The 72,089-nt window shown below is 34.3% G+C and overlaps 4 protein-coding genes across 7 annotated transcripts; 2 read left to right on the top strand and 2 right to left on the bottom strand.

Moving 5' to 3' along the window:
• The first annotated feature begins 27,515 nt into the window (after positions 1-27,515).
• On the top strand, positions 27,516-33,353 carry LOC112027375 (uncharacterized). 3 transcript variants are annotated; one of them, XM_024060061.2, is made up of 13 exons: positions 27,517-27,838; positions 28,888-29,050; positions 29,235-29,315; positions 29,474-29,556; positions 29,648-29,757; positions 29,871-29,981; positions 30,109-30,206; positions 30,302-30,560; positions 30,654-30,731; positions 30,816-30,866; positions 30,966-31,034; positions 32,129-32,206; positions 32,928-33,353. In XM_024060061.2, exons 1-13 carry the CDS (start codon positions 27,829-27,831, stop codon positions 32,970-32,972), a joined length of 1,236 nt encoding a protein of 411 aa, XP_023915829.1. In that variant the 5' UTR covers positions 27,517-27,828; the 3' UTR covers positions 32,973-33,353. The 3 variants fall into 3 exon arrangements, with proteins under 3 accessions (XP_065628977.1, XP_023915829.1, XP_023915822.1); XM_024060054.2 differs by having other exon boundaries at positions 27,518-27,838; positions 32,925-33,353; XM_065772905.1 differs by lacking the exon at positions 30,816-30,866 and having other exon boundaries at positions 27,516-27,838; positions 32,925-33,353.
• Positions 33,354-37,619: 4,266 nt separating this feature from the next.
• On the top strand, positions 37,620-43,337 carry LOC112027344 (BTB/POZ and TAZ domain-containing protein 4). 2 transcript variants are annotated; one of them, XM_024060028.2, is made up of 6 exons: positions 37,620-37,935; positions 40,197-40,484; positions 41,298-41,428; positions 41,845-42,151; positions 42,285-42,598; positions 42,871-43,337. In XM_024060028.2, exons 2-6 carry the CDS (start codon positions 40,230-40,232, stop codon positions 43,004-43,006), a joined length of 1,143 nt encoding a protein of 380 aa, XP_023915796.1. In that variant the 5' UTR covers positions 37,620-37,935; positions 40,197-40,229; the 3' UTR covers positions 43,007-43,337. The 2 variants fall into 2 exon arrangements, with proteins under 2 accessions (XP_023915796.1, XP_023915804.1); XM_024060036.2 differs by lacking the exon at positions 37,620-37,935 and adding an exon at positions 39,586-39,779.
• Positions 43,338-44,608: 1,271 nt separating this feature from the next.
• On the bottom strand, positions 44,609-48,756 carry LOC112027275 (zinc finger BED domain-containing protein RICESLEEPER 3). The gene is made up of 4 exons (XM_024059945.2): positions 48,064-48,756; positions 45,288-47,403; positions 45,089-45,185; positions 44,609-44,969 (listed from the first exon to the last, which is right to left on the bottom strand). The coding sequence occupies exons 2-3, from the start codon at positions 45,814-45,816 to the stop codon at positions 45,100-45,102; spliced, it is 615 nt and encodes a 204-aa protein (XP_023915713.2). The 5' UTR covers positions 45,817-47,403; positions 48,064-48,756; the 3' UTR covers positions 44,609-44,969; positions 45,089-45,099.
• Positions 48,757-57,768: 9,012 nt separating this feature from the next.
• On the bottom strand, positions 57,769-63,040 carry LOC112027015 (formin-like protein 6). The gene is made up of 4 exons (XM_024059682.2): positions 61,298-63,040; positions 60,994-61,193; positions 59,265-59,506; positions 57,769-59,150 (listed from the first exon to the last, which is right to left on the bottom strand). The coding sequence occupies exons 1-4, from the start codon at positions 62,845-62,847 to the stop codon at positions 58,359-58,361; spliced, it is 2,784 nt and encodes a 927-aa protein (XP_023915450.2). The 5' UTR covers positions 62,848-63,040; the 3' UTR covers positions 57,769-58,358.
• Positions 63,041-72,089: the final 9,049 nt, after the last annotated feature.

The following is a 72,089-nucleotide window of genomic DNA, read 5'->3' as shown; positions in this document are numbered from 1 at the left end:
TAGATTTGATATTCCTCCATAACTATTACAACAACTTAGGGATTATTAACATTTTTTTTTTTTTTTTGTGTGTGAATAAATTAGAAAGTGGTTAAAATATGAGACCTTCTAAGAACACAACAAAAATTCAGTAAAATTTTCGAATGTTGTGAAACTTTTGTTGTGTTCTTAAAAGGTCTCTTAAAATATAGCTTGCTATGTTTTTTGCCAACTCTATAAATTTAACAATTAAGCCAAGAGCCTTATAAATTAATTGGTAGTTCTTAGTATTTTCAATGGAAACAATCACAATTCGAACCCTTATCTTATTATAACTATTGAATTATAAAAAGGAAAAAAAAAAATTAAGGTAAGGATCCTCTACTTATTATCAAATCCATTGTAATGCAATTTTTTTTTTTTTTTAAGAATGCATTGTAATGCAATTTATAATAATTACAACCAAGACTACAATTTTTATATCTATAATACATACAATAACTAATTATTAGTTCAATTGACACTTCTTAATATTTTCAATGGAGACAATTAAGATTCAAATATCCCCAAATCACCTTTGAATACCAAATTGTCAAGAAAAAAATCATTAGGGTTATTGCAAGTTTTATTCCAAAGAAAAATTGAGTAATGTCATTAAATTATAAGCCTAATGCCTACTAAGAGCCTTATAATTCAACTGGTTTTTATCTACTAGTATTTAGATTGAGACATATAAGATTTAAATTTCATTTCTCCCCTGTAACTATCGAATCATCAAAAACAAAAGAGGAAAAAAAAAAAGCCTTTGTGTCTTTCGAAATACTCACAATATGTTTGTACAAAATTATATAAGTTGTAAATTTTTTTCATAATACATATAATAACTAAGTATTAGTTCAATTGACACTTCTTAATATTTTCAATGGAGACAATTAAGATTCAAATATCCCCAACTCACCTTTGAAAATCAAATTGTCAAGGAAAAAAAAAATCATTAGGGTTATTGCAAGTTTTATTCCAAAGAAAAATTGAGTAATGCCATTAAATTATAAGCCTAATGCCTACTAGGAGCCTTATAACTCAACTGGTTTTTATTTATTAGTATTTAGATTGAGACATATAAAATTTAAATCCCCTTTCTCCCTTGTCCCCAACTTTCGATGTATAAATTTTTTTTTGAATAAACTCTCTTGTAAAAAATTGTAATCTTTAGTTATTTTATAGACAAAATAGAAATCACAATATATATATGTGTTCACAAATTGAAAATTGCATGATATAGTGGTTAATATAGATAAACATGTGTAGGAGGCAAAATTTTAAGCTGATCATAAAATGCCATATCAAAATTTAGTGACAAATTCTAAATTAATATGTCATTAAATTAGATAAATCAAGTGTTGACATATGTCATTTAAGATGATATTTATCCTAATTATATAGAGATAAATATCTTGATGATAATTATTCTAATTAAATAGCCACGTTAGTATTTACTATAGACATAGTACATTCTGTCTGCCACCTCAGATTTTTTTTTGTTAACTGGGTTGACGGGAAAGACCAAAATAAAAACGATTTTTTAAAATCGGGGTAATGTACTAGTAGGAGTACATTATATTTACAATCTGAGCGTGTTTTCAAATCTATGCAATACTAGTAGGAGTACATTATATTTACAAACAATACTAGTTGAGTAATGTCATTAAATTATAAGCCTAATGCCTACTAAGAGCCTTATAATTCAACTGGTTTTTATCTACTAGTATTTAGATTGAGACATATAAGATTTAAATTTCATTTCTACCCTGTAACTATCGAATCATCAAAAACAAAAGAGAAAAAAAAAAAGCCTTTGTGTCTTTCGAAATACTCACAATATGTTTGTACAAAATTATATAAGTTGTAAATTTTTTTCATAATACATATAATAACTAAGTATTAGTTCAATTGACACTTCTTAATATTTTCAATGGAGACAATTAAGATTCAAATATCCCCAACTCACCTTTGAAAATCAAATTGTCAAGGAAAAAAAAAATCATTAGGGTTATTGCAAGTTTTATTCCAAAGAAAAATTGAGTAATGCCATTAAATTATAAGCCTAATGCCTACTAAGAGCCTTATAACTCAACTGGTTTTTATTTATTAGTATTTAGATTGAGACATATAAGATTTAAATCCCCTTTCTCCCTTGTAACTATCGAATTATCAAAAACAAAAGAGGAAAAAAAAAAGCCTCTGTGTCTTTCCGAAGTACTCAGGATACATTTGTACAAAATTATATAAGTAGTAAAATATTTTAATCCTTTCGAAGGATGGTCCAAACATACATACAATACTCTTAAACTACTTCTTACTTACTTTTTGTTCTTTTTGGTTAATTGTACTTATATAATCACTGCGTACCTGTGATGCTCTCTTGTGCTCTGGGCACCTTGAATTTTGAGAAATCTTTATTTACAATTGAGACTCCACTTTCTAATGTTTCTGACTAGTTAGACAGTTCGATTACTTATTAGTCTTATTTTATTAGTGAATTAATTACGCAGGAGCAATTAAGGATGAGCAAAAGAATAAAGCTTTTGGTTTTTTTTTTTTAAACAGCACGAGGTTCTGGCCCTTGCATACTTTTTTTTTTTGGGGGGGGGGTTTAAATGGCCCTTGCATACTTCTTTAAAGGGATAACAGGCTAAAAAAATATAAATTATTTACTGCAAAGGACGCAAGATCCAAAAAGATGGGCTGTGAATTTAATTGGAACTGCCAATTTATGTAACTAATAGTCAGACAAGAATATTACTCATCCAACCAAATTATATGGTGAACCATGATACTCTTGCAAATTAATAATGATAGATCGTTTTTCCACCTTAAGTTTTCCTTCATCTTTTTTTTTTTTTTTTTAATTTCTATTTGACAAATGCCAAGAGTTTTGTCATTGAATTATCTTGGGAGTCTAGGAAAGTAAAGAGTTCAAGTTATGAAATTAGCAACATATTATAATAATTCCCAAAAAAAAAAAAAAGAGTTGCCTTAGAAATAGATCAAATTGATTCCCTTTCAGTATGGGTAGGTACAAGCTAGGTAGCACAGCTCTAATTAATCGAAATAGATCTAGCAAGTTGAGGCCCCCAATTAAACCTATTCTTTTACAATTTGCTTGTTAGGGTGAGAATTTATTGACCCAAGCTCAAATTCATGTTTGAAAAATCTGCCCAATTCATTATTTAAATTCATCTCACCCGAGTTGTACCCTTGCTGTCATACAGTGACAATACAAGAGGGATATTTAGGCTAAGTAACAGGACTAGAATTCTAATAATCACAGAACTGTCAACTACTTAAGGTCATGAACCAACATACCGATACGAACTCTCAAAAATGGTTACCATAACTCTTAATTTATTCAAGAAATGCCAAATATAATTGACTTGGATTGTACTAGCTTTTTGGTACCCCAGAAACTAATTTATATTGTCTTTTAGGGAGACACAAAAAAACTGTACAATAGTCTAGCCAATAGAGTTTGTTCATTTCACAAAAGCCAATGGAAAACCCAAAATTATCTTAATTGGATAAGGACCCGCCATTCATACGTGATATTTGGCGGGGGTTTAAAGCCATGAAAAAGTATTGATGAAAGTGTGATAACACATGTGAATATAATAGCAGAGGAGGAGCGTCTTCACGTGCGAAAGGCTGGACCAGTCCAGTCGGTGGTAGCATGAATAAGAAGAACAAAGAAGACGCTCCTCATATAGTCATATCTATCCTAACTTGCCACCTGCCACCCACTCATATCATGATATACTGTGAAGTATCTACATTTTTATAATAATATTACGTTTTCTAAAGTGGCAAAGCTTGGGTCTTGGTGCTAGACTGCTTGCTAGGAGGACTAGAAGAACCTTTGACTCTGAAACATTTGCAAGTCCAAGATGGTCAGCACCTAGCTTTGACCGTGTGTAATATATGATGTTTCTCCTGCTTGCAGATGCAGACTAGGGTGGGAAAAATCATGGTTCTAAGACCATGGCTTTTCAATCCATGAAATTGCGAGATTTCATGTGTTGTTCATTTACTATGTTTTGCAAATGTTGTAAAGAGTAAAGGTAAAAGTTTCGCTGCAACTGAAATTGAAATTAAAAACTTTTTATTGAAAGTAAGGTAACAAAGTTTTGCAAATAGGGTGGAATTTGCTTATTTTATTAAAACTAAATTTTTTTTGCTGAAAGTATTATAAATAAATATAAAAGTTAGCTGAAATAGTACAGTGGGACCTATAAATAGTACCAATAAGTACGGTGGAACTCATGAATAGTAATAAAAATAAACTAAGTAGTAAAATAAGTTGGCAAAAATAATTCATGCCAAGTGGTAGTCCCCATTTAGGAGTTGGCTTGTCTTAGATAAGATATGTCAAATTGCACCATGTATATCATAAAAATGAGTTTTGGGGTCAAATTTTGGAATGGCAGATAAATTGTGTTACAAACTTATGGGTAAAACTCATCCTTGAAAACCAGCTTGTTAGGGGAATGTGCTTAAGAGCTTATAAATACATGGTTAAGCTTGCATTTAATTCACGTGGGACACTAAGATCATAACAATTTGGACCATTCAATCTAGAAATGAGAGGGAAACAAGCACACACAATTCACTCTAGTATTAAATGGGAGTTAATGGTGCATACTACATGGCAACGAAATATCCAACCGATGGCACTAGCTCAGTAAGGGAGAAAAAAAAAGCAAGAGTATTTTGAATCTTTATTTTAGTCATAATACAATAAGGTGAAGAAACATAGAATGATGAAAAGAAAAAAAGTAGAGAGAGAGAGAGAGAGAGAGAGAGAAAGCACCCTAGCTAGTGAGCTGCCACATACATAAGGGCCCTTTAAAGATATGTTGCTTCTTATAGTTCAAAAGCTTATGATTAAGTTGAATGAATAAGTACGGTTTGTGAGGTATGTGTGTAATGGCTTATTAATGCATATGGCTTGATAGCAACATTTTATAGCACGGCTAGAGTGTCTAAGAGCATCCGCATTTGAGCTTGTATATGCCAAATGTTAAGAACATTTGGCATTTAAGCCCCAAACCCATCAGCAATGGGAAGGCCATATCCCATATGCAAAAAAAAAAAAAAATTTGAGATTTAGCTACAGTACCATCTCAAATGTAAGATGGTACTGTAGCTAAATGTTATAAAAAAATAATATTTTAATGCTCTCATTTCTCTCTCCTCTCTCATTTTACCCGGGCAAATTCTCTCTCCTTTCTCATTTTTCTCTTTCTTTCTCTCTCTTCCTTCTCTCTCTTTCTTTCTGCTCTCTCTTCTTCTTGCTCTCTAAGTGTTCTCAATGTCTTCACTCTCTCCGGCAACTCTCTAGATCGACGTTGGATCGTCTACCATGTTTGGAGAGGATCGGCGTTGGATCGTCTACCATGATTGGAGAGGATCGGCGTTGTACCAAATCTAGATCAGTGGCAGGTCTCAAGATCAGCGGTGGGTTTCTAGATCGATGGTGGGTCTCCGTGTTCTTCCTTCTCCGACAACTCTCTAGATCGGTGGCGGGTCTCCACTTTTTTCCTTCTTCGGCAACTCTATCTCTCTTTCATTTTTCCTTCTCCGCGTGGGTCAACAAAATCAACTTCCTTCAAGCTTCCCATTAGCGAATCTGCTTTCTTCGAGCTTCGGCAGTGGTGGGTCTGGTTTTTTACTGTGGGTTGCTCTTTTTTTTTTTCTTTTTTTCTTTTTTTTGTGTGGTGTTGATGGGCGGAGAGGGTGGTGGTGGTGGTGTTGACTGTTTTTTGACCGTGGGTTGCAAGATTTTTTGTTTCTGTTTTGGCTTGAATCCGCTTTCTTCGAGCTTCGGTAGTGGTGGGTCTGGTTTTTGACCGTGGGTTGCTCTTTTTTTTTTTTTTTTTTTTTTTTTGTGGTGTTGATGGGCGGAGAGGGTGGTGGTGGTGGTGTTGACTGTTTTTTGACCGCAGGTGTTTCTGGGTTTTAATTTTATTGTGTGTGAATCATTTTATTGGAAATATTATTGGAAATATTGTGAATCATTTGTGAATCGTGTGTGAATCGTTTCTGGGTTTTAATTTTATTGGAAATATTGTGTGTGAATCGTTTGGATTTTAATTTTGTTAATCTATGGGTTTTAGGGTTTCAAAGGCCATGAGTTTTTGGTATGTTCTTCGTGGTAGTGGTAGCAGCAGGTAGTTGCAGAGGTTATTTGGGTAATGGGTTTTTGTTTTTATTTGGGTTTTAGGATATATTATTTTATTGTGTAAAAATATTATTTTAATAAGTAGAATAGGAAAATAGAAGTTGGGATGTTGCGTGTATTGAAAAATGGTATGGTATAAGTGGTAAAGTAGCTTTTTGGGATTGTAAAATAGGATGAGATATAAGATCCGGATGCGGATGCTATACCTGTTCTTGAATAAGGATTGAAGCTTTGGGCTTATGGGTTTCTAGAAAGATGCCACATTTAGCTTTGTTTGTATAGGGTGAGCTACTTTTATCATGAGTTTGGTAAATTGTTGACTAAGCTTGTTTAATGAAGCCAACATTCTTTTCGTGGCTAGTTAAAAAGGGTTAGATCGAGATTTCAAGCAAACAAAGCTGATTGAGAATATAAATTTCTCTATCTCACTTTTTGTGTTTTACTTTATATTTCATCAATCATAACTAGTCATGTATTTATTTGATTTTTCTTATAAAATAACTAAATTTTAAAGTTAGAAAAAAATTTAAACATATTACAAGTTGTGATTGGCGGAACATAAAGTAAAATAGAGGGTTTGTCTTCAGGAGATTGATTATGTGCCTTCTTGTGTGTTAGTGGCTTGCTCATAGGCTCCCTGCTTTTGCAAGTGTTCAGACACCCCCCCCCCTCTCCCTCCCTTTAGCAAATTCTATGTTTTAAGTCCATGATAAACCCAAAATATGCTAATGTAGATACCACATTTTGTACCCCTTACGACTCAGGCCCCTGTTTCCCAATGATACTCAAACTCTAAGGCCCAAGGCTAGTTTAGAGCCCAATAAGATATTAAAATGACTTGAGAAGTGTTAAAATAGAAAATATAACTTTTTAAATGAGCAAAAATTTATTTTTGAAAATAAAATTACCAAAGTGGCAATCGGCCTACGTATGTGAGTCGCGGCCTACGTACGCAAGCCAAAGCATGCGTACACAGGCACATTCTTATGTACGCAACTAAGGTTTCAGAAGCATAAGAAAGATAAGTTTTTTGCAATAATGGCTGAAGTTTGGAACAAATCCCACATTGTCTGGGAGATGTTCCAAACCCCATTTTTTCAACTATAAAAAGCCTTATATGATATATTTTTAAAACACACGAAAATCTCATGTGAAAAACCTAAGATTCACTAGAAAATAGTGAATCAAAAGGGAGTTTTTCATAAAACACCCTAAAGTCATTTTTATTTGATTGAGACCTTTTTTGACCCCAATCCTTTGAGTTTAAGATTACTAATTACTATTTTATTGAATTGAGATAGATTTGATTGAGGAGAACTATTAAAAATCAAGCCTAGGAGCTTTTGCTTTAAGGTATCTTTTTAAACTTTTCCTTTTCTTTTCTACCTTTAATCTTTATTTTAATCTGTGTTTTGTTTAGTTTATGTTTACATATGTTTGTTTAGGTTAGTTTTAGGTTTTCTTTATGTCTTTAAGCATGTTAGGTTGTTAGATTTTACGTTTTATGTTTTGTTTGGCTTCTACTCTATTTTTGTATAAATTAGGTTTTCTGGATAAGGATCTATGTACGCATGATCTAGCCTGCGCACGCAGGCTGAACTCATGCGTACGTAGACCTGTTCTAGCATGCATGATGCCATTACCTAGAAACCCTAATTTTTGTTTGTTTTGTTTCTGCACTCACATGTGTATTCTATGTAGTCTCATTTTCATATGTTTCAAGCCCCATAACTGTTTGTTTACCTTTTAACATGTTTATTTGTTATCATGTGTGTAGATTAGGATTTCTAAAAAGTTAATACCATTCATTCATATGTTCATGCATTGATGCTATAAGTGTTGTGCTGCTGAGAGGTAAGTAAAGGATAAACCATGCATTAGCAATGTTCATGTATTGTATTACGGTTTCACTTTGATAATATGATTAAACATGTAAGATTAGAGTTTTTATAATATGTTTGCTTGCTGCCTTGTTGTAGATGCATGATAGGTTTTCACATGTTAGATGAATGTTAGAGTTTTCTTTTGCGCCTTGGCTCCTTTTTGTTTTAGATTGATAAGTATGTTTTGTTTGGGATGAAAGATGTCATGTTGTATGCATAGATGTATGTTAGTGTGCATGTGATTATAAATGCAAGTGTTGAAAGTGCTTTTAATGAGGTTAAGGTATAAGACACAATGATGGAAGGCCAACCTTAGGGTTGGGCGATCTTGGGTGTCTAACACCTTCCCAAGAACATACCTAAACTCCGAACCCAAACTCTAGTAGTAAGATCAAAGGTCATTCCTTAAAAGGACACTATATTCATGGTTCCTAGACCATATAATTAGGTGGCGACTCCATTTTATTGTGCCCACAGCCAATTCTTTGCCCTTCATATTACACTTTAATTTTCCCCTAAAAAAATACATTGGCTTGGGCCATACATTAATAATAGCCTAAAAGACATTGGGCCTTACTTATAGGTCCTTTTAGCAAATATAGGAATCAATAATTAGTATACTCATATATGTTTGTGTGTTTGTTTGTTTGGTTTTTTTTTTTTTTTTTTTGGTTTCTAGGTTGAAAGAAGAAACTAACAACAAATTATAGAGGAATCAATCAAGCCCTTCTTTATCTTATAACCTACGGAAAATTTTTGTAAGGAAAAGTTAGGCATCAATCCCTTAAGACCAAACAAAAGAGTCAATTTGGCTACATTATGGGTAGTAAATTAGCCTCTTTAAAAGTATGATTAACAAACCACTAAAAGAAAGAGTTTAAACTTAATTTGATTTCATCAATAATATGTGAAAATCAACTAGTGATAAGATTATAAAAAGTTCTATAATGGCTGAATCATACTTAAAGTTGGCAAAAGTATACTTTTATTTAGGTTCTAAATATTTAGGATTAAATGTTTAGGAACTAAATTTGTTGTTTGTTGGCAAACCAAGTACAAAAACTAGTCTAGTATAAGATCTTAGTGCCTTTGAAGAGTTTTAGATTGCTCAAGTTGATGCAAGTCAAGATTCAAGAACATATAAGCTACAGAAAGAAGAATTCAAAAACTACTAAGCTCAACTGATCGAGTGTGTTCTTCGACCGATCGAGACACGATTTATGTATATTTTAAAGAAGACCCAAAAGCCCGCAAAACGTTTATGGTTTGAGTCCAACACTACTAGATATAAAAGCAAAACTGTAATACATGTTTTTCAAGTCTTGTGAGTTACTCTTATGAGATCTGTAAGGTTCTGTAACCTTCTAACTCAACAAACATCTACCAGAATTTAGATTGATATTGCATCTATCGATGGAATTAAGTTGCCGCAACAAGATCAACCATAGTTGATGACTTAAACCTTTGAGTGGAGATCTCAAAGTCACAAACAAGAGCGTTTGTGTGCAACAGATTCATAATAGAAGAGTCTGTGAATTCAGAGCTACATATGGTCACATGAGTAAGTACTACAAAAGGTAGCAATAGATTTAAGGTTAAGTCTATTGTAAAAACTTTCATTCTATTAGTGAATTGTTGCCTTATGGATTGTTTAGGTTAAATCCACCCTAGGTTTTTTACCTTGAAACTGGATTGTTTCATTGATTTTCCTGGAACATCATATCGTCATGTTCTTTACTATTTCCTGTTTATGATATGATTAGTGTGTGTTTAACCTAGATTTGATTTATAAATCTAAGTAACAACTTGGTTAATATATTAAGTTAAACAATCTGTGTTTTCTAGAGGTCTAAACATTAACACTCTCATTTAGTGCAAGCCATAAAAAACTTCTCATAAAGTTCTAAAGAGTTACAACTTCAATGTATTGTGCTCCTATATCTCAAAGTGTTGCCAAAAATTGTCTAGGAGGTCTTCATGAAAAAGGATCATCTTCATCTGAAATAAATCAATTTTATGTTTATTTATATATTACAAATTTAGACAGATATTTAGTACTATGAGGTGTCATGGTGTAATTGGTTATTATTAAATATATTAGATGGGTCATATATTCACATACCTCGTAAGAACCGATTACCCATTTGTTGCATATTTTCTTGTTTGCTTTACAAACCTTTACATGCGACCTTTACTATTATTAGAGTATCTCCTTGTCACTAGAAAGTCTACTAAAGTCTCTTATGAGATTTTCACACTCCAAATTCCATAGCATTCTTAATGGTGTCCATACAGAGAGATGGTTTGTTAGAGAAAGCTCTTATATATATATATATAGTTCTCACAATTTCTCTTTATCATTTTTGTTTTGTTTTTTTTAGGGGTATTTCAATATATGAGTAGTCTTATAAACACTCAATCACTCATAATAAATCACTCCATCACTTTATCTTGACAAACCCATATCAAGATTAGTTTAAATCCGAGCTCAAATTTAAATCCACTTATCAAACAATATGAACGATCCATGGGTCTTGAGTTATGAGTCGGGTCAAATCAACCCCAATCAAAATTATCGATCTAAAGGTCACAAATGCATGCAAGTAGTGACATCAAAATTTTCCCCTTTATTTTTTATTTTTTAAAATCATTGCCCTTTGGGAAGTTTGGGGGGGGGGGGGGTTTATAAACTATTTTAAGCAAGAGTTTGCATATTTATTTACGTATAACATTTTTAGATATGATATTACTTTTGACAATTTTAAGTAAATATGAGGGTTTGTTGAAATTATTTCATTGAGCTACTAGTCTCATAGCAATTAGCCTAACTAATATGTAAATGTCAAATGAATGAATGTACAAACATAAATTTATTCATATGTTAAAAACCCCAATATTAATCTTTTTTTTTTTTTGAAATGTTGGTGAAAGCCTATATTAGGGAGGACATAAAAGCATTTATTTTAATAATATATTCTTTGGTCTATCCTCCATATGCAACTAATTTCTTCATTTAGAAGATTTATAGCTTTCTTCAACAAGTGTGATTACCTTGTCATATTTTTCTCGATTGTTAGCATATGCTGGCAAGTGACTTTATCACTTCAATTATCAAATCATGTTATGCACTTTGTAACAACATTTATAAATCTATTTAGAAAGCTCTTAGACCAATACTTTGGTTGTTAGAGTTCACATCTCTTTCATTTTACGTCTGTTATTGAGTTGGCCTGTTAACTCACAATATTATGGTAAAGCGATAAACATTAACACATGTATTATCATTGCAATAGTATTAAGCAACTTCTTTAATGGGTTGTTAAATAAACATGGGTACTGTATGCTATACTTTTGACAATTATTCCATTGGATGATTTCATAAGACCATTTGAATGATTTTATCAACTGACTGTATGTTGGATAATAAACTAATTATATTGGAAATTGTACCTTAAAAGACTAAATTAGATTGGAAGAGCGGGTGCTTAACACATTTCCATTTGGTTATTTGGCCTCCAAACCTAGTTTTGAGATGTAGTTTATGTCTTTTAGTTGCCAGCCAATAAGAGCTTTGAAGCTAACCCATCAACTGGATTGCTTTGACTATTCCTTTCTATTGAAAAGGAGCCAGCTGTTTGCGCAAGTCACCTTCTTCTAGTCTCCGTTGGACGACACAACATTCTCATTCAAATATAGGCCGACTGTACTTGTGATGGTTCCCAAGGATCCAATAGGACCACTTAGGTCTACGTTGCCACGATATTGTTCTATGGAAGCGGGCGGGCTGTTAGAAGTTTAACCCAATTTTTTTGGTGTCTTAGGGGATGAATTGACCTTTTTAGGAAATAAAGTCTAATACCTTTTTTTTTTTTTTTTAAATGTAAAGTTTAAGATCAGAACCTTATAATTACTCCTCTATCTTCCATTCAAAAAAGCTTTATAATTATTTAAGCAATAAGCAATTTATGCCACTAGGCTCTTGGCCAATAACCCCAACTAATGCTTTAATGTAAGAGAAATAAATGTATAAACATATGTTTATTCACATGTTAAGAGGACTAATAAGGAAATTTCAAATAATTGCAATATTGAAAAATGAACAAAGATACCATTTATTCCAAGCATCCATCTCCATGAGCCTGAAGCCTATGAAATATTCCATAAAAAAATATTAATCTTGTCATGTTGTTTTATTAATGATATAAAAACATAATGATAATAATATAGAAATATAGTTTCTGACTCTCATTTGCTTATAAAGCCAATGAGAATACTCAAAATAATTGTAATAGGAACTACTAAACAAAGAAAGCATGCCACATATTCCAAGCATCAATATCCATGTGCCCGGAGCTTATAAAACATTTATATACATATACACACACACACACATATATATATATATATATGTGGGGGGGGGGGGGAGGGGGATAAGTGAGCCGAGCAGGATTGTTGGGCCGTGGGCCATGCTTGAGGACATATAGGAACCCAAGGATGGTCAAATGGTGAAATGAGTATGGGGTCAATGGGTCGAGGACAAGGACAATTAATAGTGAATAGATGGTGGCTCCCAAGGATTTGAACTTCCTCGAGAAAGCATTGTGGAAGGTTAGGACCTGGTCACCTAGAGAATATCGAGGAAGGGGTAACCATACTTTTGAGGATAAGTTTCAGGGAAATGAGCTAACAGTAACCTAAGAAATATCTAAGAAGAAAACTGCTACTACCCATTAAATACTCTGCACCTAATCAATTGGCTGCATTTATGTGGAAATGACTCCTGAGCAAAGATATTTCAATTCATAGCTACTCATAAAGCTTCCAGGAGGTTTCTAATGGGACAAACATCCAAGAGATTACCTACATGATCAATAAGTGGAAGGTTGGGATTGAAAAGAACAGGACTATATAAGGGGAAGGCCCACGTGAAAAGGGGGGGGGGGAGGCATGTAATTTGAGAGAAGAAAGAAAGAAGGGAAAGAACACTTTGTATTAGATAACTTTAGTAAATATAAAAACATTTCATCCTCGGATACAACTAAGGAGAGTTTTCCTTAACATTGTGCTTGTCTTCTAGATTGGATTGGAGGTCAAATCTAGTCCTTACAATATATATATATATATATATAAACATTATTTGATAACAAAATATGGGGTATTGTAGCTTCTACCACTTTGCTCATAATTTTTCAAAACACAAATTTGATGGTTAAGAAACTCAAAATCAAATTTATATATTAGTTATTTTGGAATCACACCTAAACTGGGGAAAAAAAATCTTATTACTCAATGTTTTAAAAATCAAAACATTAAAAAAAAAAAAAACTAAAAAAGGAAAAGAAAAAAAAAGAGCTTAAAACATTTTAAGGTTGGACAGGAGTTTGATTAGAAGATGAACTATGTTGATTCCATAATAAATTTAGTAATTAATTAAAGTACAAATAAATGTATAAAAATTAGCTAAGTTATAAAAATAACTAGCCTCAAGTAATTTTTAAACGCAAGAGAAACAAAGGTATACACATGTGTTTAATCATAGGCAAAAACCACATTTTCGTCCTTACATTTTCACGCGACTTTTACTTTGGTCCCTATCTTTTATTTTCACCGCTTTTACTCTCTATCCTAAAAAACGTGTCTTGTTTTTGTCACTGCCATTACATCAAAAACGAAAAATGCACATGTAAAAACGGAGTACATTATTGACACACTAAAAGCTGACGTGGGCATTAAAAAAATGTTATTTAAATACAAGAACAACATTTTCCTTTCAGTCTTTCATCCTCTCATTTTCATTAAAACCCACAATCCCATCCTCTTTGTCTCTCTTTTCCTTTCTCCCTTGTCCTCTCAAATCCACACCCCAGGCAAACATTAGAAAGAAGAAAGCAGCGAATCTGAGGTTGATTCCGTTTTGGCTGGTCTGAGGTTGATTCCGTTTGGATTTGATAGCTTTGAATCTAAGGTTGCAAGTGGTTTGGTTTTGGCTCTAAGGTTTGGATTTGAGGTTTCTGTTTGGTTTCTCTGAAAATAAGAAAATTTGGGTTTTAAGTTTTGTGTTTGGGGATCAAAAATCTGGGTTTGGCTAGAGCCATGTTTGAGTGCTTCACAGAAAAAGCGATTAAAGTAATTATGCTTGCACAAGAGGAAGCTAGACGGCTTGGTCATAATTTTGTTGGCACAAAATAGATCATGTTGGGTCTTATTGGTGAAGGCATTGGCATTGCTGGTAAAGTTCTTAAATCTATTGGAATCAATCTTAAAGATGCACATGTAGAAGTGGAAAAAATTATTGGAAGGGGTAGTGGATTTGTTGCTGTTGAGATTCCATTCACTCCTCGTGCAAAGCGTGTTTTGGAACTCTCGCTAGAGTAAGCCCGCCAACTTGGTAGCATTTTTTTTTTTATTCCTTCAGTTCTTTTATAGCACCTTTGAATCTTGTGACAAATAAATTTCATGGAAATCTGGGTTTTGAGTTTTGTGTTTGGGGGCTGAAAATATGGATTTGATTTTTGTGTTTAATGCTTTGGTGGAGTGGGGGTTTGAAATATGGTTTTGAGTTTTGTGTTTCGGCCAATCTATGTTTGAATTCAAATTTTCTGAGTTTTAAATTTTATGTTCATCTTCTCTAAAATTTCTTATTTTCTGGGCAACCATGTTCTTGGGAGAAGAACATGAAGAACAATTATTGTTTAAATAATTAAATGATAATTAAAATTTTATTTTATTTAAAATAAAATAAAATATTTTTAATATTTTTTAATTCTGCTGTTTGCCATGTGTGCATTTTTTGTCTCTGATGTAATGGTTGGGACAAAAACGAAACACATTTTTCAAGATAGAGAGTAAAAGCGGTGAAAATAAAAGATAGAGACCAAAGTGGAAATTGCGTGAAAATGTGGTTTTTGCCTTAATCATATGTAAAGATGAACAAAATTAATCTTGTCATTTTGTGATTAGGGTTTCTCTGTAGCAACTGAAGTTGGCTTTTGACTTCTCTTGCTTAGTAGAATTTTTGTCCCTTCTCTAAGAAGGTGTTGTTAGTCTCCTTGGAGTAACTAGGTTATTCCTCAGCCAGTGGGGTTTTTTTTTTTTTTTTTTTTTTCAATGGTTTTGGGAAACAATAGAGTGTGTAGTGATAGATATCTATTCGTCCATGGAAGACCTTACTTAGAACTAAAGCCGGCTTACTCTGTCTAAAAGGGAGGGGCCTAGATGTGGTCTCACCAAGGATGATAGTGCAAATGAGTTTTCCATAGAAGCAAAGTTCCTAAGAGAGCGCTAAACATTGATGTAATTGCAAGAACTTTTAATCCATTGTGGAGGGCTTGTAATGGTTTCAAGATTAAGAATCTTAGCGACCACACAATTCTTTTTTCCTTCAACAACAAGGATGATGTTGACAGAATTCTTTTGAGTGAACCATGGAGTTTCGATAAGCACCTTATGGTAATGCAGCGATATGAAAAAAGCAACTTTGTAGGTGACCTCAATTTTGATAGAGCAAGCTTTTGGGTCCAACTCCATGGCATACCTCTACGGTATATGACACTGGATGTGGCACTAAAAATAGGTGAGGTGATTGGAGATGTGTCTCGACCAAACGATTTCAAGGATACAGATGGTGGGAATTTTCGACGTCTCAAGGTTACCATTGACCTATCTCTTCCTCTATTCTAGGGACGCCTTATTTCCTTAGAGAATGGTAAACAAATATGGGTTAGTTTCAAATACAAAATACTTATGAATCTTTGCTACTAGTGTAGTCACCTCACCCACGATGACAAGGATTGTGAGATTTGGATTGAAAGTGAAGGGACTTTACAATCTGAGGAAAGACAATTCAGACCAACACTACGTGCTCCTACTTTTTTTCCGTCGAGGTAGAATGGATTGGTAGAACCAGGTTTCTACTCGGCAAGGAAAAAATCCGATAACAAAACCACCCAACCGTCCATGGAACACAACATCCCAAACTCTTCCTCGATGAATCACGATGAAGCAAAATCTTCAAGTGATCGGAAAATTAATGAGGGAAATGCGACAATAAATTTTGGGAGTAATAGCACGGGGCATAACGGAATGATTGCAGATAATCATCATAAAGATCTGGCCCCTGATGATACGCAAGGAAGTAACATGTGACAAATCTAGACTTTACTCAAAAAGCTGTTTCAGAACAAAAACAGAAAGATATTGATATACAATTACAAGAGATCGATGTTGAGCTGTCCAAGTTTGAAAATCCAGGATCAATGACTATCATTCCATCCATTCCTGAGTCACGTGCCTCATTAATGTTTCCAAACCCATCTCAACCTTCTGAATCACGTGACAATTAAGCCACAGCTAGGTTTCCTCCTCAACCTTCTCTTCTCCACGTACTCCTAACTTGGACTCTCAAAGCTAGGCTTGTCAGTTTCATTGAAAGTCCTTGCCTTGAACAGATCACAGGGAAGAAAATGTCACAAGGAAGAAAAGGGAGGCTGCAACTAGGGGTGTGCATGGTTCAGTTGGTGCGGTTTTTTCCCAAATTTATCACCGAACCGATAAGGATTGGTTACCCATAATCATAACCATTGCACACTACCAAGGGTAGGTTTTCCGACCTATAGTGGTTCAGTTTTTTATGGTCAGTTTCATCGGTTTAATCAATTTAAATATTAAAAATATTAAAAAAAAATTCTACTTAGACATTACTCAATTAGACAATCAACAATAACATAATAATAGTTTGACCAAATAAATGCTTTACAATGAATTTATACTACCTCAAAGACTAACTTGGTTTATTTAAAATTTTAAACTTCTCAACATATTATAATTCATAGTCAAACGCAAAACCCACTGGGCTACTATTAAAGCGAAATAGACAAAAAGCCAAATATCCAATAATCACTTAGGTAGTTAGGCAATAGCTCATCTCAGTAGCTTAAAATCCTTAAAAATAAAAATACAGTGGTCATTGGTGAATAGTATGATTACCACTTTTCTACAGATTAAAGAGTGAAGACTAAGAAATTGAGAATAGTCTCCCTCAAAATCGATATTCTGTGAAAGAAAAAAAAAACTGTCAATACTCAATGCGACTTAGAGAGAGACAAAGTGGTGTTGAGAAAATAAAATTTGGCTTATAAGTTATCGACAGTCCAACGCTGTTGTAGTAAGCAGCTTTAGTGCTACACTGCTACTGTGCTAAGAGTGAGACTTGAGAGGCGAGAAAGGCTTTCTTTGGAGACTAAGATAAAATAGAGTATTTATATGTCTAAAGTGAAAACCTAGCATAAAACGTAGTCGTTTTATGCTTCTTCTTTAACAACCCAATGAAACGGCATCGTTTCACTATCTTCTTTTGTTTTTTAACAACCCAGTGAAACCAAGAGGTCTAGGACTCTATTCGTATATATAAGAATCGGTCAGTATCAGTTTATGGGTCGGTTTTGAAAATCATCTTCGATTGTGTCACCACATTGGCGTCGGAAGGGTCACTAGGTTCCACTCGTTGGCATCTGCTCCTTCGATTGGTCCAAATTTCAGTGCGATTTGGTTGATGAGGCTCGGTTTCGTTAGTGAGGTTCGGTCACTACTCACCCCTAGCTGCAATAGTTGTAATCATGCAGTCGTACCATCCAAGAGGGCACAGGTTATGTGAGATGATAATGGTGAATTTTTTGAAGTGGTGGAGGCTGGTAGCTAGCCCGCTAAGCCCTATGAATTGCCTTAATTGGAATTGTTGTGGATTGGGACAATCATGGGCAATTCTGTAACTCACCGAGTTGGTGAAAAAATACTCCCCTTCAATTATATTCCTCATGGAAACCAGATCAAAGGATTGTTACTTGAAAAAACTCTATTCAAAGTTCAAACTTGAAAATATTTTTATTGTGCCATGGGTCAACATTGAAGGAGGTTTGGCGCTTTACTAGAAGAATGATATTGATCTTGATGTTATGACTTCCTTACCAACTCACATTGATGTTATAGTTAACCCAGGAATGGATAACGCCTGGCAGTTAATGGGTTTCTATGGAAATCTAGTAACGGCTAACTGAGAACATTCTTGGGCACTACTAAAACATTTATGTCTTTAAATGGATATCCCTTAGTTATGTGTGGGGGATTTTAATGAAATTGTCAAGGCTGAAGAAAAGATGGGAGGTACAATCAGACATGAAAGGCAGATGATGGATTTTAGGGAAGCTTTGGATTTTGTGGATTCAGAGACTTAGGGTATGTGGGATCACCCTTTACCTAGTGTAACAATCAATTCGAAGGGGATGTGACTTGGATCTAGCTGGATAGAGGGGCTGTTACTCCCTCATAGACATAAATGTTTCCTACGGTTCATGTGCACCATGTGACAAGAACGTTATCAGATCACTGCCCACTATGGTATTGCTCAAACAATGAAAATGTTAGATTTTATTAGTATAAAAAAAAAAAAAAGAAAAAAAAAGGCCTTTTTGTATTAAAGCTGTTTGGTTGAAAGATGACCAATGTGAAGGGGTTATCAAAAATGCATAGGAAGGGTACAATCATGGTGATCCTGTGAACAAGGTGATTTCTAAAGTCAAAGCATGTTGCACAAAGTTACAGAGTTGGAGCAAATTATCTTTCGATAACATCCACCACTTGTTAATTCAAAAAAAGAAATAGCTAGCTCAAGCCGAAGCCTTGTCCATGGCTAAGGTGAATCATGAGCACGTCCGAGTTCTCAAAGGTGAAGTTTATGAGCTAATGGTCAAAGAGTATTGCTTGTGGCAATAGAGAGCTTGAGTTGAGTGGTTAAAAAGTGGGGATCTTAATATTAGCTATTTTCCATAGTCGTGCAACCCAAAGAAACAAAAGAAATTTTATTTCAAAGCTGATTTTGGAGGATGGTTCGATGGTGGAAGAAGAAAATTTGATTGGTGAGGCTATTATTGATTATTTCAAGCAGATTTTCACTTCACCATCTCCTTCAAGTTTTGAGCAGATTCAACAAGGGATTGAGCCGAATATTACTCCACTTATGAATGCTAATCTAACCTGTGACTTCACTGCCATGGAGGTAGAGCAAGCTTTGAAACAGATGAAGCCTTTAACAACTCCAGGGCCAGACAGTATGTCACCAATATTTTGTAAATCTTGCTAGAATTTTATTGGTCAAGTTGTGATTGCTACCTCTCTCTCTATACTCAATTCAGGTTCTATGCCTGAATCTCTCAACCACACTTTCATCTCACTCATTCCAAAGATAAAATCCCTAGAAAAAGCCAAAGATTTTAGACCCATAAGCCTTTGCAACGTCCTATATAAAATAATCTCCAAAACTATTGTAAACCCCCTAAAAAAATTCTTACCCAAACTAGTTTCAGAATCACAAAGTGCCTTCATGTTTGATAGGTTGATCTCAGATAATATACTCGTAGCCTTTGAAATGCTTCATCATCTCAAAAATAAGAGAAAAGGAAAATCGGGATTGATGGCCCTTAAACTTGACATGACCAAAGCATATAACTGAAAGGAATAGGCTTTTTTGGAAAAATTAATGGAGAAATTAGGTTTCCATAGCAAATGGATTTCTCTTATTAGCTCATGCATCCGCATTGTCTCTTTTTCTGTATTGGTAAATAGTGAACCCTATGGAAAATATTCCCCTAATAGAGGCCTTCGTCAAGGGCCCTCTATCACCTTATTTATTTCTCTTATGTGCAGAATGTCTACATTCTCTTATTCAGCAAGCCGAGGACCATGGTTCATTCCAAGGTGTCTCTATTTGTAGTGTTGGTCCAAAGGTTTCACACTTGTTTTTTGCAGATGATAGTTTGCTTTTTTGTCGAGCCAATCAACAAGACTGCAATACTATTATGGAGATCCTACAAAAATATGAATTAGCTTCGGGTCAGCAAATCGATCAAGATAAAACTCAATTGTTTTTCAGCTCAAACACTAATCCAATCATGCAAGAGAACATTTTGGTGGGCCTTTTTGTAATATTGGGCTGGATTGCCTCCTGCTGTACTGGGCCCAAGTGTTCTGGATTAAGGAGTTGGGACCGGTCTAATTGTAACCCACCTTGGTCCGGCTTGTGCACAAACTATGCCCAATTTGCCAAAACTTTGATCATATGCCCATGATAGGCGAAGTTGCTATGGAAAAGTTATGGCAGGCAAATGTAATAAAGATAACAAGAGAAATGCGTTCGCTATTTAGAAAAAATAAATAAAGGGGAGTAACAAAAGACCCCCTACACATAAAACAATAGAAATAAGTTGGGAAGAAAATGTAATGAATTTATTGAATCAAAGAGGGAGATTTCAGTCTGCCATGCCAAATTATATTACAAGGCCGAAACCAAGAAGGGAAGAATTTCCTCAATGCAAATAATCTCGCTTGAAAGAAATTAATTGCTTTGAGGAAACAGAGTTAAATGGCCTGTGCCCAGAAGAATTTTTTGCCTTTAGCAAGAGCAGGGCTTTAAAGGGAGAGAGGGGATCAACCTATTGGTGCATGCTTGCCACTATATGCTCTCTGTTTTTTTCATTCTTTCTAATTCTTCCTTTCTTTTCTTCTCGTTTTCTTTCTCAGTGCTTGCTTCTTTGTTGTGGTTCTTTCTTAGGGGTTACTATTACCATGTTCCCTCCCTTACTGTGCATGGCAAGGGTCCTTTATATAATGCTTGCTGTGGCTGGCTTTCACTATTTTAGCTTTTAACTACTTTTGTCTGGTCTAGGTGTCCTTGTCGACCACCACTGGTTTGTCAGTCGCCTAGCCAGCACCACTTACTTATGTTGGCTGTGCCACTCCTCATCACTAGAGAAAGAAGACTAATTTGTTTGTTTGCTTGCCATGGCATTCTTAGCTGCTACAGTGTGGGTGCTTTCTCTCTCCTTATCCCTAATGGTATGCACCTAGTGGTTCCAACTCATCTTTACTTCTTTTTGGTGGTATGTCATCCCAACAGGACATTTTTTCCAAAAGAGCTTGAGCAGAAACCCCAAAATAGATTTTCCCCTCTCCTCACCACTAGACCATGCCCTCTTACCTTTAACCCATAACCTACCACCTCCTGTATTGACTGGGTACAGGCTGGTGATGCCTAGGCCTTGCACATGCTCCACTTCTACATATGTCCAAAACTGTCTGTTGCTCATGCGTTTGCCATGATCTGAAGGCCCGTCTGCATATTCTGCTGCTTATTCTTCACTTAATGACTCAGTATGGTCATTGGGTTTTTTATTACATTACTTGCGGGCTCCTATATCTCATTTATTTCCTCTTGGGCATCCTTGGCCCATTTACTTTCTTTAGGCATCCTCAGCCCTTTTTAATTCTGTGTTCCCATGGACTTTTACTAACTCCTTTGGGCTTCCCTAACCCAATTACTTTATCCTTCATCCTTGGGGCTCATTGACTTTCCATCAACCTCTTACTTTCTTTACTTGCATTACTTTGGGTTTGCTGTGGCCCATTCTCACTTTTCTACATCACACACTGCCAATGAGTTTGCTACTTCTCTTTTTCCGGGCTCCTTTAGGCCCGTTTGCTTCCTCAAGGCCCATTTGTTTATATTATGGGCTTATGATCCATTATTTTTGCCGCTTGGGCTTAATGGTTTTTTTATCCAATTACTAACTCCTTTTTGCCCATGTTGTTAGGCTTCTTCCTTCTACTGGGCTTCCCAAAATGAGCATCAACAAACATCATGAATCCTCTAGGGGTTTTAGCTGCTTTACACTATGAAAAATACCTTGGTCTCCCTTCCTTTGTTGGCAAAGGAAAAAAAAAAACAAAGTTTCAACTATATCCAAGAACGTATTTGGCATAAAATTCAAGGTTGGAAAGAAAAATTGTTATCACAAAGGGGTAAAGAAGTGTTGATAAAAGCTGTCCTTCAAGCTATGCCCACTTATGCCATGGATTGTTTCAAACTCCCAAAGAGTTTGTGCAAGGATATTAAATCTTTAATCCGAAAATTCTGGTGGGGATATAAAGGTGAGACCAAGCAAATCCATTGGGTTGGATGGAAAAAACTCTGCTTACCTAAGTGTCAAGGGGGTTTGGGGTTCAAAGACATTGAAAACTTCAACTTAGCATTGCTGGGAAAACAAGTTTGGTGACTTATCCACAACAAGAATTCTCTATTTTATAAAGTCTTTAAAGCCAAATACTTTCCAAATTGCTTTGTTCTAGATGAGGATGTGAACTTGAAAGGATTGTTTGTGTGGCAAAGCATAATGAAAGTACGACGGGTTGTTAGGCTTTAGATGGAGGATTGGTGATGGCAAATCTGTTCTGATTCGTGGTGACAAGTGGTTACCAGATGTGCATTCTAGCTGAGTCATTTCCCTTCTCAAAAATTTCCCAAGCAAAACCCATGTCTGTGCTCTTATAGATGAAGACAAATCCTGCTTGATTAAAGACCGAATACACGCAGAATTTCTTCCCCATAAAGCTAAGTCCATTCTCAGTTTACCCCTGAGCTCTAATGGTCTAAAGGTTGACACCATAATTTGGACAGGAACGAAAACTAGCCATTACTTAACTAAGTCTGCTTATCGTCTTCTCTCTAATGAGGAGTCAGTTGTTGCACTTGGTCCCTTGGATCCAATGGAACACAAGCAATTCTGGCAAGAACTATGATCTCTCAATGTCCTAAACAAGATACACCACTTCATTTGGAGGGTGTGCAATGAATCACTTCCAATGAAACAGAATTTATATAAACCAAAGGTTGCCCTCAATGGTTTGTGTGAATGTTGCTATTGCGAAAATGAGGACATTCTTCATGCACTTTGGGGATGCCACGAGGTAAAAGAAATATGGTGGGAAGTGGAGCAATGCAAAACATTCTTATCTGATCAGTTTGCAAGTTGTTGAGGGTAAATTTTTTACACCATGCGGCTTCATTTTATTGGCGACCCGCACCTCGTCAATACTATCTATCATGGATTTTGGAAAAATCTCTTCTAAAGCCCAAAAGAGCCCATACTTACACAAAAAAGGCTTCAAAGCCTATGTTTCAAGTTCATAGCACATCATCTCATTTTTGGCTCATGATCCAAGCTCATGAGCCTCATCGGGGGAATTTTGGGAGTCGTGGTTTGGAAGGCCAAGAAGTATGTTCAGTAAAGCTCCAGTGGTTCAAAGTTGATAAGGGAAAGCATGTTGCCTGGCATGTCTTCCCTAATTCCCTGAACTCTGACGGGTCAATGTGCAATAGGTAATATTTGATAAGTCTCTTATATCATTACACTTAAAATGATAAAACTCCCTATGCTCTTTACATAAAAATTAATGTCCATCATATAATATAAGTTTTAAAATATAATTATATCATTCCATATTAATTATATTATAATTTTCATATAAATCAAATTTAAGCACATGGCTAAATATATTAGTAGCTCATATCTAGCATTAAATGCTCTCTTTACCCTCTAAGATTTGGTTAAATACAAAAAGACCATAATTACATCTCTAAAACTTCATCAAAAATCAAATAACTGGTCTATTACTTATCAAAATTATATATGGCCTAAGCATATAATTTTCCAAAAGAAGAAACTTAACCAAACAAAAGCTGCAAACAGCTCTTGTGGAAGCTGCAGACAGTTCCAATAGAAGCAAAAATAGCTTCTACAGAAGCTGTAACAGCTCTAGCACTTTCTGCAGTGGCACTAGCTGTGGTACCAGAAATAAAATAAAGTTTATCTTAACTTTTTTGGCCAAACCATGAATTTAATACCAAATATTTTCCTTCAAACAAAAGATATCATTCAGATGACATTTTTTGATAGCTATAGTAGCAGCTCCAAAAGCATTAAATTCTCAAACTTTCTTCTTTTGGCTAAAAAACAAAAGACCACTTACTTTGTCAAGGACTTTTCCTTATTTGCTTTTTTTCCCTTCAACTAAGTTCTGATCTAGTTACATACTTGGCTCTATATAAAAAGGACCAAGCTACACATTAAAGGGATCCATACCTCTCTCACCCCCTAATTCTGAAACCTCACTCATCTTGCTGCCACATACACATTTTCATACTCCCCCATCTCTCTTACAAAATCCCTCTTCATAGATAACAACACAACATACATATTACAACACACTATTATCCATTACCCATCTTTTCCACACTCCATTATTCTGAAACTTCATCATTTTTGCTGCCTAGAAATACATCTCCATCTCATTCTTTATTTCTCATACAAAATCTCCCTTCTTAGAAAACAACATAACCCATAACACAAATAATCTCATGTATTTACTATATTCAACCTTCATATTATTTATCTCACACTCATATATTTTACAAACACATTCCTCACAAAATACCCATACATACTTCTCATATATCTTTAAACTCCATATCTCACAAAGTATACATACACAAGATCCATGTTTAACAAAGTATCTACATATAATTTCTATACATATTACAAACACCATATCTCACAATATATATATATATATATATTTCTCACCATCTCTACACATCTCAAAACATGTCAAAATACTCTTCCAATAACATATTACAAAAGCCCTTTCTCATGGAAGGCATATGGACATCAATACTAAGGCCTTTCTCTTAAAAGGCACAAAGACTTCATATTAAAATCATTCTCATTGAAGACATACATTGCTAATACTTAAAGCTATTCTTATAAAAGGTACAAACTCACTCATGTTTGACTAAAAACTAAAAAGACATTACATGGGGAAAATCATTTAAGTGCATGATTAAGGGGACAAACTTAACCAACCGATGCACATGGCTGGGCATGCTCTCTCTCCCTCCAGTTGCACCAATTTTTCCCTTTTAAACATGAAGTCACCATGAAAGAATTCACTTCACCATGCTGCTGAAATGTTAAGCCCACTAATGCTACGGTTGGAGCTGCAAATTGGAAGGTTGCTGAAATACTAAGTCCACTGATACTATGGTTGGAGTTGCAAAATGTGAAGATAAGTCATTATATTTTATCTTCAAATTTATATTATCAAATATATTTTATTCATTGTCATTTTACTGCTAAATGAAAGCTATTTTAATATCATCTCACTATTTAATGAACATGATCTCACTAATACTTCATTAATGAACATACATATTAATAAATCGATCTACCACCGTTGCACATATATTATTTGGACATGAACCACCCTTGGACACATATTTTTTGGAAATGAACTACCATTGGACATATATTATTTGGACACGGACCATTGCTAGACATACCTTATTATGTTAAACATGAACCACAAATCGTAGTTGGATATGGACTATTGGACTCATCCCATTATTGGACATTTGATACCCAATTAATTATTTTCTAATATTGGACATCACTTAATATACATAATAATAACGTATCAACTCACTATTTAATCAAAGTTATCATGCTAAGCATATTATTTATTTATTTCAACCATTATCATGATTTTAAGACTTTGGGTTTCATCTATTTTGTAGGCTTAAAAATACACCGAAAGCCATTGGTGTATGCGGCCCAATGTCGAGTTTTGGGTTGAACTCCCTAAAACAAATCCAGGCTTAGCAAAGCCACACTTCCAGCAGGAGACACGTGGCTACGCACAAAAAACTGCCCTCGACACAAGTTTCCGTGATTTGTTTTAAGGTATTAGACTGCACAAGTCTCCAAAATTTGTTGAATTGTTTGCTTTTATAGCATGGAGCATATGGTTTAATCGCAATGCTTAGAGAGTGGGAAGCCCAACAATATCGATAACCAAGATTCATCGAGATGCTGTGGAACACCTTCAAGAATTTCAAATGGCTGAAGACACCCCTCTACCATCACCTTCGGTTGTTCATCCTACTCATTGGCTCCCTCCTTCGCTTCACCAATACAAAGCTAATTGTGATGGAGCAATATTTCATGACATTAATTCTGTAGGATTGGGAGTTGTGATCCGAGACTTCGCTAGTCTGGTAATTGCAACACTCTTAGAAAGAATTTGCTTACCTTCAATAGTGGATGAATTGGAGGCCTTGGCCTACAGAAGAGCTATTGTCTTTGCTCTAGAAATTGGACTCCATGAGGTAGCTTTTGAGGGAGATTCTGAGGTTGTTTTTAAACAACTCAATGCTAAGCCACCTTGCTTGGCTTCTTATGGTCACATTATTGAGGAGTCGTAGATTCTAGCATCAAACTTAAGTTTTGCTTCTTTTTCACATGTCAAATGAAGTGGAAATGTAGTAGCAGATAAATTGGCCAAGTTGGCGAAATATGTGATTGAACCACAAATTTGGTTAGAAGACATCCATAGTGATGCAACCAACCTTGTAACTCTTGACAGAAATTTTTTGTCTAGCTAATATAAAGTACTTACTGTTTTCTCCACACAAAAAAAAAAAAATTGTGATTAGTATTTTTGAATTTAGACTTTTTTTTTATTAGTTTGGAGGCATAATGCAACACTTTATGAAAAGATTATTCATTAAAAAAAAAAAGTCTACAAAGATTAACTAATCATAAAATATAAAACTTCTAGAGTTAGAAATTTGATGCTCACTAATAATCTTTATGTACTTTCAAAGATTAACACTTACCATAAATTTCAATAGGTAAAGCTTAACATACCCTTAATATCTTTCTTTCTCATGGCATTGTACTTAAAGTAGTCGGTAAAACTTAAAATAATTTTTTTAAAATACTTAATGTCTTATTTTCCCACAATACTAAACTCCTAATGCCTCAAGTTGAAATTCTAACTCTTTCCCTTCAATATTTTGACTCTTTCTCAGTTTCAAATTATGGGTTTTTGCTATAAACTCAAAATTTAAATAATTAAAATAATATAGAAAAAAAAAGTTGAATTATACATTTAAAAAAAAAAAAAAAGCAATTAAAGAAGTAAGGTAATATGTAATATTCCAAGTATATTGCTATACCTTCAACACTTTAAAATTAATTTATTTTATTGCTTTATTTAAGTAATCAAATCACATGTTTATAATTTTTTTATGTTGAATTGGGATATTTACTTCACATCTCACAACTTTAAAGGTTTACTGGGCCAAATTATGAGCTGAAAATTTCGCACCCGTGTCTGTCTCCTTGATGGGTTTTAAGCTCCAATCTGGCTCCAGGGTCCAGTTGTAAAATCTCCTTTAACTTGTGCATAATAAGCACTTGAGCTTACACCTTTAACTTCTATTATTTACTTTTTTTATGGTCGGCTATTCCAAGACGCCTCTGACATGGGCCTATGTTTGAGTGTCGGTCAGTATAACCACACTGGGCCATAAATAAAGGGCCCATTGTAGCATGCTTCAAATTCAACCCACAAGATATTCTTCAATTCAAGTCCCACAGAAGCATATTCTCATAACAGTATAACACTAATAATGCATCACTCCCGCGCGCTAAGGGTATAATACTAAAAACGTAACCTACTATTTATTTATTTTTTTATATTTGTTCTCAGCTATCGATTGCCGCCTCAGACTACCTTCCAGTTCCCAAACTAACACTAAAACACTTCACTTTTCTCTCCTATTCCTAGTCTAAAACGGACAAAGGTCTCTCTCTCTCTCTCTCTCTCTCTCTCCACATAATATTTAATGGAAATCACGCCCACAAAATTCTCACAATCGGTTCTGATCTCGCTCCCGTTCACCATAACACAATCGAATTTGCGTTCGCTTTTCTCACTCCGCTATATTTTTCGCCGAGCTTGTTACTTCTTTTGGTAGACGCCGACGCAAGCAAATTCGGTATAATGGGGAAGCGTAAGTTCTCTCTCTCTCTCTCTTTTGTTTTGTTTTGTTTTGTTTTGTGTGTTGTTTCTACAATTTCGCTCAATTTCTTCTCGTACGGTCTTGTTTCGGCTGTTGTTTTCGTGTGGTTGTTAGTAGTTTTTTTTTTTTGTTTTTAAAATTTTAAACTATTTGATTTATTTAAAAAAAAAACCTAGGGGTTTTTTGAATTACCTGAGTTTCTTTGTGTTTAAATTGTTGTGAAAAGCCACTGGATTACGCGGTAACTGGTTTTGGCGGGTTTCCCGGGTGAGGTTAGTTACCATAGGTGTCTGATTGAACTTGTGTGAGTTTAGTTACCATAGGTGTCTGATTGAACTTGTGTGAGTGAAGTTCTCCTACGTCATTAAAAAAAAAAAGGGAAAAGAAAAAGAAAAAGAAAAGAGCTCTAGCTCAATTGGCACTCCTACCCTTGCAAGTGTTGGATAGAGAGTGAGATTGAGAGAGTGGGTTCAAGTCTTCAAGACCCACGCGGTACGTGTGTGATTTTACCAATCAAAATTTTAACTTCAATTATTAATGCACCAAAAATCGGAAACAAAATTCTTTGAAAAGGGAAGTCTGAATTTTTTTTTTTTTTTAAAATTTTTAAAAACAAATATTTGTAATGTTTGCTTTATAAAAGAAAATTGCTGAGTTTTATATTGGTTTAAGCTACTTGGGCTTGTCTTTAATGCTGCTATCGTGGGAACTATGTGTTATGCGAATTTAATTGGAGACTTAGCTAAATTGTATTTAATCTGAATGGTTTTAAATGAGCTATTAATTATGTTGCTGTAATAATCACAATTAAGTAATGATAGTGATGGTAATGGATGATTGGTGTGACGAGTTTCTTTGTCATTGTTTCTTCAAGCGCATATATCATACTTGTTGGATGGCAGGTTCCCTTGCCTTTTAATGTTGTTTGTAGCACATAAACATTGTCACATTAATGTTTGATTGGTTATTGAATTGCGAATTTAGTTGAGTATAGGTGATTTTATATGTATATTCGATGTTAATTTTTAATGAATATGCAGGTGGTAGTCGGCGAAAGAGTGCCGAATCTTTGGGCACCAATGATGATGATAGTGTGAGTTCTTCATCTGCTGACATGTCAAAGCTGACACTGGTATCAAGGACAGAAGTTGTGCAGCGGGACAGCTCTCTTGATTCTTGGCTAGAAGCATTATATGAGAAAAGGTACCTGTCTGTTACTCATTGATCAATTGTACAATCTTATGTTACATGCAACGATATAATCTTATAGCTCAGCTCCTTCTTGTTGTTGCCTTATATTCTTTTACAAGTATTGAGGTCCATCAGTTTTTGCTGATGTAGTTTATGACCCGAAACTAAATGTAACTTTTATTTGGGTGGTATGAAGGGGATCCACAAGGGAGAAAGCATTGTCATTAATCATTGAAGCTTTTACCAAAAACTTGCAGCATCAGTTTGTGGAAAAGAAGTAAGCCCATTTGTATTTTTTCATTTATGAACTAGTGAATTTTTATTGATGTTTTTAGGCACACACGTTTGTGGTAAAGAAGTAAGCACATCACTCTGAACAATTGTAGGATATTTTGAACTTTCTTTTTGAATGGGTTGGTTTGCCTTCTCTTGTAGCTTTGTTACATTGCTTGATCGATATCTGCATTCCATCAAGCGAGGATCTGCCAAAGAAATATGTTTAGCATCCCGTGCTCTAGGTAAATCTTGAATCTCTTAATGCAGTCATTGTTTTTTTTTTTTTTTGGTGCTCACTATTCGAAATAAGTTTAATTCTTGTGCTGGATCTAGGGTTGCTGGCTATGATCACTGAGGATAAAGCACATGAACTGTTAGAAGCGTCACTTCACCCTCTTTCGGAAGCTCTTAAATCTGGGTCTGAGATATCAAAGATTTCACATGTATGATTGAATTGAGAAATACTGTTAGTCTTCATTTACATAGTTCTTTTATATGCCAAAACTAAATTTGGATTTTTTTCCTTTTACTTGGACCTTGGAATCTATCTTAATAGATAATTGAGTGCTTGGCTGTCATAACCTTTATTGGTGATAATGATGGAGAGGAATCAGAAGGTGTGATGCAAATTATTTGGGAGTTTATTTGTCAAAAAACAGGTTCTAAGGTATGTAGTACCCTTGATCTTCAGGATGTGAACACACATCGCATACACTGTCCTTGTAATTTGAACCTAGTGTTTATGCTGGTGGTGCTATATGTGAAATTTAATTCGTCATTGTTTTGATTTGTAGAGTAAACTATCACCAGCTGTGATAACTGCCATATCTTCCTGGTCATTTATTCTCTCAAATGCTAATGGCTGCTGCCTTAATTCCAAAAACTGGCAAGAGTGAGTGACATTTTCTTCCTTCATGGCTCATAGATTTCATGTGTTTAGTGTTTTCATGATAAAAGAAATAAATCTCTCCATAATCATTGTTACAGGGCAGTTTCTCACTTTTCAACATTACTAGAGAAGGATGATCGATCTGTTTGCATTGCTGCTGGTGAAGCATTAGCTATACTGTTTGAGATTGGATGCCCCAAAATTAAGAAGGATTCTGCTGATGCTATTCAACAATTGAAGGGAAAAATTCTGTATCAAGTTGAAGACCTTTCCAGAGAAGCTGGTGGCAGAGGTTCCAATAAGGAAGATCTTGGCAGCCAGCGGAATTTGTTTCGGGATCTTCTGAAATTTCTAAGAGTATTTTTTCATTTGCAAACGTTTTCTTTTTTAATTATTTTGCTAATTTATAACCTTGAACTATTATGACACTTTAAGTTTTGTGATTACCAGGATGGTTCTTGTCCTGAAACATCAATGAAGATAGGTGGAGATTTGCTTAACACAGATACGTGGTCTGAGTTGATACAGGTACTTTCTCCTTAAGTTATCCAGTTTTATTATTCTGTGTCCAAAATATACAATTTTAAATGTTTTTCCAAATTTATTCAACAGTTGAACCTTTTGAAGCATTTTCTGGGTGAGAGATTTTCCAAGCACATGCAGGTTGGTTCTTTTGTTTCAGATCCTTATTATTTACAAATGCCTCTCAGATCTCCTTTTGATGAGTTATAGTCAGCAACTAACTTACCCCTGCCAAATCAGGAAAATGAATTGCTTCGCTCTCGATATAAGTTCACATTAATGAAAAAGCATATATCCAGCGGTGAAAAGGTTGGTTTCTCTCTTTATGATATTGTATTGTTGGTCTTTGTCCTTTCCTACTTTCTCACCCTTGGGAGTAGATGTAGTTGTTTCTGTGCATTCTGCAAAAACTAGGTGAATCTTGGGGATTCATAGCAGTGCTTTGAGATGTGGAAATAAATCCCTTCAGAGTTCAGACACAGAAAGCCCTTCTCACAACCGATTTAACAATGATGATTTACTAATGCAACCCCAAGCCCCATCATGTCAACAATATTGAGTTGATACAATTGAATACAATTTAGGCTTGTAATTGTACTGAGGGAAATAATTGACCTGAGAATTTCAACTCGGGGTTTGGCTTAAGTTTTCTGGCCTGACTGGCTCCCACATGTTCAAATTTAAACTATGCTTTATTTGATATAAAGCATGAAAGGAGTCTATTGGCTCTCTTCACTAAATTTGAAATTATGTATGAAAAGGGTCTTTGGCTCTCTCTCTCTTATTTACTATTCAATTTATATTATGGGCTACTTATATAAAAAGCAGTGGATTATGGTGCAAGTAGGTCTGCAAATGAGCTGGCTGTGCTCTGATCAGCTTGATCTTTCAGAAAACAAGATGAAAATTAAACATATAGGAGGCCTCGTTTTATAAATTAGCCCAGCCTGAACTCCATAACATTAGCTTGTGGGTTGGCAAGCCCAGTTATACAAATCAACTGTCAGTTGTTGGCTGCTAGTCTAGCACCCTTGCCAATTTGTTGACGCTTGTACTTGATGAGCTGAGCTTAAACATGATATTATTCAGCTTGACTAATTTACCGCCCTAGGTGAGATCAATGACCATGGAGCTTTCCTTAGCCAAAAGAAGGGCATATCAGTCAATGTAACCATATTATTTTAACATAAGAGCTGTTTTTATATAGGTTTCTGGGTCTGTATTGGGGTTTGGAAATCCATGATTTTTTTTTGTCAATCCTTTTGCTGTAATCAATCCCTGCTGAAAAAAAAAAAAAAAAAAAAAAAAGCCAATGAAGGTGTTTTTGTTTTGCCGTTCCAGCCTTGTGAACTCCACAAGGAACTTCTTATAAGTACCTCATTTTTCCTCTTTGACTCTTGCAGAAATTGCAGAAATCTCAATTTGCTAGTTCGCACAAGGAAATGACTCGAGCACTAAACAAGGAACGCAACTCGTCACAGGTATAACATCCAATCTGTGTAAAGCCTCTTCTATTGTGCATAAATATTATTTTAGTCGATGGTACTTGGATGATGCTTATCTTGTCTCTAACAGACAGAACTGAATTAAAGAGATGGGACTTTTGGGCTTACGTCTCATGTCATCTCTTAGATGTCACTGTTACACCAATCGAGTTTCACATGATGGGCCTTGTCTAGGTTGCCGAGGCCACAAACCTATAGCTTTAAATCATAGTTTAACATGGGGTTATGAAATACATTTTTACCATTTGATAATGAGTAGTGTAGACAAAAGGACCAAAGAAGGTCGGGATTGCTTGGTTAGAGTAGAACTGTAAGTTTAATTAAGGATTACCCAAAAATGCTAACATATGTGTCTAAGACTCTAAATCCACAGTAAATGCCGAATAGTACCAAGTTGGATTCTCAGAATTTCTCATGACATTTGCAGTTCCCTTTCCCTGGATAGGCTCTCAGCTCAACCTTTTTGAGGGTGGGTTGTGGTTATAAATATAGATTATAGAATATGATTTTCAGTAATTACAGTGGGGGAACAGTAAAGTAGTAGAATTGTTGAAATACCAATTCAAGCCCCCTGCCCCCTCCCTTAATTCCCTATTTTGCCCCCTTTAATGGTTGTTTAATGTATTGCTGCATTTTCACCACCTCATTTTATAAAACTTGGTTACCTTTTTTTTTTTTTTTTTTCCTGCTGCAGCAGGCAAAATCTGGACATTTTGCTGCTTGTGATGATAGCGAATGGTAGTAGACAAATGGAGAGGTGTTGCAACCTCAGCAACTGATCAAGAATGCTGTCATGACATCTGCCACGTTTTTCCCGAATTTTTATTTTTCTTTAATTATTTTTATAGGGTTCACCGTTCAGGTGCTTTTGACTGAAACCAGTCTTTATATATTCAGATTGGTAGTAACTTACTACAATATGTTTGGATAAAACAGTTGATTCTTTTTTTCCATTTTTATTGGAAGATTCATCAATAACATTTTATTAATTACAGAAAATTTGTTAAGCTGAATACCCAATTGTAATTTCAGTAACTATGAGTCACCCTTTATGTTAGTTCTTTACATAACTTTTGCACAGTTGACCTTTTTACACTTTTTTTTTTATAGAGACCTTTTTACACTTATGTGTGCTATGCTTCTTTTTTTTTTTTAAAGGACTGTTTTTTTAGGCGTTTTGGCAGCTTAAAAGAGCATTTTTAAAACTCATAACTCTGTTTTGCAACTATAACTCCTCGTAGATTTTTCAACAAACGCTCATTTTAAACTCAAAACACCATTTTTCAACTATCCATACAAACACTGCTTTTGTTTTTTTGTTTCAATACGTACTGTGCTAGCTGTTATTATGTGATGATTGATGGCAGATGTAAAATATTCCATTCAACCTACGTTCCACTCTTCATCCCTACTTCAATATATGAAATATTCAACGAAGCATTCATCCACTGGCCACCAATTTGTGCACGTTCTCAACGAACATTCCTGATATTTTAAAATGAACCTACCTCATGAATTTGATACTGTAAAAGCATAAAGAATATGGCAATGATTCCTTTTCTAAATTCTAAATGCTTTAGTTGTACGAATGGGCGGGCCATTGGTAAATCGGTACTGTGATCCTGTCGTGGCTTAAGAGTTGGTTTTGTATACTAAATACGACTGCAAGTGGCTACTGAAGCAGTCCAAAACCATTGCCAGCCAAAAACAGCTGTCTCTTGGTCTACAAATAATATTAAAGAACAACATAGAATCATCCATCAAAAAAAAAAAAAAAAGAACATAGAATCCAAATGAAACCATGCCTTTCGAATTAAAATTTTTCAAAAAACACAAGCACGCGCTGATATAACAAAACTTGTGAAATCCATGCATCTCATTAGTAGACCCCAAAAATAAAAAAATAAAAACTTTCATTCACTTTAAAATAGAGAGTTTATGATAATAAAAAAATTGGTAGTGAACAAATTTAAATGAAAGGTGAATATAGTGACATGTAGTGGAGACAAAAATTTCTTTGGGAGATGTTGTGTATATGTGTGCACGTGTGTGTAACCATTCTGATTTGAATCAAATTGTTCTAAATTAAAAAAAAAAAAAAGTAAATATCATAAGTTTCAAAATTAAATTTATTTTAAAACTAATCATAGTACACTATGATATATTGCTTTACTAAAAATTTCACAATATATATTCTTATTCTTAGAAATTATCTTTTGGATAATTATCTTTTATTTTTTAAAGAGTAAAATGTATGTATATCCCTTAAAAGTTAATTATTTTCTAAGCACACGCCACGAATTTTAGACTTTTAGTAATTGTTAACGTGACTTGGGATGGTTTTGATCACACCACTTTTGTCCATTGCTCTTAGAATATTATCATTGGAGTTCACTTAACTTATAAACCAAATAAATATGTGATGTAAGCTTAAAAAAATTTACATAATTATTTTTTATATTTAGAATAATTTAAAGAATTTTTTATTTTTTATTTTTTTTTATATAAGTATATATTTCTTCCCAAATCACATGTTATGTGCTTAATTATTTTGAACCCATATGTAATAGCATATGGGTTCAACAATTTGCTAATAGTATATTGGACCCAAATTGTTATTGAATTAATCCTAAACCGTACTGGCTGGCTTTATCAAAATAATTAATAATTAAATGACATATTAAGAAAAGAACTAAAATTCAAGAGAAATTATTACATTTTTTTTTTTGGTTAAAAGGAATATTAACATTATCAAGCCAAAATTACAGGAGTATTGGCAGTACGCCTTAACATGTACAGATCCTGTGCATCAGCATTCAAAATAGTTACATTTTACACACACAAACACTTATAATAAATTTATAATATATTATCTCTTTCTTTATATATATATATATATAGAGAGAGAGAGAGAGAGAGAGAGAGAGAGAGAGTATCTCTTTCTTTATATATATATATATATAGAGAGAGAGAGAGAGAGAGAGAGAGAGAGAGAGAGAGAGAGAGAGAATATTTGTTGCAAATATTGTGTGCATTTACACACTACCCAAAACAACTAAAATTGTAATTTTAAATCACTTTTTCCACTTTAAAGTGTGATTTATATATTAATTAATTTAAGTATTATTGATATATGTGCTTATATGCACAAAAATATAAATATAAAATAAAATTTGAGGGAATCAAGTGTTATTTTTCTTTACATTGACTTATATATTTGGTTGCGATGTGGTTACACATCATTTAAACTCAGTTGCGGTGTGGTTACACATCATTTAAGCTCAGTTTATCATTATCTAAATTTTGAAATAAGATTTTCAAGTGACTACATATGACTAAATCTAAAGGATCAAGACGGAGAGGCTTCCAACTTTCCAACGTGGACATGCACCAGCAATGAGTCATATGCCTAACATACTTTTTCTTAATAATTATTGGTGTATCTCAAAGAGTATATCTCAGCAAATGGTAATGTTTCTAATTTCTTATAATTAAAAATAAAAAAAAGCAAGCAATGGGTTCCAGTAAGCTCAACTAGTAAACTCTCTAATGGATGAAGCCATAAGTTGTGAAACCCTCCCCCTCCAAAAAAAAAAAAAAAGCGAATGATAAATGAGTTCAAATCTTCTGTCCCATTTTTCCTGCTCGACTCTATACTCCACCAATAAATGATTGCCACGTGTTCACCTAATTAATTAAATACTACTATTAATTTATAACTGTAGTATTAATAAGTTAATAATGATAGTATTTAATTAATTAGATGAACACGTGGTAAATGTTTATTGGTGGAATATAGAGTGGAGCAGGAAAAGTGGGACAGTAGATTTGGACTCTAAATAATGTAATTATGAAAATAAATTTTTCACAACTACAAATTTGTATCCGAATTCACCACAACAACTAGAGATTCTTATCCGATTACATAACTTTCCACATTCCATAAATAACTACTAACTTTTATTGATTCTTATCCTAATTTACCGGTGACATTACCATTTCACCTCTCATATAACAACATTATCTTAACAGTTATAAACCTTTTATGAAATTTTGTGTTTGACATAATTAAAAAGAAAATTTTGTGTGTTTGACATAATAAAAAAGAACCAAAATTCGAGAGAAATGATTACATTTTACCCACACAAAACACTTGTAGGAAATTTATAATATATTATCTTTTTATAAATATATATATATATTTTAACGTGATTTTAAGTCACATTTTCAAGTCTAAAAATGTGACTTGGGCTGTGTGTCAATGCATACAATGTGTGTAACAAAATTTTTCATATATATATATATATATATGTGTGTGTGTGCGCACACGCGTCTCTCATAAATTTATGTTTTGAGACAATTGTAACTTAATTTATTTGAGTATTATTAATATATATGCTTCTACCCACAAAAATATAAACATCAATAAAAATTTGAGGAAGTCAAGTGTTATTTTTCTTAACAATGAGTCAGTGACTTATACATTTGGTTACAATGGGGTGACACATCATTTAAAACTCAGTTTTATCATTATCTAAAAATTTTGAATTAACTTTTTTAAGTAACGCGTTACATATAACTAATTCTAGAGGATCTTCTTCTCAAAAAAAAAAAAAAAATCTACAGGATCAAGACGGAGAGGCTTCCAGTTTCCAACATGGACATGCACCAGCAATGAGTCATATGCCTAAAGTTGCCTTTTTCTTTTTCAAATATTCTTATATTTTCTCTATTATTAACAAAAAAAAAAACAATTTATTAGTAGTATATATCTCAAAAAATGGTAATGTCTCTAATCTCTTAGTAAAAAAATTGTAATGTAATTATTATGACAATACTTTTTTTCACAACAACTACAAATTTTTATTTGAATTCACTAATCAGGCAATAACATTACTTTTCCTCTTTCTATTCACAACTGCTAAATTTTATAGATTTTTATCCGAATTCATCAGTAATATCACTTTTTTCACTTTCATATAACAACATTATCTTAATAGTTGTTGAAATATATATTTGTTTTTATAGATCGTTATTGGACAAAATCGTATATTAGATGCATGAAAAAAATACCTTGAAAATAAAAATTAAAAAATTAAAAAGTAAAGCGCGTGAGTCATAAAGGATGAGGACCAATCAGATTCCAACGTGGACACGAATCAGCAATAATTAGCAAAAACAAAAGGCACGTTTGTTATGTTCATACATTTCTTTTTCTTTTCTTTTTTATTTATTTAACCTTTGGCTTTTAGTGTTAAAAATAATAGTAAAAATAAGGCACGTTCTTCTGACTCTCCCTTCCGATCTTTTGGCGCAAAAAAAAAGAAAAAAAGAAAAAAAGAAAAGAAGATGACTGACAGATAGACAATGAGATAATTTTTTTTATATAGTTATTTTGATTTGCTGAATTGTCGTGGGAAGGTTCGGTCCAGAAGAGAGACAGAGATTTCTGAAACCAAACCTTCTTCACCGACTGTCTTTAAAAAACAGTTGCTCATCCTTCGGAGATTTCTCTGTTTCTCTTTGTCGACCAAAACATTTTATCTATATTTGGTGTCATCATCCTCTTATGCTGTATTAGATAAGGCGGTGTTGTTGATTCTGGTCCAAATTGGGAAAGTATAAAGCTTGCATGCAAGCTGTTTTCTCACGCTGCTTTCAATTTTCACCATTTTTTATAAGCAGACTAATACATACAAATTAAGGTGATCTCTCTTTCTTCAATGAATCTTTTGTTTTTACTGTATGACTCATCTTTTTTTTCTTTTCTTTTTTTTTTGTTGGGGTTTGATCTTTTTAAGAGTTGATTGAGATGAATGAAATGATTCAATTTTTTTATATAGATATGATTTTGATTTCTGAGTTGGAATGAATTGGGTGTTGCATGTTGCCAAATAGTTTTTGAAGACAAATGAGAAAAAAAACTTTATAAAAAGTTGAAAAGGGTGAAAAAGTTTTAATTTTTAATGTTCCAACTTGGTTTTATTGTCGAATTTTATATTGCAAATGGATCACCAACTTGCTTTATGACGATGGTAAAAAGACTAAAAAAGTGTTAAATATGAAAATATCTATTATAGGATCATTACCTCGGTAGTCGGAACCCACTTTTAATCATGTGAGCCTGCGTCATTAGTTGGAACCCACTTTGACAAATTGGCAAATTTCACTTTCTGAGCGTACCGTCAAATTGGCAAGAAATTTCACTTTCTGAGAGTATCGTTTTCTGAGGGAATCGTCAAGGCCGTCACCAAATTGAGTGCTGTCCTGTTACTATTAGATTTAGAGCTGTATATATATTTCTGGGATCTATGTAAAGTCTATATACTAGGAACATGACCTGCATTACATTTAGCCGAGATCTAATTATATGACAGTACAAATCTAGTTCAAGTTATTGCAAGGCCTAGTTTCTTGGTCTTCAAACTTCTGGCGAATAATTTTGATCTATAGGTAGTATTCCTTTAGTGCCTTTGGCCCTTTAAATATGACAATTCTACTCCACATCTTTATATTTATCTGCCCTCTTTAATTATGTTCTAGTTTCTAAAAGGTAAATTACAAATTTGGAGTTTGGCGGGTTTTGCCAAACCGGATCTTTCGGTTCTTATGGACCCTCACCCTCTTGAAATATCGCCTTTGATTGTGAATCTTAAGTAGAAACTTTTGGACAAAATCTAAATAATCCAAATTTTGCTCTTTGGTTTGCAATTGAATGCATATATTTGATGTGTACCCGGCAAATTCTAACCCAGCCTAGATACAATTTAGTTTTATTTTCTTAGATTAATATCTGCCAGAGTATAAATATTATCAGTGCTTAAAGCATTTCAAATCAAACTGATTTTGATCATTGAGTTACATCTGCAGAACCAGAGCACTGATAACATCATTGAGGGAACGATGGACAATATGAAATGATTCAATTTTTTTATATAGATATGATTTTGATTTCTGAGTTGGAATGAATTGGGTGTTGCATGTTGCCAAATAGTTTTTGAAGACAAATGAGAAAAAAAACTTTATAAAAAGTTGAAAAGGGTGAAAAAGTTTTAATTTTTAATGTTCCAACTTGGTTTTATTGTCGAATTTTATATTGCAAATGGATCACCAACTTGCTTTATGACGATGGTAAAAAGACTAAAAAAGTGTTAAATATGAAAATATCTATTATAGGATCATTACCTCGGTAGTCGGAACCCACTTTTAATCATGTGAGCCTGCGTCATTAGTTGGAACCCACTTTGACAAATTGGCAAATTTCACTTTCTGAGCGTACCGTCAAATTGGCAAGAAATTTCACTTTCTGAGAGTATCGTTTTCTGAGGGTATCGTCAAGGCCGTCACCAAATTGAGTGCTGTCCTGTTACTATTAGATTTAGAGCTGTATATATATTTCTGGGATCTATGTAAAGTCTATATACTAGGAACATGACCTGCATTACATTTAGCCGAGATCTAATTATATGACAGTACAAATCTAGTTCAAGTTATTGCAAGGCCTAGTTTCTTGGTCTTCAAACTTCTGGCGAATAATTTTGATCTATAGGTAGTATTCCTTTAGTGCCTTTGGCCCTTTAAATATGACAATTCTACTCCACATCTTTATATTTATCTGCCCTCTTTAATTATGTTCTAGTTTCTAAAAGGTAAATTACAAATTTGGAGTTTGGCGGGTTTTGCCAAACCGGATCTTTCGGTTCTTATGGACCCTCACCCTCTTGAAATATCGCCTTTGATTGTGAATCTTAAGTAGAAACTTTTGGACAAAATCTAAATAATCCAAATTTTGCTCTTTGGTTTGCAATTGAATGCATATATTTGATGTGTACCCGGCAAATTCTAACCCAGCCTAGATACAATTTAGTTTTATTTTCTTAGATTAATATCTGCCAGAGTATAAATATTATCAGTGCTTAAAGCATTTCAAATCAAACTGATTTTGATCATTGAGTTACATCTGCAGAACCAGAGCACTGATAACATCATTGAGGGAACGATGGACAACATCATTGAGGTTTCTCCTCTAGCTGATGAGAGAGTTGCTCCAATGGCACCTCCATTGCCTGGTACAGCAACAAGTAGTTATAATCAGAAGGGGTACCTGATGAATGGATCACAGCAAAGAGGATACTGCTGTGTCTCTACATCTACAAAAGAGTTGTGGGATCGCCTCTTTGATGAAGGTTATAGAGCTGATGTTTCTATTAATACCGACAATGGTGGCACCATCTATGCGCATGCTAATATTCTTGTAAGTAAATATATGCCATATCAATTAACTTTCGACTCTTTGTTGGTAATCAATTAAGTCTTTACTCTAAAAGTCTGTTCTGTATGATCAACGTTGATTCTGCTTGAGAAATAATAAGATAACAAATTGATTTCTGATTATATATGCCAAGATCAATAGAGAAAACATATTTTGTAGTATCAAACTACTATGTTATGTGTGGCACCTCACAAATGGACAAAATCACAGCATAAAAGAGAAACAATTGGTTTTCCTTAAGGGAAACCAACCTTTAAAGTGAAATTTCACTGAATATATGGTTTTACAGGATAAACAGAACATTCAAATTCAAATAGTAACACATCCAAAGTCCAAACCTAATAATTTATCCAACCTATATCTATTTAACCAACTCCTAATGTTAAAAGCACAACCTTGAAATGAATACTTATTACTCATTAAATTTACAACTGACAGATTTCAAAACATAATATTTAATTGTTCCCTAGCCTTTAAGAAAAATAGATAAAGCTAGCTAGTTATTTGCACATTGATGCTATATATTAGAAAGTCATTTGTATATGAAGGCTGACTAATGGTTACTTGTATTGTAATTATTTTCAATTTTACCAATGTCAAAGCCATAGAGAAGCTTATGAATATAGGCAGGAATGTGTACTCTGCTGTGGGAAGCATGGGTTGCTTTTTGTATATTTTTTTTACAACGATTTGTTTAATATCAAGATACAAAGTAAATTTGATTGTTTCTGCATGTTGGCATGGTATCATTGATAAATAAACATAATAGTCCATTAACTGGATGTTTATTAACAGGGCATGGCTTCTCCTGTAATAAAAAGCATGTTAAAGAAATCAAAAAGGCGTGGTCGGCAGAGATCAATTTCAATCCCTGGTGTTCCACATGATGCAGTTAGAGCTTTTATTCGATTTTTGTACTCTTCCTGGTAAGTATTTATCACTAATTAGTATTCAGTTCTTAGTATTTGTTGGGTTTGTTGGAAGAATAATATTGGCACTCTGGTCAAGACTTCAGAATTGGACCATGGAACGTTTATAGGTAGATGTCATAGAGAATGGCCAAGATTAATATAGTTTCTATGGATTACATCTCTGCACACCATAATCTAAGATTGAAGACCAGTTCTGAAATTTCTTTACTGAATTTTTAATCAATTGGTAAAAATGGTCAGAGAAATTTTATTGGAAATTACATCTTTTGATCAATTCCTTTTCACCTATTCCTGGTGTATGGTAAAACCTTTAAGAAGAGGATCATTTTAACGCAGCTTCAATTTTGTTGTTACATTATGTTAACGCAAGTACTACATTGTGCTGATAGTTGATGGTCTTTCATATGTAGTTATGAGAAAGAAGATATGGAGGAATTTGTCTTGCCTTTGTTGGTGCTGTCACATGCATATGTGGTTCCTGAGTTGAAGCAAGTATGTGTGCAACAACTAGAGCAGGGTTTGCTTACCATAGAGAATGTAATTGACATCTTTCAACTTGCATTATTGTGTGATGCCCCTAGGCTTAGCTTCATTTGTCACCGTATGATTCTGAGGAACATTAAAGCTGTCTCTGCTACTGAGGGATGGCAAGCAATGAAGCAATCCCACCCAATATTAGAGAGGGTACTTCTGCAGTCAAAAATTGATGAAGATAATGTAAGTGCTCTAATTTTATTTTCTTTTTTTCTTTTCTTCTATCCCTTTCCCTGATATTTCATTGCGGCAACCCACGGAAACTCCCTCTTTATTTGAATTTTAATTTGAAGTCGTGTTTTAAACTCATTTTCAGAGGCAAAAGGATCGGATCAGAAAGATAAACGAGGGAAAGATTTATTTGCAATTATATGAGGCAATGGAGGCTCTTGTCCACATATGCAGAGATGGTTGTCGGACAATTGGGCCACATGATAAGGACTTCAAAGCAAACCAGTCACCCTGTGATTATGCAGCCTGTAAGGGACTGGAATTGCTTGTACGTCATTTTGCTGCTTGCAAATTGAGAGTTCCTGGCGGTTGCATTCATTGCAAGAGAATGTGGCAGCTATTGGAGTTACACTCCCGGCTTTGTGACAATTCTGATATCTGTAGGGTTCCTTTGTGCAGGTACACCTACAATGCTTTCTGCTCTTCTTTATATTTTTAATTTGGAGTGTCATTTCATCCATTCATGATCTAGGGGTTTTGAGTGTCTTGCCCCAACGCAGGCTTAGACATCATTATTAGATTCATCAAATGTAGGAAATTAATGAGGCCAACTATATACAGGGCCTTGTTTTCATCATGATTTATAATTCCTATTTTGTTCAAGGATTGCATAAGCTTATATCATATGCAGCCTAAACTTTCAACTCACTCAGCAAATTACATTTTTTCAGGACCTTTAGGCAGAAAATTACGAGACAGAGCAAGAAGGATGAGATTAAGTGGAGAATACTTGTGAAAAAAATATTGAGAACAAAGACCATCGCTGGAGCACCTTTTTTTTCGTCGGTCATTGCTAGCTCTACATGACATCTTTTCGTCAGCCATTGCTAGCTAGCTCTACATGGCATCAAACTTTGCTTCTCCTAGAGCTAGTTTCAATTGTAAATTAGTTGTAATTGCCTATTTGTAGAGAAAATATTGCTTCTAGGTGTTCTTTTATATCTCAGTGTGGAATTAAAAATAAGAGAATCACTTCCTTCCAGACATTTGTCACTCCCTGGAATGGACCAAAAAGTTGTGTATTGCTAACGAAATGGACAATTCGACTAGCTCAACGTTTAAGTAATAGTTAGTTGGGTTTAAAATTCACCTTATAGAAGTGCATTTGTAATCAACATTAAAATATCCATTTTCTCTAGCTGTCTGGTATGATCTCTAATAGCCGTGGAACTGATCGGATTCTAATAAGTCTCAAATCAAACAAAAGAGGGCACAGTTGCTAAATTTAGTGTTAAAAGTTCAAACACTTTCATTATCTGCAGCATTAAAAACCATAAGAGAGAACTTAGTGTAAAACCAAAACTTTAAGTGGGTGTATTTGGATACAGTTTATTTTGCTGAAATTGAAAAATCATTGCTAAAAGTACTATAAATAAATGTAAAATTAGTTAAAATAATACAGTATGCTCATGAATAGTACTAAAAAGTATAGTAAGGCCCATAAATAGTAGCAAAAATAAACTAAATAGTAAAATAATTTTAATTTTTAAACTTAACCAAAACACACTTAGTGCCGGTTTGGATAACACTTCATTTCACTTAATGTGGCGTTGCATTTTGTTCCTGCATTTTCAGTTTTTTTTTTTCTTTTTTTTTTTTTTATAGCCGGAGTTAGAGCTGTCCACGGGTTGAGTCGGCCCGAGTTTGGGCCCAACCCGCACTCGACCCGATTAGGTTGGGTCACTGAAAAACTGACCCGCAACCAACCGAAATATGGGTTAGACCCACCAGGTCGGATCATCGGTTTGAATGGGTCGGATCATCGGTTTGGCGGGTTGGACCTCTTATTGGGCATTTCCATAAATTTTATTGAATTTAATTTTTTTGGGCCTTTTTGGCCGAAATTATTGGGCTTTTCAAGGAATTTAATTTTTTTGGGCCGAAATTATTGGGATTTTCAAGGAATTAATAGTTGTTAAATGAGATTGGGCCTGTTTTTTACTAAATTTCTTTCAAAATGGACCATCATCTCTACTTGAATTTGTCCAAAACTCCAAATTCATACTTCCCAGATATTGGGTATGAATTCAAAGTAAAACCAGAGAACCTGTTTAATCAAACAAATAAAAACACAATACCATTTTGTCCCCTGTCAATTATCCACACATTATAACAGATATTTTCCAAATTGCCTGTGCCTTAAGGCCTGGGTAGTACCATTTTGTTTCCACATTCATCAATCTGTCAAGGTGAACACATACCTACCAACCATTCCACACATCAAATAAATTTCCAGAACCACACAGCAGCAAGCACTACTAAAAATACTACATCTTCATAATTCGATATATAAAGCCATAGAGGCAGCAAAGAAAGCAGTTACTGCACAAGAATCTGTCAAGGTGAACACATACCTACTAACCATTCCACACATCAAATAAATTTCCAGAACCACACAGCAGCAAGCACTACTAAAAATACTACATCTTCATAATTTGATATATAAAGCCATAAAGGCAGCAAAGAAGGCAGTAAACTACCAAAGCAGTAGGCAATATTCCCAGCAGTATATATATAATTAGTTACAATTATGAAATACTATAAGTATTTCCAAAAAATAGCTTTCCTAATGCAGTAAAGAACTACTCTATTATCTCTAGTTAACAAGTCCATAACTTATAGAAAGGAAAGCCTACACAGATGCTAAGTTTTCCTTCCTCTAAGCAAGACAAGAGTTCATATATAATTAGAAAAGCTACACATCTGTCCAAAAAGCTTCAAAATATAACCAAAAAAATGCCTCCTATACAAAAGGCAACCTTCCATCCTCCTACAATACAAGGGGAAAAAATATTTATCAATAATATATAAAGACAAAGAACAAGAGCTACAGAATAACCAAAAGGGAAGTAACCAATATGAAAAAAAATTATAAGGGCAGAAACATACCCAATCGGTGATCATTCATCAATATTAACTGTGATACGAGTACCACCTTTGTTTGGGCAGGAACTAGAACTTGCTATTGTTGTTGCTTGATTTAAAACTAGAAAAGAAAAAATTGAGACAATAGATTAAATTTTGCTCAAGTATATGACACATTTAATAACACTTAGTAGACAAGAAGATTGGAAGTTAAACATATTACCTAATTCATGAAATTCATCCTCCAAGACCTCCATCTCGTCCTTTGATTTGCGAAAAGAAATTGGAACATGGGCTTGCAGCCAGTTTTGAGCACAAATAAGATTTTGAACCATGAGAAGGGAGAGTGAATTTCGAAATGGATCAAGGATGCGCCCTCCAGTACTAAAAGCCGATTCAGAAGCAACCGTAGAAACAGGTACAGCTAGCACATCCCTAGCCATTTTGGACAACACTGGGTACCTATCTGAATTGGCTTTCCACCACCCCAAAATCTCAAATTTCACATCCCTTCTACTCTCACAATTTTCAGCCAAATATTTTTCAACCTCATTGCTACACCCTATAGACTTCTCAGCCTCTAAATACTGCTCATATCGTGAATTAACCATCACATAAGGATCACTACAACCAATTGTATCAACTTCCATGTGTGTCCTCTCATTCTCACTTGGTAGTACCACATTTGGTGAATCAACCCTAGAGTAATCATCATACAACCTACCCATGAACTCCCCCACCAAATCAACCATCTCATCAGCCACTTCATCCCATAAATTTCAGAAAAAGAGAACTTCAGAAACCTCATTTTCTTCCTTGGATCAAGAACCACAGCCATATACAAAAGCTTATTAATTTTATCCCTTTCCCCCAGTACTTTTCAAATTTAGCTTCCATTTTAGTTGCCATGTTTTTCAAAAGATGATTTTGAGACTTAATTAAATGAGCAATATTCTCTTGAATCACAAACATCTCATCAAAGAAAGTATTTGAAGTCACATACAAAGAACCGAAGAACTTTTTTGTTGCATTGTAAAAAAGTTTCAAGAAACCCACAAATGTCCTACAATTTTGAAAAGCAACCCCACAAGGAGATCCCAAGCCACCACTATTTTCCTTGTTCAAAAAGTATGAAGAATAGCTATCATCCTCAAAGTCCATTCTTAGAAACACTTTCTCAAATTTTTCAGCAGTATCTAACATGAGATAGGTAGAGTTTCACCTATTAGGTACATCAAGACTTAGTAAACACTTGGATTCAATACCTAATCTCTCCATAATACTCCTAAAAGTTTGATTTCTATTTGGTGAGGACTTCACATACCTCACCGCTTACGCACCCTAGCAATGGACGCATCAATTTCTTTCAAACCATCTCCCACAATCAAATTTAGGATATGTGCACAACACCTCATGTGCAAGAACTCATGTTCTAAAACAGTCCCCTTCCAATCTTTAGTCACTGTTTGTAAAAATTTAATGGTAGTACCATTAGAGGTAGCATTATCCACTATCAAGGTGAATATGCCATCGACACCCCACTCACGCAAACACATCTCAATCTTTCTACCTATAGTCTCCCCCCTATGGTCTTCCACTTAACAAAAATTCAAAATTCTCTTATGCAAGTTCCAATCATCATCAATAAGATGACCTATGAGGGACATGTAATTTAGATTTTGAATACTAGTCCATGTGTCCATAGTAAGACACACCCTACGACCTTTCAAGGCTGCCCTTAGTTTCTCTCTCTCAACACCATAAATGCTAATCACATCCCTAGCCACAGTTTGATGAGATGGGATATCCCTAATTTGCAACTTAGGTTGTAAGGTTGTTGAATATCTTTGAAACCCATACCCTTCAACAAACCTAAAAGACAACTCGTCTATTATAATCATTTCAGCAAGTGCCTTACTAGAAGCCTCAACAGTAAAGGCTATTGGTACAAGCTGAAACCCTTCCTCCCCATTCATTTTGGGTTCAAATGCTAAGGTTTGTTACCCTTTAAGTGAAGCTCTATTAGGGTTCTTAACACAGTTTGGTGTATGATTCAACAAATTAGTGGTACCATGACCCTTACTATTAGCTCGGTAAGTTTTTTGGCAATAATGGCAAACAACCTTAAATTGACCCTCACTAATTTTTATTTTTTCAAAATAATCCAAAGCAGTAGACTTTTTCCTATTATTACCACAATCAAAAACTATCTCACTCACCTTGGTTTTATCATTAGGTTTAGGTGGAAGTGTTGCAGCATTAGTTGAAGTGGCAATAGGTTCAGCTTGGGCAGTAGGTGTTGTTTGGGAAAGGGGGGCATCACAAGAGAATTCCATAACCTAAAGACATCAAATTTAAGCATTAGCAAACAACCATAAAAACTAATCCTAAGAAAGATCGTTGTAGTTGACCTCTTAAAGGGCAAAGTCACAAACACTGGAGCTTTGTAGAATAAGAAATATCATTATACATAACTTCACAAGTACTGATTTCATTTAACACTCAGTGTTCTGTATCAAGGTAAATTACATGGCACTTCATGATTTAAGGTAAATTACATGGCACTTCATGACTTCATTTAAATTACAAGTACGTATGTTTAAGAGTCAAGACAAAACTAAGAACTGATATATCTATAAGCATTTGAAAGAAATTGTCCTGGTTCAAAACATGGAGGTCCAAAACAGTTTCCCAAACCTTTGTTTTTTATAAAACCAGATCATAGACACAACTTCAGTTGAAGTAATCTCTCATTGTCTTTAGTTTGTTCTCTTTTTTTTCTTTTTTCTTTTTTTATTTTTTATTTTTTATTTATTTTTAAAATTGCTTAGTTACACATAGCCAATGGTTTTTGAACAAACTTCCTCAACATCACAGACGCAATGTTTATACAATAAGGCAATCAAATAATCTTAAAAGCATCAAAAAACAATTAGAAGAATCTAAAAAATTTTATTAAAAAGTGAAAGAACAGATTTTTAATGTTGTGCGACACGAACCAGTTGGCGAGGAAAGCGAAACTGCGGTCGCCGAGCTTGAAGGCAGAAAGGCAGCGGACGGGGCCCTTGGTGCGACAGACCAGCAATATCACTCCGATCCTCTGCTCAGCGGGGATTCGTGTGATTTGAGAAGATGAGAACCAACAGCAACAAGGTTTGGTGTTTGGTCCGTTGGAGACTTGGATCTTGGAGTGAAGTCAAGTGTTTCAAAATATAAGAGTGATTTTGAATCAGCCCTTAAGACTAGAGAGCAGAGAAAAGTAAAACAGAGAGAAGAATGAGATTGATTTATAAGAGAGAGAGATGAGGGTTGAGGGCCTCTTGAGGCTGAGGGAGGGTAACCGGCCATGGCTTGGGGAAGTGAAAAATTGATTATGATTTAAGGTGAGGGTTAACCGTTCTGAACCTCTAAAGAATGAAGAGAGATTTTGTGTGATTTTCTTTGATTTTTTTTTTGTGTGTAAGTGTGTAGGAACTATTTTGTTGATCATCAGAAGGATCAAGACTATTGATCACGCTCAAATTGCACGACCATGGTTCATTCCACAATGTAAATAGTGTTTAGTCCAATCAATTCTTAGGCTTCGCGTGTAAAAGTCTTAGGCTTCTCTGTTGATTTGAGACTTTGCTTGTAAAACTAAAAAACTCAGTGCTTTAAGTCTAATCGGCCTTCTCTCTTCAGTCTTCACGGGTTCTGAATGCTGAATCCTTGAATTGCCACTTTTTTTTTCTTTTTTTTTTTATAATATCGGTCAGGTCGGGTACTACGGGTTTTTTCTTCCTTAAACCGATACCTGACCTGAATAATCGGGTTTTGAAAGAAACTGACTTGAAACTGACTCACTATAGGCTTTGGGTCAACCCGTTTGGATTCGAGTCGGTTGGACCCAGTCGGTTTGGGTGGGTCAACGAACTAATGGACAGCCCTAGCCGAAGTTATTGACTTTTGAGGGAAAAAAAGTACTGTGCATGAACAGTGAGTGCACTGTTCATATACTACTCATACATTAAAAAATATTAAAAATGGGTCTCACGATACTATTCATACATTTAATACAGTGTTTTCAGCAACAATCAGTTTTCAGTAATAATAAATTGTATCCAAACAGACCCTTAATATAGCTAAGGGCTCCAAGTATTCAACTGTATTAAATTAAAGGATTAAATTTACCGTCTACTGTTAATTTACACTTGTAAGAGCATTCACATCAGTATATGAAAACTCATGTATAATACAAATAACTACCATTTTTACACATTTTATATCAAAATTGCTCCACATCAGTGCTTCCAAAGTCTGGTATAATCCTCTATATTTATCCATGAGCTACAGTAACCGTGTATATATACACGGTTACTGTAGCACATGTATTTATTATTTTATTAATATAAATTCGCACCAATTTTTCTCTCTAACCAACAGCAACAAGGTTTGGTGTTTGGTCCGTTGGAGACTTGGATCTTGGAGTGAAGTCAAGTGTTTCAAAATATAAGAGTGATTTTGAATCAGCCCTTAAGACTAGAGAGCAGAGAAAAGTAAAACAGAGAGAAGAATGAGATTGATTTATAAGAGAGAGAGATGAGGGTTGAGGGCCTCTTGAGGCTGAGGGAGGGTAACCGGCCATGGCTTGGGGAAGTGAAAAATTGATTATGATTTAAGGTGAGGGTTAACCGTTCTGAACCTCTAAAGAATGAAGAGAGATTTTGTGTGATTTTTTTTTTGTGTGTAAGTGTGTAGGAACTATTTTGTTGATCATCAGAAGGATCAAGACTGTTGATCACGCTCAAATTGCACGACCATGGTTCATTCCACAGTGTAAATAGTGTTTAGTCCAATCAATTCTTAGGCTTCGCGTGTAAAAGTCTTAGGCTTCTCTGTTGATTTGAGACTTTGCTTGTAAAACTAAAAAACTCAGTGCTTTAAGTCTAATCGGCCTTCTCTCTTCAGTCTTCACGGGTTCTGAATGCTGAATCCTTGAATTGCCACTTTTTTTTTCTTTTTTTTTTTATAATATCGGTCAGGTCGGGTACTACGGGTTTTTTCTTCCTTAAACCGATACCTGACCTGAATAATCGGGTTTTGAAATAAACTGACTTGAAACTGACTCACTATAGGCTTTGGGTCAACCCGTTTGGATTCGAGTCGGTTGGACCCAGTCGGTTTGGGTGGGTCAACGAACTAATGGACAGCCCTAGCCGAAGTTATTGACTTTTGAGGGAAAAAAAGTATTGTACATGAACAGTAAGTGCACTGTTTATATACTACTCATACATTAAAAAATATTAAAAATGGGTCTCACGATACTATTCATATATTTAATACAGTGTTTTCAGCAACAATCAGTTTTCAGTAATAATAAATTGTATCCAAACGGACCCTTAATATAGCTAAGGGCTCCAAGTATTCAACTGTATTAGATTAAAGGATTAAATTTACCGTCTACTGTTAATTTACACTTGTAAAATCAGTAATTTAACAAACCGCAGCACGCAAGATTTTTTGTTAGTAGTTTAATAACCTCTCAGCTGTAGCTTTAGCTTGAGCTGATTTGACATTTGATTTGAGGCGTATGGCAAAACGTTTCACAAAGAAGTGGATGTCCATTTCAAAGAAAATTAAAACTGAGGCCCTTGTCATTTATAACTCACATAAATTTGTTCAGCCAAAAAAAAAAAAACTCGCATAAATTTGGGTCCATGAAATGGAGATATTCCTTATTGAGATGACCACAGATGCAGTCAAATGGACCTTCTGCCATACAATGTACCTTGATGTCCTATTCATACACCATTAGTCTAAACTTTTATAAAAATCAGTAACTTAACAAACTGCAGTACGCAAGATTTTTTGTTAGTAATTTAAAAACCTCTCAGCTGCAGCTTGTGCTGGAGCTAATTTGACATTTGATTTGAGGCATAGAGCAAAACGTTTCAAAGAAAATTAAAACTGAGGCCCTTGTCATTTATAACTTCACATAAATTTGGGTCCATCAAATGGAGATATTCTTAAGATGTACTGGCTAAAAATTTAACTATTTAAAACTATAAAAAGTTATTTTATTTATTTTACCTATACACATATTATAGCAGTGAATTTATTTTAATTTTCAATACAATAAAATAATATAAATATCATAATAAAATAATATAAACATCACAATAAAATAATATATCCACTACAATAAACAACAATCACAACCACCCACAATCGCTACCACTACTACTACCGCCACTACCACCAACTCTTCCACCGCCACTGCAATTGCTACTGCTGCCACCAACTCTTCCACCACCAACGCCACTGCCACCGTCACCGACTCTTCCACTGATGCTGACACCGCCACTGCCACTGCCACTGCCACTGACTCTTCCGCCGCCGTTACCGCCATCGCCACATGATAGCAAATAATCATCTAGTGTTAACAAGTGATTTTTTTAACCCTAAACTATACTTACACACACACACACACACACACATATATATATATATATATATTACTAAAACAATTTCTCAATCTTCATGATAGCAAATAAGAAACTAGAGTAACAATAATATTTTATTTTAACCCCAAATTATATATATACAAATTTATCTTTTGACTAAAAAAAATTTCCCAATCGTCATGATAGCCTATTATCGTCTTAATTGTCCAGAAGCAATCTTGGAACAATGTGAACTATGAAATTGAGGAACTTTATAAGAAAACATATAAAATAGAACACATATTACAGCTGGAACAATGTAGTCCATAGATTACTTATATACATAATTCAAACCAAATTACAATAAAACTTACACGCTTGCACAAGTTCCTATGACTCATGCTTCTCAACATATAAAAAAGGAAGTTCTTACAATTCGCCTTACAATTGCCATAAATGTTCAATGAGGTCCAATTGGAGTAGAAAATAAATTTCTCAGTCTCTAATGTGTCCATACCTTTCAATGTATGACATAAATCCATCACTTTGTTCACGTAACACTTGCATAGGAGGATTATCCACTCCATCAATTTGTTCATAATCCAAGTCTACCACTTCATTATCTTCCCGCTCATCTTCAACAATCATGTTAGAGCCCCGTTTTCCTTTTGTAGAAGAGGCATTTTCAACTTGAGGTGGAGAATTAGAAACTGACATAGGAGTATTTTGAGATGTTTCCAAAAGTTGTGAGTCAATTTCTATATCCCCATTCATGATACCCATGTAATATGTTAAGTCTCTATGTGACTCCATGTCTCTATGTGACTCCATAAAATTAGAAGAAAAAAAAATGTAAACTTCCCTGCACACAAAAAATTTCCAAACTAACATTTATATCAAAACTTAAAATACTTAGAATTATAACAATAGAACATGATTATGCATAAATACTATAATTTGACATGTAGCTTAATCCCACTGATAAAGAAAACAACAAATTCATTTTTGAGCATCTCAAAACCAAACTAACAATTTCTCATTAAAATGACCACAAGAAATCCTTTTTGTATGCTTCTATTTCTGGTTTTGTGCAACAGAACATAAAACTAGGACAAGAACTTCTATTACAAGAAAACCACACAACAAATTCTTGCAAGCAGAAAATTTCCAATACATTCCAAAACATATACATTTTGTCCATTCATGGATGCTCTAAATCAAAACGAATCAAAATGAATGGATGCTTTGAGATCAAATAACAGAACTTTTCATTGAGCAAGAACAACAAAAAAATTACTGCATCTAAAATAATAAACTAAAAGAACAAGAAAAATAAATCATTGACCACATTCTTTGATGTCATACCTAAATCAAAAATCCCACATTCTTTGATGTCATACCCATTCTTTGATATTATACCCAAATTAAAAATCCCAAGCATCCACATGAAGAAGACAAAGACAACTGATTTGAAGTGGATCGGCAGAAGAGAAGTTGGTTTGAGGCGGATTGGCGGCGTGGGTCTGAGGCTGATCGGCGGCTTGGGACGGCTAGTGGGTCGATGACGTCGAGTTTCAGTGGCAGCAACATTGAGAATAAGTCGGGCCGGCGGCAATGAAAGAGTGAGCTTGAGAGAGTGATGTTAAGAGAGTGAGCTTGAGAGAGTTTTGAGAGATGAGAGGTTCAGATGAGAGTGACTGAGAGAGAGGCGCGGTGTGGGAATAAAAGAATGTAAAAAAATGAACCGACTTGTATTATTTTAATCCAGGCTCCAAATAAATTTTTTTTTTTTTTTTTAGCTCTCAGCTATAGTGCACAGCCATCTATGGTTGTGCACTATAGGAATGAAGTTTAAAAAAAAAACATTTAACTCTACTGTTGTATGGTTGTTTTTTGTATTTTGGTGGAGCTAAAATAGCTATATAGCTATTTAACTCCATCTATGATTGTGTACTGTAACAATGAAGTTAAAAAAAAATACCTTTAACTCCACTGCTGTATGGTTGTTTTTTGTATTTTGGTGGAGCTAAAATAGCTATATAGCTATTTAGCTGTACTCCTATAAGTGCTCCTTGAGATGACCACAGATGCAGTCAAATGGACCAATAAGTGGTCAGCACATGGGTCAATCAAGAGAAGAATGAAATCAGAGCATATCCAGTCTACAAGACCAAGACCAGAGAGGGAAGAACGCTTCTTCTTAACGCAATCAACCTCCCAGGGAAAATCCTACCATGGAAGTTAATTACTTTAAGGGAAACGGATCTGAATAGTTGGTGCCCAGAGGAAAACCCTTTTTGCTTTTGGTAGAGAGCAAGATTTTGAGAGGGAATCAACCAATTGGTGCATGCCTGCCGATCTAACTCTCTATTTTTTCCTTTCTTCTTTCTTTGTTTTTTAGTTTTCCACTTATCTTTTTTTTCTTTTCTTTTACACTTTTTTTCTATTTCGTGGTTCCTCAAAGATGATTCTTATTGTGATCCTTTCCTCCCCACTTTTTGGACATAGCAAGGGTCTCCTTTTATAGTGCCTGCCGTGACCAGATTTTACTATTTTAGCCCGTAACCACCTTTGTCTAGTCTGGATGTACTTGCCAACCACCACTGGTCTGTCTGTGTGCCACTTCCCATTTTCAGACAAAGGAAAGCTATTTTATTTATTAGTCTGTCGTGGCACTCTTTCCTGCCATAGTGTAGGTGCTCTCTCTCTTTATCCCTCATGACATGCACCTAGTGATTCCAACTCAACCTTACTTCTTTTGGGTGATATGTCATCCTAACAGAACGTACCCCCCAAAAGAGTTTGAGTAGGAACCGCAGAATAGGTTTTCCCCTCTCCCCACTGCTAAACCATGCACTCTTACCTCTGACCCATGACCCCACCATGTCCCATATTGGTTGGGTACAAGCTGATGGTGCATGGGCCTTGCGCGTGCCTTCCTTTCATGTATGTCCAAAATCTGCCTGATACTCATGCGTTTGCCGCAGTCTGAAGGTTTTTCTGCATAGTTTGCCGTCCTTCCTTGACCTTTTATGTGGGTTGTTTTATGATTTCCCACTCCCCTTAGGTGCTGGACTTTGTTGATGTTAGGCTCAGTCTGCCCCTTTGACTGCTATCATTTTCTGCATGTCATTCTATTATTCCTGTTGTGACATTTATTTAAGTCAATCATGCTAGACCTCCTTGGGCCTGCCATTTATTCTTTCTCCAGTGACTCAGTATGGCCATTGGTTTTTCATCACATTACTTGCGGGTTTCTGTGTTCCATTTGTTTTTTCTTGGGCATCCTTGGCACATTTGCTTTCCTTGGGCTTACTTAGCCCTTTTCCCAACTCTGTATTCCCATGAGCTTTTACCAACTCCTTTCATGCCTGTGTCTTTGGCTCCTTTCTCATTTGTCTTCCAAAATGACCATCAACAACTGGTTTGTTAAGTTTGTTAATGTGTTAGTGACTCAATGTATATAAACTAATCAGGTTTTCAATATAATCAAGCAGAGCATTTATTCATTCTGTTTTCCTCTCTTCTAATTTCAATAGAGGTGATTAAAGAACTGAAATATGTTTGATATTAATGATCAATTAATTGTTCTTTGTATATAGGCTAACACATCTTCCTTTATCAGTGGTTACTTTTATTCATCAGGGTATACAATAAGTTTTGACTGTTCAGCAATTAGCTCCTCTCATCTCATTTAATTTCTACTTTGCTAGGCTTAAGAAACTTCAAGGTTAAAATGAGTCACAAGAGTCATAGCCATAAGAGTTCTTAAAATTTATTTTGGGGTAATAGTCTTCTTAATTTGAAATAGGAAATATCATGAGAAGTTTGTGAATATCTTAATATCTTACTTCTGTTCTATTTTTCGCAGTACAAGGTTTCATAACTTTTGTTGGGGGGGGGGGGGGGTGTGACGTTTCTTTTTCTAATGGGTATTATCTTTCTTTGTCTCAACTAAAAACTACCAAATTCTTGTATAGGTGTGCAGTGAATACCTTAATACTGAAAGTTGATTGGCTTACTGATTCAATTGTAGCAGGTTCTATTATACTACCTGAGAATTGCAGCTTTTAATTAACTTATCACCAAGTAACCTATTTTTTTTTTTTTTAACAAAACTAAAGCATTCATAGATCCAAGATGGTATTTAACATCAAGAAAACTTCAAATTAAAAAACTTCCTCCCAAATTGAAATATAAGAATTGCTACATCCCATAACACAGCCAACAAAAAACAAACTCCAATCGACATTGAGATCAAATTCATACACAAAGGAGATCTGCTAAAATATTTGGCATTGTAATAAACACATAGGAAATTGTTTCAACTGCAACAATATTGCCTTATTTTTCACAGACTACACGAACTAATCTGAGTCACATCACAACACTTAAGAGGCAGTAAAAAAAATTTAAGAAGGGAATAAAAAACATCAAACAATCAAGCAAAAAAGAATAGAATAGAAAACAGACTGAGATTTAGAGATAATTAAATTGAAGCATCCAACTTCTGTCAGTATTTATATACTGTGAGGAAATGAGTAAGGAAAACAAAGAGGCTGCTGTTAAAAGGTGGAGAAGGGAAAGGAACACGTGAGAATTCTGCCGTTAGAAGGTGGGTATGGGGAAGGAACACGTGAGAAACCAAAGGGGCATGAGGATTCTAACGTTAGAAGGTGGGAAGGGGAACCAACACATGAGAAATAAAAGGGAAGGAAATCAAAAGGTAGTAACCGTGGGTTTCTAAGGGTTTTTAGTTTGAAAGATTTGGGTTTGGGCTTTTAAGTTATTATTAAATTTAGAAGAAGTGGACCGATAGAATTAAATTTAAAAGAAGTGGGTTTTATAATGGAGATAGGTTGGAAATAATTTTAGTTTTATTAGTATTTTAAAATTGAAAAAATCTATTTTAAAATTGTAGGATAAATTTAAGAAATAGGATGAGAATGACATAAATGCTAACGTGGTTCAAAATGAACGCTATAATATTAAATATTACACTTTTTTTTTTTGGAAACTTAAATACTAAAATTTAACTTTTAATAATATATAAATCAGTAATTTAACAAACCGCACCGCACAAGACTTTTTGTAAAGAGTTTAATAACCTCTCAGCTGTAGCCTTAGCTGGAGCTGATTTGACATTTGATTTGACGCATATAGCAAAATGTTTCACAAAGAGGTGGTTGTCCATTGCAAAGAAAATTAAAACTGAGGCCCTTGCCATTTATAACTCACATAAATTTGGGTCCATCAAATGGAGATATTCCTTATTGAGATGCCCACAGATGCAGTCAAATGGACCTTCATGTCCTATTCATACGCCTAATACTATGATTGTTACTGCAATATACTACCAGTTGATGACTGAGCATTGAGCAATCTCTATCACTCATGAGTCATGAGTCATGAGTCATGACTAAGATCACTTGTTTATTTGTGCAGGGAATGTTTAAACAAAATTTTGGTGTCGTCTATTGACATTATTTAAGTATAGTTCCTAAACAAAATAAATAAAACAGTTAAACGACAAAATAATTGTTGTCATATAGAGTCCAGGGTTGACTAGGCCTTGGCTGCCAAAGCTCATCCTTTACGTGAAAAATATGTCGTCTTAGATGAAGGAAATTTTGTTTTTGGCATGGCCCCATTTAAGAGTGTGATGAGACGATGTCGTTTCTCTAACCCTTGCCTTAGCTTGAAGTCTTGAACAAAACTCGCCACTCTGTAATAAAGATTGCATTGCATCTATCAGAAATGGAACTTTCATCTTTTGGTACGTTTATGTAGTTTTTTTTTTCTCCTCCTCCCCACCTCTCTATTCTTCCTTATCATGCTTTACACTTATTATTCTTTTCATTTTTCATCGTCAACTGTTTGATAGCTTGAGAATATTTTATTAAAAATGGTAGTTTATAAAATGTGAAAAACATTTTAAGGCACCCATCAGAAATTTTCACATAATTCTGATAACATAAGGATGAAGTTGAAGTTTTTGGAACCATGTTGAGAGTGGCTAATAATTGAGCTGATTAACTTGGGTTGATTTAGCTGAAGCTGAACGAGCCACCCATCTTTGTCCTCTATCCTTCAACATAGAAAAGCTTCAATCCCTTCGTTGATAAGCCTAGCTGGATTATACGGTTTTTTTATTTTATAGATTTCTTTTTGGTTCCTTGCTAAACAAGGACCGCACTTGAGTTGGCTTTATATTCCCACTCAAAATAGTAAACAATTCAAGCAGATTCTTGTCCCAATTCCAGGGAAATCATTAGAAAGAAATGCTGAAAAAACTGCTACTTATTATTATTACTAATTGATCAAATAAATGCAGATAAAAGCATCGTAAGTAACATCAAAACATTCTGATTTCTTGAAAATGTGTGGGAATCTGATCTAAAAGAAGATAAACCCATCTTAACTATGGCATATGTGTCGGATTGAGGAAAAAAAGACATCTATTTTCTTTTTCTTTTTTTTTCTTTTTTTTTTTTTCATTTAGAATTGCTTCATTCGACTGTGCACTTCAGTGAAAGGAATATCATGTCTTTGTCTTTTGATGCCCTTTTCTTCCAGATAGAGCTTGCTCTTCTATCACAGTAAATCTTCAATGCCCAACATTTGACTTCTATGCATTTGTGATCTCATACACAAAACCTTGTTCTTCTCTTACAAGCCTCACCTTGTTAATTGAGTGGTACCTCTATCCATGGACTGGGATTTTCTTGACAATAACAGATTCCTTCTGAAGTACTTTCACATCTCCATTATCCTACTCCTCTGAATGCTCATAATGAGTCTATAACCGTGGAAGTATCTGCTAAAATTTGACTGGACTTCTAAGAGGTTCATTACTTGATATTCACATAACTTCAAGGAGACAAACTTCCCTCATCCGAGCTTGAATCTTGTCTCGCACTATACCTATTGAGAACTGGTAGTGAAGCAGTTGCAGATATCCGAAAAGATCTAGCAGCACCCACCACTGTTCTATCCTGCATCCTCCCCACTTCCTTGCACACTTGATCTAGTATGCCTAGAAAATCTCTTACAATCATGAAGATTCTGAAAGGATGGGCTTCCTCCTTTGCTGTATCCCCATGGAAATATTCTGTGACCTCTTTCACAAGGTATAAAGCCTTTTTTTCATCGGCCTTGATTCTAACAATTTCCTCTTCAGCCTCTTTCAGAAATAGTTTCATTGAGTTGAAGAATTTTCCCTGCATATCTGGCTTCTCATATTGCAAAACCAATCTGACTTTGTCAAGTCCCATTTCAAGCTTTGACACATAGCTGCTTAAGACATCTGAGTCCATTCCTGCTGCTTTTTTGACATTGCCAAGGTCTCTGCTTAACCCAGCCACAACCTGCAATCCTTGCTTCTGGAAACTGTTCTCCGTCTTTTGATGCACTTTTTCTTGAACATTCTCATTTGTAGAATCGGTACCTGTGCCTTCAGATCTAATAATCTCTTGGACCACGAAGTGTAGCAATGTGGTCTTCCCATCAGTTCCCTTAATATCTACAAGTTTTAAGAGTGTTTCAAGTTTAAAAGCTTTAGCATCACCACGGTTAGTTCCAACATTCATTCTGTTTCCTGTCCTGAGAACAGCTTCAAGGAGTTTAAGGAATAATCGGCTGTTCTTTAATTCATAACTTGCTTCCTGACAAATAATAAATCTAAGGTTTGAGTTTCTACAAGTCAAAATTCATGAAATCAACAGATCAAAATAACATGTCATTAAAACTTGTTAATTGTTAACTTTTAGCCAAAGTACCTCAAGGGTTTGAAAAGCCTTTCTCAGGTATTTGACTTCTGTATCAAAGTTAGCTCTGTATAGCATGGCTTCAACTCTTTTAAACGCGAATGGGATATCAAGTACTGCCTTAAGAAATCGCTCTGCAGACCCTAGTTTTGAGATGTCACCACGGTAGTCTCGAAGTTTTATCTCTTCCTCTTTAGTTGGAGCCATCTTTACCAGAGTTTCCAAAAGCTCAGCACCCAAGCCTTCTGGGTTACCTGTTGCGCCCAAAAACATAAAGCAAATGATGCTTCAGACTAAAAATACAGGATCTAGATGGAAAGTTGGATGCAAAGGCAATGAGCATGGTAAAGATTTCAACAAATATGTTTATATTTCTTACTTCAGTACTTTGTAGACAGAAACTAGTGATGTAATGAGATTGTCATATAGAACCTCTCAAGCAACAGCACCACTAGTAGCATATGTCATATTGGTTATGTGTTGTGAGTCCTGATTGTTAGCTCAGGTAATCTGATGTAATACAAATAAGGCTTAACATGGACAATTGGGGGGCAAAGAATAGATAGGGAGGGCTCTGTTGATTTGGCATAAGCTAGACACTCACAGTCTCAACAGAAGATCTGATCATGAAAAAGGTAAAACACCTGAGTGAAAATAACGTTCTAGATATAAGGAAGATTTTTGGTAGTGTATTAGTCTTTCAATATATACATGCTTGTGCAAGTGTGTCATGTGCTTTGATTTTGCAGTGTTTACACATATCTTTTGGTCATTTTGTTCTCCAATATACCTTAAATGTGTGAATGCTAGGTAGTTGTAATTTGAAAGTTTCTTGTAATTTCATTATTGAAGTTATGGAGCTGCATTATCTGTACTACAGTTATTATGGAAACGGTGTCCCTTTTTTAAATGAAACACCCAGATGTTGGTAATTATCCAAGTTAATTACTTTTTAGATATATGCAACTACCTGTTCAAAGTGTCACTAAGGTGTTTGGGATACTATACTTAATTGAGCTTCTCTACATTCTTGACAAGTGATTGTGGTTAATTTATGGTGAAAGTGTGCTAGATGATGAAGGCATGAAGGTTTTTGAACCTGGTTTCTTCAATTGGAGCATAAGAGACATAATGAATTGTGTAAATCAAACGGATCTAATAAATTGACAAAAAAAGGGGAAGCAACTAAAAAAAGAAATCATGGTCATGCTTTCTCTACTGAGAAAAAAATCTAGGGCATAATAGGTTGGAGCATGCTTGGCATAATGACCTAGTATTTACTAGCCAAAGTCTAGTAGAATGATCTATAACATGAGAAGCAATGAACATTCATTTGGCCTCTAATACTAATGTCTTTTTTGGAAATCTTCATTTCCTGAAGCAAGGTAGTCATTTTGATGGGGATTTTACATGATTACTTGAAATATAACATAATGATGTAACTGATATGATCTTGCTATAACGCTTTTACCACATTGCGTGCCCTCCTGCCTCAAAAAAATTGTGCTAATTGATATCTATAGACTATAGACTATAGAGTACTTCAAAACTTTTGGAATTTTGTAAGTAATAAAAAAATATATATATGGTTGCCCATTATAACTTATCTATTCCTTTATGTCTAGATCAAATCAGAGAAAATGGGATTTTGAATTTTTTTTTTTCTATATATCGTCTAAGCAGAATATGGAATTTATAATCATTTATCAGAAGACATGGGAAAGAATGAAACATCACTCACCATCCAAAAGAGCTTCAGACACCTCGTCCCTCGTTACATTGAGTGCTCTTAATAGAATAGCTATGTTCTGTGACTTCTTTGGGTCTAACACCCTGTTTTCCAGTTCAACAGGAGGGAGCACTGATTTCCTAGTAACCTCTTTTGGAACTGAATTCGCCGAATTGCAGCCAAAAAGAGTCTCCATCATGTCCTCATTCAATCTGCAAAGTAACGAAGCAAACAAATATTGTATCACATCAATGATCAAACTAAACTAATAAGCATTATGGGATAAATCACAAAAAGCGTACATTTCACTACTTACTGAAATGAGCTTGATTTGAGCTGGTCCCAAACCGTGGCTCTGTCCGAGGTTGCCCGTACTTTGTCCCAATGCAGAGGCTTCAACTTGGGTTTTGCTCCTTCCCTCTCATCTGAATCGACCCTCTCAGAAGAGCTCAAACTTTTATTACTACTTTGTGGTGCTGGTGTTGTTATTTCATTCTCAAAATTGCGTTTGGGGCTTGAATTCCAGGACAATGACTTCCTTGATACTTTGGCAGAAGAAGGAGGAGTTGGAGTAACAGAAACACTTGTTTCTGGAAGTCCTACTTTCCGCTGCGGCAATGATTGCGGTGGAGGAGGAGGCGGAGGCGGCGGCGGCGGCGGTGGTGGTGGAGGAGGAGGAGTGGGCGGAATTGGCGCTTCAGATACTTGTCTAGACACACAGCTTATTGATTGAAGACGCGCCATTTTTGGTGGTGGCGGTGGCGATGAGAATTTTGGCCTCACTGGAGGATTTGGAATCACTTGTTGTAAGTCCACCACACGAGTAGGTAGCGGCGTTGACGGAGGAGGAGCAGGAGGAGGCGGCGCATGCGGTGGCGATGGAAGCGGGGCCGCAAGCCGAGATTTAGGAGAAGTCCTTTTGGAATGAGGAATAACAGAATTGGCACCATAAGTGTCGGTTTTGGCAAAACCATTGTTGTTGTTGTTGTAGTAGTAGTTGCTGTTGTTGTTAGGTGGACAACTTAGACGCGAACTGGGAGTGTAGTAGCTGTTGTCATCGTAACTGATCGAAGAACAATTGGGCGAATGAAAAGCAGTGTCGTGGCTTTCCTCATCGGATGAAGAGGAATTGACATTGCAGACAGGGTTTGTGAGTGGTGGAAGTGGCTGTAACTCAGGACTAGGCCGATACAGATCAGATCTCTTATCCGAATTCAGCTTATGATAAGGCGACCTGTTAGCTCCATTGTTTTCTCCTCTGCCCCCATCAGTGATTGAACCTCTTTGCTGGCTCGGCTCCACGGTTCCAATGTACAGAAAATTCGAGGGTGGGGCAGAGTTGTTGCTGTTATCTCTGGAACTTCCTCCAACAAGCTTTTGAGCTTGAGACTCGCGTGGGTGCTTTGCACGGTGGCGATAGAGAAAGAATGCGAGTGCGGAGAGCATTCCCAGAGTGACAATTCCGACTGAGATTGCGATTGCCACTGTTTTCGTTTGCTTTGCTGGCTGTGTTGTCGCCACTGGGATTGGCATGGTTCCATTGGATGGGGAAGGTGGTGTTTGACTCTGATCTGGGGTTGGTCCTCCTTCGTGGAAAAATGGGTACTCCGAGCTCGGCACATTTGAGCTGTCTGATGGCACCGTCGGTGGCGGTGGTGATGGTGGTGGAATTGAGTCCGTTCCAGGTGGTGGTGCCGAACCTTCTGGGAACAATGGTTGGTGCAGAATTCTCCTGTGAGTTTCAACTCCATTTCTGGTTGAGTTCAGAGTATTAGTAGTAGTAGCAGCAGCAACCCATTTTGGAGTGAAAGGTATAGACAATGATATCAGAATAAAAAAGAAGCTCAAATTATGATGAGCTCTCATGGTGAAGAATTTTTCTTTTCTTTTCTTCTTTCTGGGTCTCTCTTATTTTCTCCTTTTCTTTCTCACCCAATTCATTTCTATGCTTTTCTTTCTAATTCTGTTTGTAAGAGAGAGAAGGAGATTGGGAAGGTTCTCTCTCTCTTTGGTCTGTAAGATCTGGATGCTCAACTGGCTGACGAAAGCAAAAGCAGCATTTCTTTCTTTATATATATTTTTTATATTTTTTATATTTGGAGTATTATTTTTTTATATAACTTTTAGTTCATCTAAATTAAATATTTTTACAAAAATTCCAACACCATGACTTAAACCACATCTTTTTTTGACAACTGTCTGAATGGAAAACTATGAATAATTAAGACAAGATAGCGAGGTTACGAGAAAATTACATGGAATCAATTAAAATAGTCGTCACAAAAGATGTGATTTTTTGGGTAGGTTTGAGATTAGCTGAATTTTTCAATTTATTTTTATTTTTAATTTATTTTTATTATTATTCATAAATTTTAATATATTTTTTAATACTATTAACTGGTTCATTGTCTGAATAGAAAATTATATACAGTAAATTATAGTCTGTCACATAAAATAATCGTGGTAAAAATTATGAAATTTTGTATGCATTTGAGATGAGTTGAATTTTTATTATTTATAAGTTCTATTATACTTTTTAATATTATTTATAAATTCTATTGTACTATTTAACTTATTTTTTAATATTTTTTTTACATTTTCACCAAAAAAAAATTTCAATTTCACCTAACTAAACGGTTTCAAACGGACACTTTATGTGTTTATTAGAATTACTTAACAAAGTATACTGGCTGTGGTGAGGAATGAAACGTGGCAGTGGGTCCACATTGGTTGTTTCTTTTGAAAAAAAAAAAATTAGACGATGATGACCATGGAGTGGTAATACTAAAAGAACACGTTCATGTCCTTCCTTGTCTATTTTGAAATTGATTTTTTCTCTTTTGTAGTGACCGAGGGCAAAGCAAGCAAAGCACATATTCCACTCTATAAAAAAATTTCCCGTTGATGCCGTTAAATTCTGTGTCCTGTGTCTGCTTTTAGGCTTTAGCACTTTGATTCCCAGGTTCACCTTCGATTGTTGTAATGAAATCCTCTATGAGTGAGGACGTGAAAAAAACGTTACATAAAATATCGCCCCACGTGTCTATTCCATTCCAAATGGAATATAATTTGTTTTTTTTTGAGAATGAAATGGAATATAATTTGGATTGCTCGTTTTGGGGGTCGGTTTGGATGGTTCTGATTCATGGGACAGTCAATCATACACCACCAATAACTAGAATACCGATGCTAATCCACATAAATTTGTACGACCAATTATAGTGACATATGCCTGATTAATAGCATATTATCACGATGCTCATTATTTTACAAGTTTTTTTTTTTTTTATAAATTATTAAAATGGTGGGTGATTATTGATTGTGATTATTGATAAATAAAAAAATAATATTAATATTAAATTCAAATAAAAACTAATAAAAATTTATTGTATGTAAAAATGTTGTAAAATAATTTGTAACTGTGGCATTATTATATGTGTATTAGTCAATTTTTCATTTAATGCAATCTGCGGACAAAAATGTATAATATAAAGGGTCCGTTTGGATTGAACTTATTGTTGCTGAAACTGAAAACTGAAAATACTGTAACAAAATAATTTTTAAATGTGTAAATAGTATAGTGGGACCCATTTTTAATATTTTTTAGTGCGTAAACAGTGCATAAACAGTATTTTTTGTCTCATGTACAGTAAAATCATGTGATTTTACTGTTCACTTGCCAGGTTAAAAAAAAAAAGAAAAAGAGGAAAAACGCAAAACGTGGACTAAGCTTTCAGCTAAGTCCAAACGCCCTGAAATAATAAATATCAAAATATTTTGTATTTAGCTAGAATTATTAGAGTCAAATTATTAAAAACTTGCATTTAAAAGGCTTATAACATTGCTTATATGGGCAATGAAAAAGAAACTTCTTTTAGTAAAAAAAAAAAGGGTTTATTACCTTTCATTATCAAGAAAATAAGTTTATTACCTTTCAATGTTATTTTTTCTCATGTATGTTCTTTTTGATTTAGCCAATAGTTATTAAATATTTTAAAAGACTGCCCTAACGTATAAGAGATGCGATATTCTATTAATCTTTAATAGAACATTGACCTATCGTAATTTATTTAATTTTTTAATGAATTTCAACTTATGACATTTTTTTTTAATGATTGATCTATTGTAATTTATTGAATATTAATAGAGGTACTACAAATTTATTACATGAAACTTACAATTGTATGTACAGAGATTTGCCACATCAGCTATGAGCTATCACGTTGCCACTGCCCCACTCCTCCCATTCTAGTGTCGAAACCCTACTCAAAAAGCAATTCGATAAAGGCTTTGGAACAATGTGCATTCGTTAATTGGAGCAACGATAAGGACGAAGTTGAACTTGGTGTTGGGCATGTGAAGGCTAAGGGTGGCCTTGTTGTAGGCCATAGTGACCTCCTTGGCCATGTAATTAAAGTACGTAGCCACTCTCGGGTTCTTTCACAAGTAAAATATTGGTTCCCAGTCGAAAAAATTGTCATGCTAGGTCTTCTTCCACAAGCATTGGATTAATGTTGCAACTTGCAAAACCACATCACAATCGCTTTTGCATGCCTTTAAAATGTACCTCCTTTCACGCACAACCACTATAGTGTGCACCCCTTATTGGAATCTGAGATGATGTGAAACTGTTAAAGCTTCACGCACGGCGAGTGACTTTTGTTGAGGGTGAAGCATATCAAGAGGATTGGTTGACTCAAAAGGCAATAGGATTTACACCTATACCAAGAAATTTTATCAATTGAGTTAATTGATAATATCATAATTAAGGTTGTATTTGGTTCAATATAAAATATTTTTCATTCTAAAAATATTTTCAAATGTTTAGTTGCGTTCTTTCAAATGTTATGGAAACTATATTTTCTATTATTTTTCCATATTTCTCATCTCCCAGCATATATTTAATAAAAAAAAAAGGTCTTAAATTTTTATAAAAATTGTGATCAGCAAACAACCATAGCAGTGGCCGGTGGAGTTTGTTGAAGGCCAAAGACCGCAGATGATAGTGGGGGTGGTGGTTGGGTGGCTGTTAGTGAAAGGTAGAGGGTGGAGGTTTGGTTGATGAGTTTTGGATGAGGCAGAAAATGTTTTACGGCAACTGCAAGTGTAAACCATTTCTATCAGAAGTGTCTTTATTTACGTTCAACTAAAAAACAATTTTCGATTGATCAACAATTTCAGTTGCTCCAAAAACTCCGTAAATATAGAAAATATTTTCTGGAAATCAATTTTCATCCAACCAAAAACAACCTAAGTGAGAATGTGGCATTATTTATGTAAGCCATCCCCTGAGTTCGTAAATTTTTTTAAAAGTAAAATCAGTAACATTAATAATATTTTACTTATTTGAGTTCTAACCTTAAATGATTTTGACTTAAAAATAAATAAATTAATTAATTAAAAAAGAAAAAGAAAAAAGAGAGAGAGAGAGAGAGAGAGAGTTTGGGAGTTGGGATTTAATGTCAAACATGTAATTCGAGGTAAAATACTAAAATGTTTATGGCCTCAGTTAACGTTTTGCGCTTTACTGATTTCTGCTTTTCTTCTTGCTGGATCGATACACCGACCCCATCTTTGTGTTTGAGGGGGGACATGCACACGTCCAGCTGCATTTGCTTTATCACTTTTCTTTTATTCCTTTTCTCTTTTGCTGGACACCACCACAAACACAAAGTACAATATTATCCTTTTCTTAACTCTGTCACGCCTTCAGCAATTGGTTAGTGGTGCTCAGAGTATATAAAAGTATTCGTTGTGATTTGGAAGATTGTCATTTTAATCAAATTCTTTTCAAGCCATCATCGGTAATTATCATTTTTCATATTTAGATATGTATTTAGATATCGCTTATTTGTTGAAAATTGAAAATTTATTACTGAAAATACAGTAATAAAATAATTTTTAAATATGTGAATAGTATTATGAATCCAAATTTATCTAAAAATTTTTGTTTTGTTGAGTTTGGTAATACATGAACAATATCCATAAAACCCATTAAAAAAACACTGAACGCACAACTTGAGGAATATGCCTAGTACAAACGCACGCATAATAAGATTATCTTGTATTTCATGGAAGACTACTTTGCATCTTCTTATAACCATCAATATTTTAAGGGTTCTAATTTTTAAGGTTTATTAAGCTTAGTCAATGTCAATGGAAGTTATTGTCTTTGCTCATTTTAATTTTTTAAGTCTAATTAAGTTGAGTCACTGTCAATGAAAGTCTTGGTCATCACCAAATACAATTTTGGAAAAAATAACCCTCCAGAAAAAAAAGTAAAATAATTTGAGTTGGTTTGAAATCTAAGTAAATACATTTCATTGAACCTCTTAGTTGTATGTGAAGTCGTGGAAGAAACGTGAAATTTTACAAGAACTTGCTGGCAAAGGCAGAGTTTGCCTGCACTAAAAGCTCTAGCAATTCATCAAAAGTTGCCACTTGGGTCCTACCTTGCTAGGAATTAGAGTTTCGCTACAAAGTCTGTTCTGGTTGGTAAGTCATGAGTAAATTAATGACATATAGAATTGATATGAAATTGCTTCTCAACCCCCCCAAAAAAAAAAAGATATGAAAAAAACGTGTTAATTTTGACAATAATAATCTGTCCAAACTGCTTAATTTGACTCATTTGTGCATTGAAAAATCTCCTATTCCTTTTATTTAAATTTCTACATCCTTTATTGTTAGTATTATTTTTATTTTATTTTTTGATATGGCTCATCTAGACCCTCGATTGGTTACCGTTTTAGTATGTAAGGGGACAGAAGATTAGTGTTCTATTTTAATTCTCAAAATTCATATATATATATATATATATATCTTAAATTCTCAAATTGTGTTAACCAAATAGGAAGGGGCATTGCTAGGTCTTAAAAAAGGAGCACAAAAAAAATAAAAAAAAAAAAAAAAAAATGAATTGACCCTTGGGAGTAATTATTACTTCCTGACCGACAATTTTTCAAGGGTGTCGGTTTTGGCCCTTTTGGCTGATATTGCTTACCGTGTTGATTGATCAAGAAAATATTTATGGTTTTTAATCATAGGAGCATGTTGAACCTCTAAGTCATAAAAAAAAGGGCCTCGTGGATCATATTATAGCATTGTAGTCATTGTCATTATAGAATCTTGCCAAACAATGCACTTAATTAAATTATTATTAGTGCATTTTCTTGCTAATGAATACCACACACTACTAATAGTTTATGGGAATTAGTAAGCAGCAAATATTTCAGAAGAAGGAAATAAAATACCCTTTTTTGCAATTCAAGAATTTTAGCAAATAATAACTGCTTGTGTTTGTATCATGGATGGGAAAAATGTGAGGGTTGATAGTCTAAACCATTTACAAGAAGATGTGTGTTTTCTTTAAACTTTGACTCGAGTTTCTCTTTCTTTAGAAAAAGATTATTAGGCCTATTGAACAAATTTCATCTTCAAATGACAACTGGTCTCAATGTGGCTCAATATAGTTTGGGATTTAATATGATAAATTTAAATACGGTCTTTTATATTTAAATATTAAATAAATAAATAAATTTATTTTAATATTAATCAACTAAGGTTAATTTGATGTATTAAACACACAATTTGATGAATTAGTACTAACTAAACAAAGGTTAATTTCATTTAGAAAATCAAATATTATGATTCAAGTATAAAATTCAACCAAAAAAATGAAACTTCATTATTATTATTTTTTAATAAAAATAAAATATTGGATAAAGTGATTTATGGTTAAATTAAGTTGCAATCTAATTTTCAAAATTGGTTTTAGTGTTAAGAAAGATATAAAGATTGTTTGGGGTGTTATTGACAATCTACCATATATGATATTAGTTTACAAAAATTAAATCTCAAACTGTTAGGAAAAATTAATTGTTATTGATGATTCGATAATGTAAAGGCTAAAACTAGCCGACTGGCCTAACTCGGATGAGACTGGGCTAGGATAAAGGCCCAATACAATTAATTTATAGAGGTGGATGGTCAAAGTCAACCCTTTAAGCTCTTGTAGCCACGATTTGGTAATTAGAGAAAGAAAATTGGCAAGAATAACAGTTTTAGTAAAGAATTATAACAAGGAAAGAGAAATTCTTATTTAAGTTCTTCCTTGAGCTAGCCAAAGAACATAGTTTTTTAGGAATACACTTATCGATTTAACAATAATCACTTTCTCTCTCTATTTCCCTATTTTTCTCTCTCTGGACTTTTTGGGTCATTTTATAATTGGAGCAAGAACTTATTCTAAAGCTAAAGAGGGTAGGACCTTATTATAATTGAGGCCTTAAGCTTAAGTCAAACTGTCAAAGTGGCCTAAGCCTTGATTTAACATTTGATTTCATGTGCAGACTGCAGAATCCTAAGCAAGTAACCCTCATGTGAGAGAGGGAAAGAGTCTTCCAAACGAACTTGATAATAATTTTTTTTTGTCTTGTGATGAATTTCATTCAACTTTTATAAATCATGTCAAATAACCAGTGCAGTCTAATCAATTTATTAATCAAAATGCATAGCTTGAATTACGGAACCGGTGGTGGAAATGTGGGATGAATTGGGAATAGTAACAATGTAAGGTCAAATTTTATGAATAAACTTCCCCCCCACCACCTTTTTATTACCCCAAGTGCTCCAAAATTTTGGAAGGAAAAATGTTGCATTTTTCAATCATAATAAATGATTGATTCTCGCTTTAAGTACCATTTCTTATATTGGATCTCAAAAGGAGAAACCAGTACAAGTTATCAAGTCACATTGAGTGCCTCTTGCCATAGTTTGGAATTCAGTCTCTAGTCTCACGAGCACGTCAAGCATCTAGCTCTAGCCTTACTTTATTTATTTCCGCAATCAAACTAGTCTACGCTGAGGGTGTCGGAGCAAAACAAAGCAGGAATGAGGAAGATGAAGAAAAAGAACTGAATTTGAAGTCATACCAGCTATAAGAAATAAAGCGTTGGCTTCGAGGATGATTTTTAGGTATTTTTAAAGTACAGATAAATTATGCTTTCTCTTTTCATATTTATGGTAAATTCTATTATGAATTTAATGAATGTATTACAACATAAATGGGAGAGAAAAAAAATAACTTGCTTTAAAAAAAACCTAAAAATTACTTTGGCTTCAAAACTCTCATTTTCCTATTCCTTTGGGTAAAAACTACAAACTCACTTTATATATATAAAAAAGTGTTATTCACAGTGAAACATTTACTATGCATGTTAATTTTAAAAAATGCGTACTTTCTACTTTCACATAAATAGTAAGTCTCACTATGAATTTAATTAATAAGATTCATTATTTATATGAGAGAAAAAAAATATACATTTATAATATTTGAAGAATACATAATAATTTTCTGTTAATTTTAATTACACACAACCTCGTTCTTTTATGTTTTTGTTGCTCTTTTTAAAAGACACATTGGAAAAATAAACGAGAGATCACCGCCTCGCAATTTGCCTAAAGTAACGACAAACGCAAAGTCTTCTTTGTCCTCGTTGTTTTTATGCTTGGAAAGTGCGGGCAATTAACTAGGATTGGACATGCAAAACATGCCTCATTTAGTGAGTAGAGACTGTAAAGTATGAAGGGAATGCTCCGTTGTCAAAAAAAAGAAAAAAAAGAAGGTAATGCTCCATCGGCATCCACTAGGGCGGATCACGAATAATGTGAGATATACTATTTCCGGCTAAACGGCATATGTGAGGAGTGGGCTTTTTTTTTTTTAATATACCCGCAAAGACGGCCCAAGAGAATTTAAAGCTTAATAAGAAAAATTTATGTGGGGTCTTTTATACATAAATATTAATTAAATAGATTCTAAAAAAAAATTAAATAAATAAAATTGTTTAATAGTAATCAAATCAGGTTAATTTCCTTCTTAAAAAAATCAGGATTAAATTGATACATTGAATACATGATTTGATGAATAATATTAACTAAATTAATGTTAATTTCATATAAAGAATTGAATATTATAGTTAAACCATAAATTTTAATATAAAGAAATAAAAAATATATTATAATTAAAAAATATTTTTTATTTTAGATATGTGACGAGGCATAATTAAGTAAAATTTTTAATTTTATATTGTGTTTTTAAGAGAGAGAGAGAGAGAGAGAGAGAGATTATTTAGTGTGTGGCTTTCTAGGATATCAATTTACAAAAACTAAAGTCTCAAACTATTACAACATTTTTTTTGAAATATTTTAGGATTTCAATTGGGTTAGGTTTCTATTGATCTTGTATTTTGGAAGTCTTAATAAAATTGAAAAGAGAAAATGAGCTAAAGGTATTACAAAATTTTCACAATATGATATGACAATAACTATGATTGATGAACTTGAACAACCTTTCTTTTTTTTTTTTTTTTTTTTGGAAAAGTTGAACAACCTAATTAATCAATGTTTAAATTACTTTTTTGTGATTGGTGGTATGTCAATTTGTAAGTTTATAGTAAAATTTCTGGTATCCTTAGCATCACTAATAAAATAAAAAAGTGCACAACCATTTAAAAAATATATATAATTTTATAAAATTTTGGGCCTTTTACAATGGGGACAGGCCTTTTTCCCTAGGAGTTTTTTTTTTGGATGGTGGGGGCCTTAGGCATAGGTCTTGAGCCAGCCCTGCATACCTTGAGATTTAGGCTAATACCAACTAGATTCATGACTTAAAAAAATTGATCAATTTGATTCTTAAAGACAACTTAGTCTCTAAACACCGTTAAGCTAGTTAATTATTTTTCTCAACTATCTTAAGTTCTAAGTTGACTTTAGGAACTAAATTGATCAGTTTTAAAAAGTTTTTGAGCCTAGTTAGCATTAGCTCAAACCTCAAGGTATATTGGTGGAATTTACCATTTATTTATTTATTTATTTTTTAAGACAAAATAAGAGTATGCAACATAGGATTTTATAACCAAGATTCTTGTAGTTTAACTGGATAGTCACTTCCTCTAAAAACAGAGATATCAAAAGTTCAAATTTCTCCCTTTAACACACAAATTATCAACAAAAAATGTATTGAATGGATAAAAATATTTTGTACCAACCATTAATCTAGTCCACGTATCTCTTGAAATGCACTGGTTTTAAAAAAAAAAAAA

The sequence above is a fragment of the Quercus suber genome, unplaced genomic scaffold (assembly GCF_002906115.3).
Source record: "Quercus suber isolate HL8 unplaced genomic scaffold, Cork oak 2.0 scaffold_66, whole genome shotgun sequence".
Taxonomy (NCBI): Eukaryota; Viridiplantae; Streptophyta; class Magnoliopsida; order Fagales; family Fagaceae; genus Quercus; species Quercus suber.
Note: the sequence above shows the minus strand (reverse complement) of the source record. Positions and strands in the feature narration are given on the sequence as shown.

Excerpts from the sequence above, each read along its gene's own strand:
- LOC112027275 (XM_024059945.2), bottom strand. The coding sequence starts at position 45,816 with ATGGTTGATTTGGTGGGGGAGTTCATGGGTAGGTTGTATGATGATTAC. Across the intron at positions 45,186-45,287 it reads GGATGAATTTCATGAATTAG|TTTTAAATCAAGCAACAACA; the intron begins GTAATATGTTTA and ends TTTCTTTTCTAG.
- LOC112027015 (XM_024059682.2), bottom strand. The coding sequence starts at position 62,847 with ATGAGAGCTCATCATAATTTGAGCTTCTTTTTTATTCTGATATCATTG. Across the intron at positions 61,194-61,297 it reads CTCAAATCAAGCTCATTTCA|ATTGAATGAGGACATGATGG; the intron begins GTAAGTAGTGAA and ends GTTACTTTGCAG. Across the intron at positions 59,507-60,993 it reads GTCTGAAGCTCTTTTGGATG|GTAACCCAGAAGGCTTGGGT; the intron begins GTGAGTGATGTT and ends TGGGCGCAACAG.
- LOC112027344 (XM_024060028.2), top strand. The coding sequence starts at position 40,230 with ATGGACAACATCATTGAGGTTTCTCCTCTAGCTGATGAGAGAGTTGCT. Across the intron at positions 42,152-42,284 it reads CAAAAATTGATGAAGATAAT|AGGCAAAAGGATCGGATCAG; the intron begins GTAAGTGCTCTA and ends ACTCATTTTCAG. Across the intron at positions 42,599-42,870 it reads TGTAGGGTTCCTTTGTGCAG|GACCTTTAGGCAGAAAATTA; the intron begins GTACACCTACAA and ends ACATTTTTTCAG.
- LOC112027375 (XM_024060054.2), top strand. Across the intron at positions 29,758-29,870 it reads AGATATCAAAGATTTCACAT|ATAATTGAGTGCTTGGCTGT; the intron begins GTATGATTGAAT and ends CTATCTTAATAG. Across the intron at positions 29,982-30,108 it reads GTCAAAAAACAGGTTCTAAG|AGTAAACTATCACCAGCTGT; the intron begins GTATGTAGTACC and ends TTTGATTTGTAG.